A 72,089-nucleotide genomic window follows, 5' to 3' on the forward strand; every position below is an offset into this window, starting at 1 on the left:
AAGAGAAATAAGTTCTTTGTCCAATTGATAAATCTCAAACAAAAGGGTCCAACGGCAGACCACATTAAGGACTTCCAAATATTGAATATCAAGGAACCTGATATTCCAGAGGAGCATATGATTGAATTCTTCATAGGGATTCAAATATAACATCCAACATGAGGTTTTCCTTTTGGAACCTAATTCATTGGAAAATGCATTTAGGGTGGCTAGAAAATTTGAAAGAAAGATTATGGAAACAAGTAGGTCTACTTCTCACAACTGTAAATATGGAAGTGTTTCTTCTTCCAGCCTTCCCTAACCTACAAGGTTGACACCACAACAAACAGAGGAAAAAATATCAAAAGGGATTTTTTATAGTTGTGATAGAAAATACACTAAAGGTGACAAATGTGTTGAGAAGAAATTATTTTACATAGATTGTGAAGACGAGTAAGAAAAGGAACAAGAAAAATCAAAAGGAGAATATATACATTAGGAACTAAGAATATATACATTAGGAACCAACCCCAAAATTTGGCCATACCTTGTAGTTCATTGGAGGGAATTACCACTCCTGAAACTCTGAAGATAGAAGCATATATCAGGAAGAAAAAGGTAATAGTGTTCATTGATTTGGATAGTACCCATAATTTAATTCATTGTAAGATATCCAAGGAATTGAATTAATTTCCATATCTAGCACGAGAGTGTAAAGTGATGCTTTCAAATGGAAGAACTGTAAATTGGTCAAGGAAGTGCCATAAAAATAAGTTAACCATTGGGAAATATGTCTTGAATAGTCTAATGCTTTCCATTCCAATGGGTCGTGCTAATGTTGTAGCAGGATTCCAATGGTTACAGTTTTGGGGAGATGATAGCTTTTAATTTTCAAGAAATTTTCCTGAATTTTTTCTAGGAGAGAAAGAAAATTGGATTAAGGGGTGTCACAGGGATATTGGGGTAGAAAATCAGATGTAATGTCATGACAATGATTTCGAAGAATGAACAATGAGGTGTAATTGCACAATTATCTTCATTAGAGGTTCAAACATCGAAATCATCCCTTTCTTTAGATCTCCAAAGAGTCTTGGAAAATCATTCAAAGGTATTTGAGACTTTGAAATGTCTCCCACCTATTCATGATCATGATAATGCTATTTACTTGATTCCAAGCAATGTTCCTCCAAACAACATACCTTACATTAATATCTCTATGCCCAAAAGAGTGAAATTGAATGTTTGGTTGCAAAAATGTTATAGGAATTTATAATTCAACCTAGACAAATTTCTTTCTCTTATCCAATAGTATTGGTGCACAAGAAGGAAAAATCATGGTGTATGTGTCCAGATTATAGAGAGCTCAATAAGCTCACTATTAAAGTTAAATTTCCCATTCTTGTCATTGATGAATTGTTGGATGAATTACATGGAAAAATTTACTTCGTCAAGTGGGATCTTCATTTTAGATATCATCAAAGTAGAATGAGGATAAAGGGCATTCCAATAACAACATTCAAAAATCATGATGGGGATTATGAATTTTTGGTCATGCCTTTTGGCCTTTCCAATGCACCTTCCATATTTAAAGGTTTGATTAATTCCACTTTCAAACCTTTTCTTAGAAATTCGTGTTAGTAGTTTTTGATGATATTTAATCCACATCAAGTGTTGAAAAAATCATGTTTAAGAAGCTGACAATGTGCTTAAATTATTTGAGGAGAAACAATTGTATGAAAAACCCTTCAAATGTTTCTTTGGGTTACAAGAGGTGGAATATTTGGGTTATATTTGGGTTAGATTGTATCTCAATAGGGTGTTAAGGTACACCCTAACAAAATTTAAGCCATTAAGGAATGGAAAATCCCTACAAACCTAAAGAATCTTCGAGGATTTCTCAGGTTTACAGGGTATTATCACAAGTTTGCTAAGGATTATGGGAAAATAATAGCACTTTTAACAACATTAGTGAAGAAATATGCATTTTTGTGGACTCCAAAAGCAACTAAGGTGTTTGAACATCTTAAAGAAGCAACATTCCAAGTTTCGGTCTTAGCTACCCTGAACTCCACAAAATCATTTATTGTGGAATGTGATACCTTAGGAAATGGAATTGGTATTGTTTTAATGCAATAACGAGACCCATTTCTTTTTAAATTCATCTAATAAAGGGAAAGTATTTACACAAACCTATTTATGATAGGGAAATGTTGGCAATACTACATGCCTTGAAGAAATGGTGCCCTTACATAATGGAAAGACAATTGAAGGTAAAAACATATCATGATAGTATTAAATACTTTTTGGAGAAAACATTATCTTTAGAAGAGCACTAAAAATGGGCCACAAAGATATTGGGTTAGGACTTTGAAATCATCTACAAAAATAGGAAAGCAAAATGTTGTTGCACATGTGATCCTAAGAAGCGATGATGATGTGGAAGCATTTGTCTATGCCATTTTTATTATCCAACATAATTGCATAATTGAAGCAAGGGATGAATGGAAGAATTATGAAGAGGAGTGGAAAGTCATTCAAAAGTTGTAGCAAGATCTCAATACATCTGATGCATTTTCTGGAAAAATGGTTCATTATGCTACAAAGATCACTTATATATATTTAAGAACTCAGAACAAAAACAAAATATTCTTTTGGAATTGCACACCTCTCCTTTAGGGGTGCACTCATGATTGTTAAAAACTTACCACAGGGTCAATAATTAATTTTTTTGGGATTGCCTTAAATATGATATTCAGAATTTTGTCACGAAATGTTTGGTTTGCCAAAAAAATAAAGTTGAGACAATTAAGACCCCAGGTTTGTTACAACCTTTAGTCATTCCAAGTCAATATTGGGAGGAGGTCTCAATGGATTTTATCACAGGTTTACACAAGTATGAAGGAAAGAGTTTCATCATGGTGGTATTTTATAGACTTACCAAGTATGCACAATTTTGTACACTATCTCATCCTTTCAAAGCCAATATAGTTATTACAACACTTATGGAAATTGTTCAAAATATACACAGAAACCAAAATACTATTATAAGTGACAAATATCTCATTTTGACCGGAAATTTTTGGACAATTTTTTTTTTTTTTTTTTTTATCTTGGTACTCAATTAGCTCATATCTCATCTTATCATCCTCAATTTGATGGGAAAACCGAGATAGTGAACAAATGTTTGGAAGGATATCTTCGTTACTTTGTATCTAATAAACAAACATAATGGTTTAAGTGGTTACCTTTGGAAGAATGCTGGTATAACACTTCCTTCCATACCACAATAAAAATTACCCCATTTATGGCACTTTATGGATGCCACACACTATCCATCACATCGTCTTTAAGAGAAAATTATATGGTTCAAGTAGTGGGAGATCACATTGAACATCAAGCACAAGTTCTTCAGCTCTTAAAGGATAACCTATCTCTCCCGCAGAATCAAATGAAACATTAGGTAGATTAGCATCACAGTGAAAGAAGTTTTAATGTAGGCGTTTGAGCTTTTTTATGGATACAACCATACAAACAAATGTCCCTTAAGCAAGCTAAGAATTATAACAAATTATCATCCAAGTAATATGGTCCTTACAGGGTGTTGCAAAAGATTGTTATTATGGAATACAAATTGGAGTTGCTTGCATCTTCATGAGTCACTCAATTTTCCATGTTTCATGCTTAAAGAAAATTATAGGTGACAAGCTCCCCATTAAATCAACATTTCCATAACTTGATGAAGAAGGAAAAATCATATTGAAGCATGAAGCGGACATGAAAACAAGAACCCGACAACTATGGAATCAATCATTTTCATAGTATATCATTAAGTGGAAGAACATACCCATTGATGATTCCACATGGGAGGATGAGAATTTTATTTGGAAACATCTAGAACTACTCAAGCATTGAGGACAACACTTTTTTGCAAGACGGGGACATGTTAGGTCGCTATAGTACTAGTGTAGCCCCCATATTATTATTGTTGTGCCCTATAGAAGCCCACTATTCTTATTTTTGTGCCATTATATTATTATTTTTATCTAATCCCTAATTATATTATGACCCTTTAGACTCTTATGTATACCAAGGAGGCTTTGTCATTTGTATCATCCAAAAATTGTTCATTTGTGCGATGTAAAAGGAGGTTGGCCCTTCGAAGAGGCTTATTTTTTACTCTTTGATCTATCTTTTCTTTGTTTTTAAAATCTAGTTACATAACATCTGCTAAGATAAAATACTATAATATCACAAAAACTCAACTCTTATTGTATTTGCATGTAAGTTTTCTTTCGTTTTATAAATGTTTTAATAAATTCAAAATCAATATAATATAATTTGTAATAAAAAACACAAATAATACGACAAATGCGAAACAAAAGCATGATTTAGGCATTCATGATAATGCGTTAAGATGGTATCATCAGCTTTGAATATTTTGATTTTTCCCTCGTGAATTTCAATGTTGGAAAAATGATACCACACTAAGAAATTTCCTTCAAACACTCGTAAACAGTGGACATCAGAGCTATGTCCATGCCCACTTCATCAAGATCTTTAATTTTCATCCCCTTAGTTTTTTTTATCCCATATTTTATTTAATCCTCTACTTCTTTTCCAAAATTATTTTCGATTTGTTTATTAGATGTTATACATTAGCTAACCGTGATTATTCCAACATCATCTCCATTATGTTTATTCTTATGTATGAGTTAGAATAATAATTTTATTTTGAGAGGTGCTTCTATCTTCTAAATATTTTTTTACAACCATGTTATAATTACCTAATCATTCTTTTTCAAAGATTTATATCCTAGTTTACTACCTAATTATTCTTTTTCAAAGATTTATATCCTAGCTTACTAGTGTAATGTCTATATGTGGAATTATACATCCATAACAATTTATCATTTCCTTCATTTACCCTCATAGGTGCATTATTGACTTGTGCAATAGGGCCATCCCTAATTATCATTCCATATAGCTTCAAGGTTTAGGTCTGATGTAGAAACTCATCATTGATTCCATATCATAGTGGTATCCTCATGTTCTATTTTATTTATGCTGCAAAATCCTCTTTTGTAAAGGAACACAATCAACACATTTGGGAAGATATTTTCTTACGCTTTTTTATAACATCCATTCCAGTGCAGACCATAGATCTAGAGGCGAGCCACTAAACATGATAAGTACCAACTATAGGTTCAAATTCTTGACAGATCACCCCCCAATGGTTGGAGGAACAATCTTATGTCATGACATTAACTAATTCAAGGTAGACTCGATTGAAATTCGTTTGGTAATAAAAAGGTACCTCCATAAATTTTCCCTAAATCCTAATGAAGAAAGCTATCCCAAAATTAAGAATACTCTTAAGCCCTAACATCCTTGCTTCATGCAAGGAGCTATCTGAGACCAAATAACAAGATGATCCCCCAAATATTATTTCGATCCTTACAACATATAATTAAAGGTTATCTTATAGATTCTATTTAGGATAATTTTAGGGATTGGAGCTCACAAATTCGAATAAACATGAATAGCCTCCAACACTACTATTCAACCCATTGGAATCTAATGATGACACTAGAAGTATATTATATTTTCCTCTTTAGCGTTTCATTGCTTCTAGTCCTCTACTAGGTAGTCAATTGGCTTAATACTGAATCCAAAATAATTGAAACAACCATTTAAATCATTATCCTAATAACTAAAATCTTTTTCAGTAGTTGCTTGACTCCATCCACAAAGTCAAGAAAGTATATAGTAAATATCTCCATATTAACCTTCATGCTACTCACGTGACAAAATGATTGTATGATCCATTTAAATCACTCACCTTCACTATCATTACAATATCATAATAAAAGTACATTTTCCACAAGTAATAGGTGAGTGACTTGTAAGTTTTTTCCCATCAAAATTACTTGAATGGGTTGAGACTATCTAGACCTAATTATCATCCAATTAAGATACTCTAAAGTTATTAAAACTAAGTATAGACAGAAGGCACACCCTAGTCTAAGTCCTGAGGGCCTAAATATATTAGATCCTTCCCCATTCATTAATATTATAATATTAGAAATGAGGAGAAATTAACACAATTGATAATCCAATTCATCAGGTTTACATTGAAGCCAATGGAAATCAATAATTTTTTCGAAACGTTCCATGAAATCTAGTCATAAACCATGAGAAAACGCATGATATCCATTGGATCAGTAACAACCTATAATAACGTGGCCTTTCATTAAATTAGTATTTTAATAATTAATATTACTTTCCATTGGATCAGTAACAACCTATAATAACGTGACCTTTCATTACATTCTCTATATTCAGTAACAACCTATAATGATGGCCTTTCATTAAATTGTAACAACCTATAATGACGTTGGCCTTTCATTAAATTATCTATATTCCATACAGAATCCATGGTTTAATGAATTTGATCAATCCATACACAATAAAGAATTCATGGCTCAATGAATTTGAAATCACAGAAACAACCTTGCTAATTACATATTTGCTTATAGTCTGAAAAAGAAGTGTTTACATATGCTGATAATTGAGCAGAACGAAATCCTAGGAAGAAACATAAAATTCTATGACAATTTTTTTTTTCAAAGACCGGCAGCAACCCACTTTAATCATCTAATCTAATAGTGCTCGCTTACAAGGCATCACAAACTGCTGGTGCAAAGGAGAACATGTTGATGCCGATGTCATAGAGAATTTGGTAGTTGTGCTGTTGAAAATTGCCTAATATGGACATGTTTGAGTTGAAATTTTTTTGAACTTTTATTATTTTAATAATTAATATTACCGTGAATATACCATTGAATGACGTTGGCCTTTCATTAAATTATTTATATTCCATACACAATTAAGAATCCATGGTTTAATGAATTTGATCAATATTCCATAGACAGTAAAGAATTCATGGCTCAGTGAATTTGAAATCACAGAAACAACATATTTGCATATAGTCTTGAAAAAGAGTGTTTACATATGCTGATAATTGAGCAGAATGAAATCCTAAAACATAAAATTCTAATAGTGTACGAGAGAGAAAACGCATGATATCCATGTGCTCGCTTACGCTTACAAGGCATCACAAACTGCGGGTGCAAAAGAGAACATGTTGGTGCCGACGTCATAGAGAATTTGGTAGTTGTGCTGTTGAAAATTGCCTAATATGGACATGTTTGGACTAGGTAGCATTGCCAGGCAGATAACACCACTGGTATCAACGTACATGTAGTTTTCTGGCTCCACATTATAATCTGCTCCCTCGAAGTGGAATGTTAAAGTGGGAAAGTTAAAATCGTTATTAGCTGGAAAGTTAAAACAGAGGTCTAGTCCGATGTCTGACCCATCCACTTGCTGCAAGTGACTGGAAGAAGAGATTAAGGATTTCCTCAAAACTTGATATGCACCGTCATACAGAAATGTGAAAGTGGTTCCAGAGTCTATCACAAATCCGCCACTACCATACTTTTGATCAATATCAAAAGAATCATCAGGGATATCCAATAGTGCACCTCCAAGGCTAATTCCTCCCAACGAAAGATAATAGGAACTTGATGCTGCGCTGTTTTGAATAAAAGGAGTTGAACTGACAGCAGCCGCGCCCTTGAAAGTAGCAGTGTGACCTATAAACAAAGGGCTGCCTCGGGAAGGATAATCATTAAAAGACGTGAGGCAGTAAGCAAACTTATCACCTCCTACTGAACCAAGCTGTGTAATTAAAGATAAGTCACCTCGTCCGAAGCCTACCATTCCACCTGTTTGGCCGAAGTGGCCTTCATTGTTTACGCCGCAACCAAACTGAATCTCGTCGACTGACTCTGATGAAAAGGTAAACCTTTCAATTGAGAGGGTCCCTGTGCTGAAGGAGTCATCACCATACGCATACCTGTAATTACACAGATGATCAGCGTTGCAACCCATATTAGGTTTTGCCTGGCACTCAGAGCTATTGCATGGGACGGTCATGAAAGTGGAGGACTGGATAGGATCGTAGATTGGAGAGGTTTGATTATAGCAATAATCACAGGGCAAACACTGTGTCCATATCAAGTCACTGCCGGTGTCTAGAATTCCAGAATATGATAAAGGCGGCTCACCAATTCCTACCTCCATAAAAAATTCTCCACTTCCTGCACTTATCGGAGCTTGGATTCTTGCACTTTTATGAGCTAATTGAGCAGCAGCCTTTAGAACTACAGATTTATGCAGTGCTTGAACCCTTGCTTGACTGCGTTGCACTGCTCGCTTAACCCTTTCAGTGGACGTAATATTCCCTGGAAAGAATGGGGAAAGCCATGAGTCTCTATGCACCAGATCTATTCTCAACCCAACAGCGGGTTTCTGCTCAGGCACTGGAACCTTGCGCTCAAGCGGCCTGCATTGCATCAATGGTAATAGGGACAGCAATAACAACAAATGAATAAGGAGGGGTTTGCAGGGAGCGCTGCAAGGAGATTGTCCAGCCATGCTTCGTGAATGGAAAACACGTACGTACGTTGAGGCGTAGCGAATGGTTTACTCTACCAGAGGAGAGGGGATGATTTCTCTGTCTGTCTATTGGACATAGAATTATTAGAATCAGAAGTCGTTTGGTTTGCTCTCTAGTTTTGGAGATCCAAGTCCAGTAATATAAACTTTATTTTTTTATAAATAGAAGTTTTGGGGATCGAAGTCCAGTTAAAGTTTTGGGGATCGAAGTCCAGTTTCGTTTGCTCTCTAGTTTTGGAGATCCAAGTCTACTCCAATACATATATTTATTATTACAATTAATAAACCTTGATTAAAAACCGTGATGGTCCGCATATTTTATATATATATTTCATAAATTGCCTCATAGAATCCCTTAAACCCTAACCTATACGCATGCTACGCACGCTTCTTCATGACTTTCTTGCTTCCCACTCACAGTAGGGGGAGAAGAACTCCACTTAACTCTGCTAACGATATAATGCGTTTTATAAAATTTATGTTTAAAAACATTTGTTAGCTGCAGTTTGAATAATGTAATGTGTTATTGTTAGATTTATATTTTACTTAAAAAATAGAATTTAGTACTTTAATATTTATTTTATTTAAAAATATTTTTATGTGGAAAAATATAATTAAAAAATATTTAACCTCTATTTTTTATTTATAAAATTTGTGTTATTATATATATATAAAATATAATATAATATGGATATACATTCTATCTTTTGTTTATAAAATTTGTGTTATTATATATATAAAATATAATATAATATGGATATATATTCTATTTTATTAGAAAAAAAGTTTTATTAAAAGATATTTGTGATATATTTTATTTTATTTTGTTGTTTTTTATTTTTATATTATAAAAGTTCAATTTTAATTTTTGCTATCTATTTTATAAGAGAATGTGATCCACAAGAATGTGAGACTTTTTAAGTATATTATTTTTTAATATATTTGATTTTCATATGGCTTACCACATTTCAGAAATTTTGAATATTATTTAAAATTTAATATCAATTTAAATTAAAATATCTTATAAAAACGATTTTGATAATTATTGTAGGAGAAAAATAGTTGCTAAATAAATAGGTAACTAATATCATAACATTTTTATTTAAAATTAACATTATACTCTTTTAGATTCATTTAACATTCAAATCAATATTAAGATAGTTTCATATTTAAATATTGTAATATCTGTTATATTAATTAAATCTAATGATATAAAGATCTCTGATATTTATGATAATCTTAAAATGCAATTAAATCTATATTCTATATTTAAATAAATAATACTTTAATATTATAAATAATATTTAAATGATAATTTATTAGACGATTGATCATCTAACTAAAATTTATATATGAATTAGTTTACTTATTACAACTAATTATAAAATCACAAAACTAATAAATTTATAATTTATCTTTTCTTGTTATTATACTTATATTCTTTGAATATACTATTAAGTTAAAGTCACCTTTTTATAACAACAATTAAGTCTCACACATGCCTTTAAATTATTTTAAACTATTAATTACCATTATATAGCTTTACATATTTTATTATCATTTATTTAATAGTTAAATGTAAATTTATTCTTTATATCAATGACCAATCTATCCATAGCTATTTATATATACTAAAGATAATATTACAACATATCTATAACATATTCCATATTTATAGATATTAATTATAAGAGTGAAGATGCAACTTATTTGTAAGTAGTCGATCTATATATATATATATATATATATATATATATATATATATATATATCAAAGAGAAATAAAGATATATATTTTCTATAAGAGAAAAAAAGCTAATTTTTATTACAAAGAGAAATAGAGATTGATTCAACTTTCTCTAAAGTGTATTAAAAAAAATCCCTAAACAAATTATTATTTTAGTACATGACTCTATAAAATTTTAAGAAGGAAAAGAAAAAAGTATTTGTTGACATGTTTAAAAAATGATATTCATTCCATTTACTTTTAGAAAACCACACTAGGAAATGAAGAGCCTCCTTGGATAACATGTGTTCATGCTAGTTAAGTTCTATATGCATGTGGAAAAAAGATGTTCATTTAAAAATCCCTTTCTCACAATATCTCTTTGAGGGTGTGATTAATACTTGGAATATTAGCATCCACTTTCCTATTAGCCTAGTCAATCACAAGCTTGGAGTCACTAAGAACCTATAATTTTTTTAATTTTGAGATGTCTATGTGTGTATAGAAGAGTCCAGAAGGTAGTGAATGTTTCCTTTGTGTTTGTTCTCATCCTAGGATGATATCACATAAGATAATGATGAATTTGGTTAAGAAATAAAACAATTCGTACTCCACATTTTTTAGCATATCTATGGTTGGCAACCTCAAATAATTCCTAAGGAATTTGATTGTCTATATTTGGCATGATTGATACAAAAGATCTCTTTATTTTATGGCTCTGAGCGAAATTCTTTACAAATATTTTCAATAATCCCACTAGTAACTTTGAGAGAAACTAGTTTTGCCTAGAATATAAACTAATTACGATCCCAACATATGTTCTAAATAAAAATAACTATAAAATTTGGATAGCATTGAACTAACGAATTCGTTGCCCATTCTTAAACACATTCTTCTAAATTTATTTTGTCCCAACTAATAGCAGAATGTTGAAAATGATACCAAGGAGGTGTTCCTTGTGCTTTATACCTAACCGAGGAAAAATTATAAAGTGCACCCCTTGAAAGTAACTTTTATGAGTTTTTTAAAGTCGTGTGACTTTTCGTTACATTATGAGATTATAAAGCACTTGTTTTTAGTGATAATAACAAATACTACAAAAGTATCTCATTGAATCCACTAAGTTTTTTAGGGTCCTTTTGTAACAGACTTTGGCTTTTCATGATATTATCAATATTCCATTCACAGTCAAGGGTTCAATGAATTTGAAATCATAGAAACAACGTTGTTTACATATAGTCTTCAAATTTTTTCTTATAATTTACCTGCAGAAAGGAAACAAACTCTAGGAGCATACTCAAATTTGTATGAAAAGTTTTAAGGATGAAACAATAGTGGGAACAAATTTTGATCATCCAAAAAATATAGTGTAGAATCTAAAGGAGAAAACACATGATATCCATGTGCTTGTCTTACAAGGCATCACAAACTATGGGTGCAAAAGAGAATGTGTTGTTTTTTTGGTCATACAGAATATGGTAGTTATGTTGTTGAAAATTGCTTGACACAAACATCTTTGAACTGGGTAACATATTCAGGCACATAATGCCACTAGTATCAAGGTACATGTAGCTTTGTGGCGGCAAATCATAATCTTCTCCCTTGAACTAGAAAGTTATTAACTTCTACTAATGATAGATTCTTGATTTCACAAAACATTCGATTGAATATTGAAAAATTGCACCATTAAAAAAGAATTGAGGCAAGGAATTTCATTAACTTAATTGTAACATGATGGCCCACAAATTGATGGCTTATATTTTAGCGTCTTATAGTGATGTTACAAGAGGAACCAAAATCATTGCTCTCTCAACAAACTATATTGTTGTTATAGGGGAAACAACAAATCATTTCTCTGACAACAAACTACAGTGTTGTTACAGGAGAAATAACAAATCATTGCTGTCACAACAAACTACAGTGTTGTTACAGGAGGAACAACAAATCCTTTTTTTCCATCCATGCAGTCTGTAAAAAAACAGATTAAAGATCCCTTAGTAACTCCCCAACCAAGGATATTTTTAGAAAATTGCTTGTGAGATACCAAATAGACCAAACTCTGCACAAAACCCATATGCCAGAATTTTGAATTTCGTCTTCCTTTGATAAGAAATTGACTTACAAATTTGACGATGGTTTCATTTATGAATTTTCTTTCTTCTGTAGGCTTGATAGAGAGTGTTCTCTATTCTCGAATCTATAATGTAATATGACTCTTTCCAATACACAAACTTGGATGAAAAAGTACTGGATTAGAGGATTAACTAAAATATAATTCTCCGGGTTCTCATTTAAATGTGAATCATAGAGAAAATATAGTGCAGGAATTCCTCATTCAACACAAAGATTTAAAGACCAAATCGATTTCAATATTCAAATATTAATATTATGGTTCACAAACCTCACAAACAAGTATGCAAATAATTGTCTCACACACAGTTACGAATTCGATTTGTTGATACAAAAAGCAACTAGTTTAAGAAATGTTGTTCAATTAACTTCAATATCACACCAAAACTTCGAGGACCCAAAAATGTTCCTCCTCTCTCCCCAAAAACTAAAAACAACTATCCAAGAAATAAGTTCATGGATGTAAACCAATTTCCCTTAGCCCTAACTACCTACTACCTATAAAATCATTTCTTTTAGCTATATATTCCTAACTAATATTACTAAATATGAAAAACTTTTGACAAATAAACTTTAAATTTTATAGCCTTGACATGTGATCAATCATTCAAATTGCTAGGCTCTTGGTCTGACTTTAACAACTTATCATTTTTATGTGCTCGGCCTAATGCACCTACATCAGACTCCCCAAGAAAGAAAATTTTAAGAGCTCCTGCTCATAAAATCTTCTATAGAATACTTGTTGTATTTTTTCTTCATGCATCCAAGTAGAATCCTCCATCGAATGGTCTTTCCAGTTCACAAGATATTCCAAGTATTCTTTCCTTTTGGTCTTGTTGGAAACACGTGTATCCAAAATCTGTTCAGCCTCTGAACTCTTTTCCATGGGCATTTTATTTAGCCTCTGTTGTTCCTTTCCTTCGTCCTAGTCAAGATTCCTAGAAGCTTGGTCCACATCACCAACTGTGTAGGGATACAAATCTGCTACATTAAAAATAGGTGAAATGCCAATTCCTGGAGGTAACTCTAGCTAACTTGTAGAGGATATTACAAGATCCTATCTTCTTCATTGTCAATTTGTTATATTATCCCCTTGGAAACCTCTCCTTTCTTAGGTGAGCTAGGACCACATCTCCCACTTCAAAATTTACCTCTTGCCTGTGTACATTTTCTCGTTGCTTGTAGCTTTTGCTTTTATCTTGTAATCTTTGGTTTAGTTGCTCATTCATATCACTCACGGCTGTTGCAAAATCCTCTCCATTAGCACTGCTATACTCAATATTTCCCAAGTCTCTTAGCTCATAAATTCCCCTCGGATGCATGTCATGCAAGATCTTAAATGGACTATTTCATGTGCTCCTATTTGGTGAGTCATTAGATGCAACCTCAGCCTGGGCTAGCACATGATCCCACTGCTTTGGTCAATCACCTACTAAACTCCTCAACAAAATACCCAAACTCCTATTTACAACCTTTGTTTGCCCATCAGACTGTGGATGATAGGATGAACTAAAATTTAGCTTAGTGCCAATTTTCTTCCACAAAGTCCTCTGAAAATGTCTGATGAATCTTGTGTCCCTCTTAGATATTATAATTTTTGGCAAACCATGAAACCAAACAATCTCATCAAAAAATAAATTAGCCACATGGGTGGCATCACTAGCTTTTAAACATAGAATGAAATGAGCCATCTTAGTAAATATATCCACAACTACAAGGATTGAATCATTACCTCATTGAGTTGTCAGTAAACCCAAAACTAATTTCATACTCACTGAATCCCAAGGTCTGTTGGGAATGGGTAATGGCATGTATAGTCCAACATTTTGACTTCTCCCTTTCTCATGATGACATACCGTGCACTTACTCATGTACCTTTGTACATCTGCCTTCATCTTAGGCCAAAAGTAGAAGTGACTCAGCTTCCCAAGTGTTTTCTCAACACCAAAGTGTCCAACCAATCTTCCATTATGCTTTTCTTGGACCAAGTTTTCCCTCATTGAGCAATTGAGAATACAAAGCTCATTGTTCTTGAATAATAGCCCATCCTACAACATAAACTCTCTCCATGGATTGTTGTCCCTATTGACTGGATTTTTGCATGATGCAAAAGCTTCTTTAAAATTAGCAACAATGTCATATAAGTCCTGTAAATAATCAAAGCCTAAAATTTGTTTTTGACTTTCGTGCATGATTAAGGATCTCCTACTCAAGGCATCGACAACCTTATTTTCCTTCCCACTAATGTGCTTCAAAATAAAAGTGAAATTTTGAAGAAACTCCACCAACTTTACATGTTTATTATTTAACTTATGTTGTTGCATAATGTATTGTAAGGCAAAATTATCCTATAACAAACTTGTTAGTCATCAAGTAATGCCTCCAATGCTTCAAATCTTGAACCATCACATAAAATTCTTTATCATAGGAAGAATATTTATGTTTTGACTCATTTAAATTCTCACTGAAATATGTAATGTGCTTATCTTCTTTGCTCAATATAGCTCCAATGGCTGTCCCACTACCATCACATCTCACTTGAAAGGGATGATTAAAGTCTGACAACTTTAACACCAACTTCTCAATGACCTTCTTCTTCAATAGTTGATTTTTTTTTTGTCATTAGCTGTTGGTGTTGTTGTCTAATAAAATAGTTGCCTATTCTTCTTGATGGTGTCAATGATAGGTGTAAAAATTCCACTAAAATTCCTAATAAATTTTCGGTAGAAGCTGGCTAAGACATGAAAACTTCTCACCTCAAAAATATTCTTAGGTGAGATCCCAACCTCCAATTTCCTCTATCCTTTCTGGTTCCATTTTCAAACCATCCTTGGAAATAAAAAAAAACCCAAGTATACAAGGTCACTCTTCATAAAAGAATACTTCTTCATGTTAATCAATAGATTTTCTTACTGCAAGCTCTCTAAAACATACTTAAAATGTCTTAAGTTCTCTTCTTTAGTTTGACTGAAAATTAAAATTTCATCCAAGTAAACAATGAAAAACTTACCAATGAACTCCTTCAAGACTTGGTTCATCAGCCACATAAAGGTACTAGGTGCATTTGACAAGCCAAATGGCATGATCATCCACTCGTACAAGTCTTCATTGGTCTTGAAAGTTGTCTTCCACTCGTCTCCTTCTCTGATGTGAATTTGATGATAACCACTTTTAAGGTCAACCTTTGAGAAGTAAGTTGCTCCACCCAGAAATCCATCATATCATCCATCCATGGTAATGGAAACCTGTAATGAATGGTGATATTTTTGATTGCTCTAGAGTCAGTGCACATTCTTCATTCTCCACCCTTCTTTGGACTTCGTACTATAGGTATGACACACAGACTCAGAATTTCTCTTATTAATCTTTTGTCTAACAATTCTTGGACTTGCTTCCTCACTTTCTCATTCTCTTTGGGTGTCATCTGATATGCAGCGTTGTCTGAAAGACTTGCTCTCAGTATCAAGTCTATGTGATAAATGATGCTTCTTTTGGGTGGCAACTCACTTGGAAATTCATCAACTACAATATCATGAAACTTATGCAACAACTCCTAACTTCAATAAGTAAATCTACAATTTCAGTGTGTATAAGTACTACCTTTGGCTTGCAAGTCACTACATAGTTTACCTCTTCTTCTTCCATCGGCTGTAGAAATTCCTTTCAGCTAAGTAGCAGTGTCTTTGGGCTGCTTGTTTTAGTTGTACCCTACTCTATCAATGGTACAAGAGTGTGTTTGATGCCATCATTTTAAAACTTATAACAATTTCTCTCTCCATCATGTGTCACCTTCCTACCAAACTACCATGGGTGACCCAAAAGAATGTGACAAGCATCCATTGGCATTACTTCACATAACACCTTGTCTTTATACTTGCCTATTTGAAAATCAACTTCACTTTGTTCATGCACCAACAATTGGTGTCCTTTTTGCAACCATGATACCTTATAAGGCGTGGGGTGATTAATCTTTTTCAATCCCAATTTTTCCACCATTTCTTGGAAACTAGATTATCCGTACTTCCACTGTCAATCACCTTGAATTTGCAGCATTTTCCTTTTTCCTTACACATTGTCTTGAATAAGGATTTCATTTGGACTGGTTTAGTGGTCTCCTTTGCTGGTTTTAATAGGACTTTGTGCATCATCAACACCTCTCTAGTCTCTGGCACATTCTCTACCTCATGTACTTGTGCCTCTACTACTTCGGTTTGAGCTATGTATGCACCTCAATGTCTTGTATTTTCGTTCTCAGGACATTAAAAAGATCGGTGCCACAATTTATTACATTTATAACACCGGTAGATAGTCTCTCTACCTCTTCCTCTACCTCTACCTCTCTGGTAAGGCCTTCCTTCTCTGTTGCCACTGTCCTTCTCTGACTTCCCTTACTGATTTGAGTTGCCTTCACCATTCTTTTGCACAAGAAACTTTCCTCTTCCATTTGTCTATGCTTTCCCTTTGGAAAAACCACATCCTCTGCTAGATATTTGCTTCCTAGCTATCTTTTCTTCAACCTTCAAAGCACATTGGTATGCTTCCTCTATTGTCACTGGAGAAATTATGATGATTTCATGTCGAATATCTAGCCTCAAAACATTGACATACCTTGTTGTCTTTTCCATGGTATCTTCTACATAGCCTGCTCTCAAATTCACCTTGTAAAAATCTTCAGTGTATTCTCTCATTGTCATTATCTTTTGTTTAATATTTTGCATTTTTTTGTAAAGATTTAGCTGGTAATCCTTTGGCAAGAACTTAATCTTCATCTTTACCACCATTCTATCCTAGTTCTTGATCAATGATTTGTCCTTCTTCCTTTTTCAGCCTGTACAATGTTCCACTATAGTGTAGCATGGCCTTTCAGCCTTGTCATAGAAAAATTTACTCTCTTATCCTCGTATTCAAAAATACTTTTTCATCTCACTGATATAATCTAGTAGATTCTCATATTTCAAACTGCCATCGTAAATAGAGATTTCAAGCTCTGGCCTTGAACTTGAGCCCAATACTATGCTCAACAACTTAATCTCAGCAACTTCTTTAACATGTGCTACTCCTTCTTCTTCAAGTTCCTCTTCAGCCTCACTAACATATCCACCTTTAGGATCCCGTTGTCTCCCTACTTCCATGGCTTCTAACTAAACTTGTAGCCTCCTTATCTCTTCCTGGAGGTTTGCATTACCCGCAGGTCTGCCTCCACGACCTCATACCCTTCCTGCTCCCTTATTCATCTCTATATACTATAGATACCAACAACGTTAAGGCTTTGATAGCAAAAATTGATGGTTGCTATCTCAGTAGCTTACAATGTTGTTACATGAGGAACAACAATCATTGATTTCTCAGAAAACTATAGTGTTGGTATAGGAGGAACAAGAAATCATTGCTCTCACAACCAACTACAGTGTTGTTAAAGGAGGAACAAAAAATCATTTCTCTCACAAAAGTCTACAGTGTTGTTACAGGAGGAACAACAAATCATTACTCTTATAGAAAACTATAGTGTTGTTATAGGAGGAATAACATATCATTGCTCTCATAGAAAACTACAGTTCTATTAGAGGTGTAACAACTAATCAATTTTTTTATGGCCACAGAATATTTAAAAACACATTTTAAATATCCCTTCGTAACTTCCCAACCAAGGATATTTTTGGAAAATCACTCACCAGTTACCAAATAGACCCTGCATTGCACAAAACCCAAATGCCAGAATTTTCAATTTCGTCTTCCTTTTACCAGAAATTGACCCACAACTTTGATGACGATTTTCCTTTACGAATTTTCTTTCTTCTATTGGCTTGATATAGAGTGTTATATATTCTTGAATATGTACTGTAATATGACTCTTTCCAATAAACAATCTTGGATGCAAAAGTACTGGATTAGAATTTTAACTAACATATGATTCACTGGGCTCTCATTTAAATGTAATTAACATAGAAAATACAGTGCAGGAGTTCCTCATTCAACAAAAAAATTTAAAGGCCAAATAAATTTCAATCTTCAGATATTAATATTATGGTTCACAAACCTCACAAACACATGCAAATCATTGTCTCACACAAACTTACGAATTTGATTTGCTGATACAAAAAACCACTGGTCTAAGAAATATTGTTCAATTAATTTCAATCTCACACCAAAACTTCCAACACCCAAAAATGTTCCTCCTCTCTCCCCAAAAACTAAAAACAATTGCCCAAGAAATGAGTTCATGGATGTGAACCAATTTCCCTTATCCCTAACTACCTACTAGCTATAAAGTCATTTATTTTAACTAGATGTTCCTAACTAACCATAACTAAATATGAACAACTTTTCACAAATAAACTTTAAATGTTTTAGCCTTGACATGTGATCAATCCATCACATTACTAGGCCCTTGGTCTGACTTTAATAAATGATCATTTTTATGTGCTCAGCCTAATGCGCCTGCAGCAAACGAAGTGAATAGGTGAAGCCAGATTATATGATTATCCTTAGGGAGTTCATAGAGCATCAATATCCACAACAAATAGAGTTGAATCATGGGTGGAGACAATAATTGACACAAAATCATCATTTTAATCAGTTGATCACAGGAAGCTTCACATACAAACTAGACACATGTTAGAAACCATATATATTTTATATAGTTTTTGAGCGTCCAAGCAAAAAAGATCCTCGATGAACAAAAAACTAGGAGGAATTCCTACCAATTTTCAAAGTGATACCTTTCAATAAAACCTAGCTCCAACTATATTGAATTTTCAATCAATTTGAATATTTGACACATTGAATGTGTGGTTGACATTTAGTTTGTATTGAATTTATCTCTAAATGTATTGGTATTATCACTTAATTTAAAAAAATAAGAGACACTATTTCTGCATATTCATTGGCATCTTGATTTAATGCCACATGAGAGATGGTGAGAATTTTGTGTTCTTACTCCTTATAGGAGGAAAGCTTATGACCAAATCTAATGTTTCACTATCTACATCTCATTTTGAATGCAAGGTGTTGGTTAAAGTTCCGTGATCAATGTCCTTACATGGATAAAGATCGTAGGAATACATGTGTTTATTGGTCTCGGTGTAATTAATAATTGCCTATGTCATAGATTTTTTTTTGATGGTTTATATTCACAAATACGAACAGATCCTCTGCCCATTTTACATTATCAATTATAGAAAATTAACACTTGGGAATAAGCATTCTTATCAGGAGTTGCCAGACAAGTGCTCCAAGAATTTTTTTTCCATGAATAATAAGGTCTTATATAATTGTTTCACATTTTTTTTATTCTTGCATTGATTCTTCAAATTGATTTAATAATTGATTACTATATGGATATTATGTCTATTGGAGCTCTCAAAGCATGTGCTTGACTGTGAATTGACCTTAGTCTGAAAATTTTCATGGACAAATAATCAAAGATGATTAATCTTCTAGTTATATATATGGTTAATGGGAAAACCAGTTGGATCTCTAGATGGTCATGATGCAAATGAAAGTTTTATAATGATGTATGGATGCATTATGTGGAGAGCCACTAAGGAGTGAATGAAAATTGATGCCAATAATACCAATAATACAAGTTCCTTTGTCATTCAATTCCATTCTATGAAGATGGAAATGGTTAAGGACAAGTCCATATTACATAAAACATGCTTTCTCCAAAACAAGAAAAACAATAATGGACAATCGAGATCACAAAGATATGCCGATCTCAGGTAAAGAATTTATTTAAAAGGTATTCATGTACAACTCTTCCTCTCTCCAATCTTAAAGTATCTTTTTAACATGATAATTATGCCTTTGTGATAACTATCATGATAAATTTGGGTTACTCAAGAAAGAAAACATATGTAGGTATCCTAAAGAATAGGGAGTTTATTTTATAGGCTGCATCAACCTATTGATTTATAGTTTGGATTATTTAAAATAAAATTCATGTAGACTACATAGATGGAGGAAATCACCCATGCTCATAATCAGTATTTAAATAGAGAGATTACTTTGGAGATGTACCATGAACAAACAAAATTCTTGCTATAATTTTCAATTTCATATGCACTAAAGTAAAATAAATCATGCTCTCTAGGGAAAAGAAGTAAACAACAGAAATATTATAGCCATATATACATGCTGCAGATATGGATGAAATAGTAAATATGTATTTTATAGGTCCATAGTAGGGATGTTTACATAATGTCTTGAGGTCCATGAAACTCCACATTGAATTTGTGGATTCCACCATTCAACATCTCCACTTTATAGTCACTCACCATCCTACAAGAAGAATCAAGGAAAAAATAATCCCAAAATAAAAATAGGAATGTATTTGTTGGTTCAATCAATAAGAATCCAATAAAAGATGGAAAGAGGAGTTTGGGAAAAATAACAGTTAATGATTGCAAAAGTCTTCAATGGGTACTTGGTCAACAAGTGTAGAACTACATTGCATTTAAATTTAGTCAATAGGGCTAAAATGCGAAATGAAAAGAGAAGAAGATAAAGGCAATTACAAAACGATTCTTGTGAGGAATCCAAAATATTATGCAATTATCAAATAGCTTATCTTTTCATATCAATGACTTTTTTTAGTGCTATTCTTAGGGAAATGTGTACGACATTTTACTGCAATACAATACAAATGTATATCATGAATGATACATCATTGAAACAAAAGAAGGTCACATGCGCTCCCCCTCCCTACATCAACAAGGAGACCTAGAATGTCTGCTTTGGATTTCAAACATTTGACCTTTCTTTCCTCAATTTTTCTCGCATATCAGCTATGAAGCCAAAAAGGAGAATGAAATAAATATAACTATGGTTCCATGGAAATGCCGAAAAATCTAAATAATTATAAATTGATTTCATGATGATAGATCCATACATTCTTGGGATTCATTTCTATCTGCAAATATGCATAATAAAATTATGCTAGTAGGAGTTGGACCAACTAGATTATCCTTTGAAAACTTAAAAGGGTTAATCCACATGGAATACTTTTCAAAAAAATGGAACCATTAGTAATGATATCACTATGGGTGTTCTTTAACAAATGATAAGCTTCCATTGGTTCAAAAATGATTGGGTAACGCACTTGTCTTATTGAGAAATCCATAATGGTCCATATGATAAAAAATTATGAAAAAGGGGATATAAGGAAATATTTGGACATACAACTTCATCAGATCCATTTCCCTTATTTTTCTTAGAGAAGCCATTCCCTACACCCAAAAAATGCTTATTACCCAAGTGATAAAACCCAAAAACAAATCCAATCATCCAAGATCTCCCATACATATATCTAATGATATCCAATTGAAATTATAGCTACAACATACCTTCCAAGTAGATATCTAAAGGACCAACCTACCACACAAGTCAAAACAAATTGTTGAATACCAAAATCATATTGAATACCTACAATAGAGGAAGAGAAATTGGGACTAAATCCATATAAAAAACAAATTGATGGGCTCCTGAAAGTAGCATATGAGTAATAATGTAAAAATGGGATTTTAGATTGAGTAGGCATGTGAATGAGAACCTAGGATCCCAGATTGATTAAACAATTTCCCGAAAGGGATACTGATGACATTTAATGTATAAAAGAGAAATAATGAGGAAATCACCATGCTCATAATCAATGTTTAAATGGAGAGATTACCTTAGAGATGTACCATGGAAAAACAAAAGTCTTGGTATAATTTTCAATTTCATATGCACCGAAGTAAAAGAAATTATGCTCTCTAGGGAAAATAAGTAAACGAAAAAAATATTATAGCCATACATACTTGCTACAAAGATGGATGAAATACTCAATATGCATTTTATAGGTCTTTAATAGGGATGTTTACCTACTTTCTTGAGGTCCATGAAACTCCACATTGAATTTGTGCATTCCATTGTTGAACATCTCCACTTTATAGTCACTTACCATCCTACAAGAAAAATAAAGGATAACATAATCCAAACATCAAAATAGGAATGTGTCTGTTGGTTCAATCAATAAGAATCCAATACGAAATGAAAAGAGGAGTTTGAGAAAAATAATAATCAATAATTGCAAAGCCCTTCAATGGGTACTTGGACAACAAGTGTAGAACTACATTGCATTTGAAGTTTAGTCAATAGGGCTATAATAAAGAATGAAAAGGGTAGAAGATAAAAGCAATTGCCAAAAGTTTCCTATCAGGAATCGAAAATGTTATGCAATTATCAAATAGCTTATTGTTTCATACTAATGACTTTTTTAATGTTATTTTTTGGGGAAATATATATCAAATTTCACTGTGATAGAATACAAATGTACATCAGGAATGATACATCATCGAACCAGAATGCGGGAACATGGGCTCGCCCTCCCTACATCAGCAAGGAGAGCTAGAATGTTTTCTTTGGATTTCAAACATTTGACCTTTCTTTTCTTCATTTTTCTCCCATCTCAACTATGAATATATAAAAGAGATTGAAAGAAGTATAACGAAGGTTCCATGGCACTGTTGAAATACCTAAATACCTATAAGGATATTTCAGGATGATAGAGCCATACATTTTTGGGACACATTTCTATCTGCAAACATGCATAAAACAATTATACTAGCAAGAGTTGGACGTGATGGGCTATCATCTGAAAATTAAAAAGGGTTAAGCCACAGGGACTACTTTTCAAAAACATATAACCATTTATAACGATATCACTCTAGATATCTTTTAACATACAATAACCTTCCACTAGTTCAAAACTTATTGGGTAATGCACATGACTTATTAAGAAATCAACAATGGTCCTCGTGATAAAAATATTGAAAAAGGGGAAATAAGGAGATATTTTGACTTACAACTTCATCACATCCATTACCCTTATTTTGCTTGGAGAAGTCATCCCCTACGCCCAACAAAATATTATTACCCCAAGTGAAAAACACCCAAAACAAATCGAACGATTATAAATATCCCATACATATATCTATTGATATCTAACTACAATTGTAGCTACAACATACCTTCCAAGTAGATATCTAAAGGACTTGCTTGCCTCACAAGTCCAAACAAATTGTTGAATACCAAAATCATGTTCAATACCTACAATAGGGGAAGAGAAATTCAGACTAAATGCAAAAAAAAAAAAAAAAAAAAACAGTGGGATCCTCAAAGTAGCAGATAGTTAATTACGTAAAAATGGGATTCTAGATTGAGCAAGTATATGATTGAGATCGTAGGATCCCATATTGATAAAATAATTGCCCTAAAGGGAGAGTGAATGAAATTTAATGTATAAAAGAGAAAATGAAAATGACCTTTTTCCCTTGTATCAAATGGTGCTAATGATGAGGGGGGCACCCTCTATTTTCTGGTTTCTTTTAGTCCACTCCCACCCTTTCTATGCATTTATAATATGGCCAACTATGGCCAACAATTGTTCAACTTCCTTTTGTATGAAGGCTTATCTTCCACAATTATTCAACATATATTGTAATCTTCCACATTCCTTTCTTTTCAGACTTTGTTCTACATAATTTATATCTAAATCCACTTTGGAGTTGTTTATTCTTGCTTTCTGGCGGCATGCCACTTCAGACCTTGCAACCTAATATTGCAGTTTTCTTGAAGACACTCTGAATTACTATTGACAAACATAGGTTAGCAATCACATGAACAAACACCAGAGAGAAATAACACACACAACTCAAAGATCAGGACATCAAGGTTTAAATGGTAAACCCTCAAAGATAGAAACATCCATTAGCAACAAGAAATATGTATTGTTGCTCAACAGGACTTACATCCAATACAATACTCTTAATCATGTAGCAACACATTAATGCCATTGGCAAATCCTCCATGACCGTTAAATAGAGATCATGAGCAATCATGTGATTGAACACTCACAACTCACAATGTCTTATATCCTAACATCCACCCTCAACAATTTGAAATAGGACATGTTGTAGCTAAAAAATACTCCTAATTTTTTTTACACTTTCCACAAAATTAAAAAAATCATTAACTTTTTTCTAAATGCCTTAAAAATTCTCTTTATTCATAGGCCTAATCATTGAAATTTTTATATCCCTCTATTTTCCCACCGCATTAAGATAAAAATCAAACTTTGAATTAAATGAAGGATCCAATATTAAATGCGTAACCTGTGATGGATCTACGATCATCCAGGTCACCTGCCCAATCAGAATTTGAATAACCTACTAAAGTAACATAAGAAATGTCAGTGTATAAAATACCATAATTACAAGTACCACTAAGGTACCTCAACACACATTTTGCCGCAATCCAGTGACTTTGAAGTGGTTTGGACATAAACTGGCTTAGCACACTAACAGAATATGCCAGATCAGGTCTAGTTGTCGTGAGATATATCAAACTTCCCACTAGCTATCTATACAAAGTGGCATCCACATGTTTTGTGCCATCATCACTGCTTAACTTGAGATTCTGCTGCAATGGTGTTGCTGTTGTTTTGCACTGTTCCATTCTGAATCTTTCCAATAGGGTTCTGGCATACTTTCCTTGAGTTAGAAACGTTTGAGCAGAATCTTTCCACACCCCCAATCCTAGGCAATAATGAAGATCTCCAAGGTATTTCATTTCAAATACCTGTGACATTTGCTGCTTGATTTCTTTGATCAAATTATTTGCATTTCTTGTTATGATCATGTCATCCACATATAAAGAAATCAAAATTATTTGCCTCTATTTATTTATCTTGGTATATAGGTTTGGATCGTTGAGGCTCCTATGAGAACCATGCTGTATAAAAAATGAATCAATTTTCTCATACCATGACCTGGGTGCTTGTTTCAGACCATAAAGTGCCTTATGAAAATTACACACTAAATGCTCCTGCCCCTTTTTCACAAAACTAGGAGGTTGTACCAAATAAATTTCTTCCGTTAATTCTCCATTCAGAAATGCAGACTTACCATCTAGCTGGTGCAGTTTCCATTTATGTTTTGTTGCTAAAGAAATTAGCATTCTAATTGTATTTAATTTAGCTACAGGGGCAAAGGTGTCATCGAAATCTATTCCTTCTTGCTGTGATTAACCCTTTGCTACTAGTCTAGCTTTGAATTTTTCTACACTCCCATCTACGTTTATCTTAGGTTTATACAGCCACTTGCATCCTATAGGGGTTTTTCCTTCAGGCAACTCAACTAAATCCCAAGTAGGATTTCTATATATTGATTCAATTTCCTCATGCATTGCAACCCTCCATTAATCTGATTTACTTGCTTCTTCATAGTTTGAAGGTTCTACAATGTTTAAAATTTTGGACATTAAAGCATAGCCTTTCAATCTTTCAGGTAGTCTAGTCTTCCTACCTAATCTTATAGGTAGAGGACTTACCTCAACTCTATCTGTTTCAGCACTTTCCAGGCCTGCATCATCACTTATTACACTATTTGATGCTACTTCTTCCTGTTTCTGCTCCTGCTCTTGTTCCTCATCTTCGTCACTGTTCATTTCTATCAGCGATGGAATGTGGCTATCACTGTTAGAATCTTCCTTTCCATCTTCAGCCTGTTCATGAAAAATAACATCTCTGCTTGCAAAAACTTTATGAGTCACAGGATTATATAACTTGTATGCCTTATACTCTGTGCCATATCCAACAAATATACATTTCAAGGCTTTGCGGTCTAACTTCTTTCTATCTGCTTTTAGTATATGAGCATAAGCTTTTGATCCAAATATTCTTAAATGACTAACTGCTGGCTTGAGTCCAAACAATGATTCAAAGGGGGTTTTGAAGCCTAGACATTTAGTAGGACTCCTATTCTTTAAACAAACAGTAGTATTAATGGCTTCTGCCCAAAGACCATTCGATAGACCCTTACCTTGAAGCACACTTCTTGCGCACTCCACAAGAGTTCTGTTTTTGCGTTCTGCTACTCCATTCTGCTATGGAGTGTGTGGCACTGTGAATTGCTGCATAATCCCATGCTGCTTGTAGAAGTTCATGAACTCTCCTAACCTGTATTCTCCCCCTTGGTCCGAGCGGAGAATCTTTATCCTTTTTCCTGTTTGGTTCTCTATCATAGTTTTAAACTCTTTAAAGTACTGAAAGGCTTGACTCTTTTTACTTAAAATATACACCCATGAAAACCTAGTGCAATAATTTGTAAACAGCAAAAAATAATATGCACCTCCTAAGGACCTAGTTTGCATAGGTCCACAAATATCTATATGCACTAGTTCTAGGATGTCTCTTTCCTTTCCGTTGACATGTAAAGGGAACTCTTCTCTATGCATTTTGCCTAATGCACATCCATCACATTCCAGCTTGACATTATGAAAAATAGGGAGTCCATCGACCATACCTTTCTTCTGAAGTAAGATGAGGTCTTGCAAATTGAGATGTCCAAATCTCTGATGCCAGAGATTTTTGACTGTTCATCCAGCTGCAACCATTAATTGTCGTGGCATACTCTTTGCATCCAATCTATACAAATTCCCCACCCACCCTCCTGTTGCAACTATTTCCATCTGGATCTCCTTAATGACACAACCATTCTTAAAGAATTGCACCTGCATGTCCTGGTCTGTAATCATTGAGACAAAGATCAAGCTTTTCTTAATTCCTGGAACATATAAAACAATTTTAAGATGTTTAATGTCGCCACTAGATAGCTTCACATGAATATCTCTATATCCTTTGATCTCATACCCACTCTCATCTCCTAGATAAATTTTTGATCCACATGTAGATTCTTCAAGAAATTCAAAACAGTCCTTCTTACTAGTCATATGTGAGGATGCGCCAGAGTTGACATATCATATGTCGTCCTCATCTCCCTTTGATGCTGAAAGAGCACAATCGACTGTGAATAGTCGAAGATCATGGATGTGGTCCTCCTCTTCTCCAGCAAAACAGCCTTGGTGTTTCCTCTGTTTGCCTCTTCTTTCATCCGCCTGCCTCTTATAGCATTCTTTAATCTAATGACCAGGTTTCCCACAATAAAAACATCTCTTAACATAATTATCAGTGATAGCTCTGAATGATATCTTTTGAAAAGAGTTGGCTCCTTTCTGCTGCTGCAGCTGCGGTTGGTGCTGGTGCTGGTGCTTCTTTCCTCTGTACTATCGCAAATTTGCCATCAGAGCAAGGTCATTGCTCTAAGTTTTCAGATTTTGTCATCGCTCCTCCTCCTGGAGCAGAATCGCTATCAGCTCATCAAATGAAGAGGCTTTCTCCCTCGCTGACAATCCTGTGATGAACGTTTGGTATTCATCAGTCATTTTATTCAATGTGAGTGTGACTAGATCTGAGTCGGACACCTTTTCTCTAATAGCTCCCAGTTTGTCACACAGATCTTTGACTCTAGCCATGAATCTAGCAACAAACTCATTCTCGTCCATCTTCAATGTAAACAGTTTTCCCTTGAGTGCCAAAACACGATTTGTATTCTGAGTCTCGTACAAGTTCTTGATCGTTGTCCATATATCAGCGACTGACTTAGAATCCCTGATATGTGGGATAATATTTTCCTTAACGGACATCTTCAGTATAACTTTTTCTTTCATTTCTCTTTTATCCCTATCTTTTTCTTGGGTCGCTGTTCCAGATCTCTGCTAATTTCCTTCAACAATTGACCATGCATTTACGCTCTCCAACAAAGTTTTCATTTTGAATTTCCAGTTGGAGAAATTTGATCCATCGCATTTGCCAGACTCGCGGAGATATGATTCTATACTATTATTAATTTTCGCCCAACTGAACACTCCAATCGGCCACCACCAGGCAAGTCTGATCTGCTACCACCGAACAGATCAGGAACTTCACTGTGCCACCACCGGGCAAGTCCGATCTGCTACAACCAAACAGATCAGGGACTTCACTATGCCACCACCAGGCAAAACCGATCTGCTACCACCGAACAGATCAACAAACAAGCTCCAACACGCCACCACTGGGCAAAGGTGATCTGCTTCCACCGAATAGATCGAGGAGATGCACTGCGCCACCACCGGGAAAAAAACCGATCTACTTCCACTGAGTAGATCACAGAGCTCTGATTGGCCACCACCGGGCAGGTCCGATTTGCTACCTCTGAGCGGATCAAGGAACCTCAATTTGCCACCACCGGGCAAATCAAATCTGCTGCCACCGAGCAGAAATCTCCACGTGCCACCACCGAGCAACTTCTATATACAACAAAAATTGCAGATTTCCAGATAGAAAGAGGTTGGCTCTTTGGCGCTCGGAACAACTACGAATCCGTGCCAATTGCAGAAAAGAAAATTCATGATGTGCATGGAAATTGGTGCGATTAACAGCCACGGATCCAGGCCAATTTAGTTACTTTTTACCTGGCGCTCTTATCAGCCTCAAACCCATGCCAATGGGCGCGTCTATTCTTTAAAAAGTCGCGCTCGTCTGTTCTATTCTGTATTGGCGCGACTGTCTGCAAAAAGTCTGCGCCAACTGCTGCTTCTTCTGAAAAAAAATGTGCTCCAACCCTTTCTTTGGCTCAGAGATGATCAGTCATCTGAAACCCTTCATTCCAGGTGTTACTGCAGTTCCACCTAATCACACAAGTACATTTACATGCTCTCCTACCACTACAGATATGTAACTAATGATACATCCCTAAAAATAATTTGAGGCTATCTCTACCCTAAGATATGATACCAAGATAAAAATCAAACTTAGAATTAAATGAAGGAGTTGCAGCTCACAGGTGTGTACAACACCTGGAGACTGCACACAAACAAAGAGGAGACTCTCATTCTCATTCACTCTACCTTACATCAAATGAATATTACAATATTAAATACATCACTGAAAATTAGGTAGTTGTAAACAACCTCCTAAACTCTAGGAACAAATCCTAAACTAAGGAGATGCGTTACAACCATATAACCATTTCTCCAATATTTTTAACTCATTTACTAATTGTTGCTCACATTAACCATTTCGATAGATCATTTTTCAATTACACCACCAACCACCCATCCTTATATTGATATATTATTATTATAATAAACGTTTCAAAATCGAAAAATATTCGTTTAACCATATACCAAATTGTTTTCTCCAGATTTTAATATTAAATTCTTCCATTTTATATCATACCTTTTCCTATTCTATAAAGATATAAACCCTAAAATCCATAACTTTATCAAGTCATTTAAAGGGCTATGTCATAGCGTGCTTAACAATAGGTTTATTATCATGTATATGGTTTTCAAGAATTGATTGCGTGAAAGCTAAAGTGGATTTCTTAAGAACTCAAGATCTTTGTAAATTGTTTTAGACGTCATAGGGAAGATAAGTCCTCTAGCATCAAAGTTATTTCATATGAACTTCCAAATATGATAATGAATACAACCATAAATTTAAAGAAATTTGAGCCATCTGATATATGTGGTGCAGAGGATGCGTTTAAATCCCACACGTCTCTTTCTGATTTTTGGTAGATTGTCGTCTTCTTTTTGTTATGCAACCAGACTTTGGACTTCTAGAAGAGGCTTATAATCTCTTGTTCCATACTATGAGCCAGTTGTTAAGTTCTTCAATTGGGGGATCGGTTATTCATTTGATACTCGTCTCAAAAAGGCCCCATATCCTTTCATTAGATAGTTTCCTCATGATTACAATGTCACTTAATATTAGGGGGATGGGGGCCGACATCAAATTGCACTCTCTAAAAGGACTCATTCGCAGACATAAGACAAATTTCATTCTTATATAGGAAACTATGATTTTTGAAGAAAAGTCTTAGGAAATTCTGCAACAAATTTGTCCTAGGTGGCTTGTTTGTGCTTCTAGTTCATGCGGTCTGTTTGAAGGTTTAGCAATAGCTTGGAAACCCTCTAGTCTCAAGTTTCTAGCATAATTTACACTTGCATGTATACTCCTATCTGGGCATGTTCGAGGTTCTCCTTCTCGCTTCCGCATTCTTAACATGTACGCTCCATATACAAGCATGAAAGTTTTCTCGGACCAGGTCACGGACATCGGGTTGCTGGATTTGAGTTCTCTCATGATGGATGGAGACTTGAATTTAAATCTGGATATTAAACAGATTTGGGGCAATAAGGCCAAGTCTAATTTCTTGGAGCCCCATTTCAGGACATTTTTAACTCTCTGTCTCTACGAGATATTACTCCTCACAACCTCGTTCCCACCTGGAGCAATGGATGGATAGGGTCTGCTTGTATTTCAAAGCATTTGGATAGATTTTTGGTGAAATAATGCTCCGCAGTGGGTCTGATAAAACTAAACTTCTCAGTCATTCCTTCTTTCAACATTGGCCATCTTCTGATTCTGCTCTCTCGGGATAGGAAATCCTGTCATAAGACTCTTCCATTTAAATTCAACCACTTCTGATTGGCCCATAAGGAATCTGAAGAGATTTCCTATCGCATTTGGAACCAACCTATTTTACTTCAGAGCTCATCCTATATAGATATCATATGTGTCAAGCTTAAATCTTTGAAGAGGGAGGTCCAAAAATGGGTTTTAAATTAGAAAATATTAAATCCTTAAAGAGGGAGGTCCAAAAATTGGTTTTGAAATAGAAAAAAGCAGAATCAAAACAACTGGACTATATTGAAGCTGCCCTATGTGATCTCTATGATCTAGAAGATCCTTCCAGCGTATGTCCCCAGATTATATTGGCGGTGGTTGAAGAGTCGAAGGTCAAGGGTTATATCTCTGGATCCATAAATAACACTTTTATTTCTCTAATTCCTAGAAATAAGTCTCCTATTTATTTCAAATAATTCCGCCCCATATCCCTGTGTAACTCTCTCTATAAAATGATCTCTAAGATTATTGCTTGCATGCTTAAGATTTTTTTGTCAGCCCGTATCTCTCCAAATCAATTTGGTTTTTTTGGAGGGTAGAAAAATCCAAGATGTTGTGGACATTTTGCAAGAATGCCTTCATTCTGTTAAGGTGAGGAACCTAAATGCTTTCTTACTGAAGATTGATCTAAACAATCTTTCGAATATGTTGACTAGGAATTTTTGAGATTGATTTTACACAAAATTGACCTTTCTTAGTCGAACATCAATTGGATCATGGCATGTGTGAACACTGCTAACTTTATTGTTATTATAAATGGGCTCCCAACAATTTTTTTTAAAGAATCCAGAGGTTTGCATCAAGAATGATCTATGTCTCTCATTCTCTTTCTCCTTTCCATGGAAGAACTTAGTAGAAGGATTACTGAATATTGTGATAGGGGAGTTGTAAAAGGTATTTCGATGACTCGACAAATCCACATATCACATCTGATTTTTGTCAATGATCTCGTCTTTGGTGGAGAGGCATCTACCCCGGAATGGTCCCACTTTCACCAACTCCTCTCGACTTTTGGTTCTATATTAGGTCTTATCTTAAATAAGAATAAATCTAAAATGATCTCTCCTCATTTGGATGAAGAGGTAACAACGCAGATATGTGACATTTTTGGCATTACATATCAGCCCTTGGGGTTGCATTATCTAGAAATTTGAAAGAAAATTAGCAAATTTGTCCTATATATGGCTTAGCATGGGTGGTAGACTCATTATGATCAGATCATTTTTATAGTCTATTTCGGTCTAATGGATGCATTTATATATGTTTCCAATGGAAATAATTCATAAGGTAGATGTTATCCTAGCCAGATTTCTATGGACAGGTTACAATTAACCTGGTAAATTTCACTTGGTTCGCTTGCCATGAATAACTAAAGACATCGATGAAGGGGGATGGGGAATCTTTGAGACACTTTATTTCAATAGGGCTATTATATGTAAGAGTTTATGGAGAGGACTAACTGATAGGGGCATTTGGTCAAATCATCAAAGGCAAGTACTTGAAATCTGGATCAAAGATGGTACGAAAATTACACTATTATCCTCCTACATTTGACACTATAGCATGATGAGGAATGGGCATTGGTTATTTGAGGACCTTTGTTGGTAGGTAGGGAATGACTCTCGAATCGATATAGGTTGAAATGCAATTCGAGGATTGTAGGGCAATCATTCCCTATCGACCCCTCTACTACTGCATCTGAGTGATAGAGGTATATTTTTTCTTTCTCATATTTTTACTTTTTGATATCTTTCACCAAATTTAAAGTCCTAAATTAGAGCAGATGAAGTTGGAGTCATTGGTTGCATGTCCATAGAATCAGAGCAATACGTATTTCAGATAAATGCTACAGGGTTTTCTATTTATTACGAGTTGGACCGAATGTCCTGGGAGGGAAAATCACACAAGAATCAAATTTATATAAGATAACTATATAAGAGTATAACACACACTCTTCATACAGTGGAGTATCACATTTGGTTACCAAAAATATGGTCTTGGGATTCGCTTCCCTTGAAACTTAAGTGTTTTGGATGGTTGTTCTTGCACAATAAAATTCTCACTTGAGAGAATCTTACACATAAGGGCTTCAGTGGACCTAGCATTTGTCCTCTTTGCATGCATAATCTGAAAGATGTATATCACCTTTTCATGCGGTGCCCTATAGCCATTAACGTCTGGAATTTTGTCTTAATTATTTTAGGGATTGTGGCTATTTAGAATGTTAATACATTGGAGACATGCCTTAAATACTGGTTTGAGTCACATAAAGATTTATGTACTTTTCCATTTTACATATTCTTCATAGTGTGCTCAGAGGCGACTATTGAAGAACTGATGATTCATGTCCATTTTTATTATTATTAAAAAGTGGCATGTTCATTCGTTAACTCTCCGTTTCTTCTTACAAAACTGATGTCAATTGGGTAACATACTTTTGCCTTTAATGAGATTATCAATATTCCAGACATAGTCCAGGGTTCAATGAAATCGAAATTAGAGAAAGAACAACCTTGTTTACATGTATTGCATATAGTCTTGAAAAAAACTGTTTACATGTATTGCATATGGTCTTGAAAAAAGTGTTTACATATATTGCTTATAATCTACCTGCAGAAAGGAAACAAACTATAGGAGAAGACTCAAATTTGTATGACAAGATTTTTTGGATCAAACAGTAGCAGGAACAGAGTTTGATCATCCAAAAAATATTCAAGTGTATAATGTAAAGGAGAAAAGACATGATATCCATGTGCTTTGCTTACAAGGCATCACGAACTGTGGGTGCAAAAGACAGCGTGTTGTTGGCATTGTCATAGAGAATATGGTAGTTCTGCTGTTGATAATTGCCTAATACCGACATGTCTGAACTGGGTAACATTGCCAGGCACATAATGCCACCACTAGTATCAGCGTACTGTTGGGGATTTTTTCTGGTAAAATCCCAAAAACAAACAAAAACTAAACACATAGAGGCAATGCTTTGTTTCCTTCTCTCCACAGGATCTTTTGCAAAAGGAAGCTTTAAAAGAATTTTGTCTGAGAACAGAGTATTACACCACCATAAAAAGATTTCTATTCATTAAAATATAATGCCTGATACATATTCATCCTCTTTTACTGAGAGGGATTCACCAAAAATACATTCAGCCAACAAAATATTTACTCTGTCTCCTCCTGAGAATTTACACTGTTGGTGTGTAAAAACCCATTTACATTTACTGCTGTAAAATCCCTTTTACATTTACTGGTGTAAAACTATTTTTACACATACTGCTGTAAAAATAAATTTACATATGCAGCTCCAAAAAAAATTATGTGCATCTCCCTGTTCTCTCTTTATGCACTGCTGTGAAATATCTCCCTTTGGTTCACCACGGGTTAACACATAAAACAAAACATTACATTAACTTGTGCACTCCCCCCCATTTTTCTTTATATGCAATGCTGTGCAATATATTTCTTTTTGCTTCACGCTGCTGCTTCGCTTTGTTTTTTTTTTTAACAATAGTGAACGCCCAACAAAAAAAAAGCTATAACATGTTTTGATGTATAATAATATATGCCGTATATAAAAACTTAAATACTCTACCTACACTTATGAGGATTTATTAAATGCATTAATAAAAGAAACTGCGGTCAATGAAACTTGAATTCCACGCAGAATTTTTAATGCAGGCTCGTATGCTACTTTGGTTGATGGACGGTGGAGAACGATCAAGCAAATCGAACGGTGGACAAGGATATCGGAAGACCTTTTGCTGTAGAACGATAGCGTCCGATAAACCTGTACAGAAGCGGAATTGGCTGAGGACGCGTGGCTGAAATTTGTTGGATCGGAGTCGATTATATAGAAACTGCTTGGTGACCAAAAGCGCTCCGATAAGTTTAGGTGGTTTTTCTTAGGTGGTTTTCGGCGTTTTACAAACAAACGAACGCGGTTGAAATTATATTTCAACACTCCCCTTTAATTTCAACTGCTAGGCATTCAGTCATACCCAGACACTTCCTCAAAAATTCAAAGTTTTTCTGATCCAATGGCTTTGTCAAGATGTCTGCTACCTGTTCTTGAGTCCTGCAATGTTCTAGGATAATTTCTCCATTGTTCACCAATTCTCTGATGTAGTGAAACCTTGTATCAATGTGTTTCGTTCTCTTATGAAACACTGAATTCTTTGACAATGCAATAGCTGAGCTATTGTCACAAAAAATCACTGTTGCTTTTGCCCGCTCTTGGCCTAAGATCCTCAACATTCTTCTCATCCAAACTGCTTGACATGCTTCTGTTGTAGCTGCCACGTATTCAACCTCTGCTGTAGACAATGCTACAATGGACTACTTCTTAGAAGCCCATGAAATGGCTCCTGAACCCATATGGAAAACATAACCGGAAGTGCTTTTCCGATCATCTACACTTCCAGCCCAATCACTATCAGTGTATCCAACTAAATTTGAACATTCTGAGACAGTATATAAAATTCCAAACCTTTTGGTGCCTTTGACATACCTCAGAATTCTTTTTGCTGCCTGCCAAGGTGCTTCCTTTGGCCTCTCCATGAATCTGGAAATTAAACTAACAGCAAACATAATGTCAGGCCTAGTAGCTGTTAAATACATAAGGCTGCCAACAATACTCTTGTACAAACTAGGATCAAAATCCTTGCTGCTGTCCTCTCTGCTGAGTTTTAATCCCATTACTATGGGAGTGATCGTTGCTTTGCATTCTTGCATGTTAAATATGCCCAACACTTGATTTACATATCTAGCTTGTGAGATAAAAATTCCTTTTTCATTTTGATCTACTTCTATGCCTAAGAAATATCTCAAGAAACCGATGTCAGTCATTTCAAATTCCTCTTTCATGACTGATTTAAAATTCTCAATGAGCTAATCATCATTACCTGTGAAAATAACATCATCAACATATAAGACAACAATTAAAATTTTACCATCTTTTTCTTTGATGTAGATGGTGGGTTCTCCTTCACACTTGTCAAATTCATTATCCAATAGATAGGAATCTATCCTGCTGTACCATGCTCTTGGCGCTTGCTTCAGCCCATAAAGAGCTTTCTTCAATTTGCACACTTTGTGCTCTTCACCTTTCTTCTCATAGCCTAGAGGTTGTTCAATATAAACCTCTTCCATTAACACTCCATTTAGGAATGCTGACTTCACGTCCATTTGGTAAACTTTCCACTTGTTTTGAGCTGCTATGGACAGCACTGCTCTCACGGTTTCCATTCTTGCAATCGGTGTGAAAGTCTCCTCATAATCTCTCCCATATTGCTGCTTGTATTGCTGCTTGTACCCTTTGACAACCAGCCTTGCCTTGTGTCTTTCTATTTTACCTTCAGCATTTCTCTTGGTCTTGTAAACCCATTTCACTCCAATGACTTCTTTGCCTTTTGGTAGCTCAACCAAATCCCATGTTTTGTTTCTCTCTATGGCATTCATCTCCTCATCCATAGCTTCTATCCATTTCCTATCTTTAATTGCATCTTCGAAATGAATAGGGTCATCAACATGAAAATACAAAGAAAACAAGGAATACATTCCTTCATCATAAATGTCACTTAGATTTCTAAACTTCTTACCTCGTTCATTTGGTGTGCAAATGCTTGAAGATGCACTTGAATTTCCTCCTTGTGATGTGCTTGGAGAAGCACTTTCATTTATCCTCAATGGTGTCCCTTGTTGTCCTTGTGTTGGCGCTGCTGTTTGGGGATGCATTTCAGCCACCTCCTCATCATCTTCATCATGAGACAAACAGTTTTTAACATTCACTGTTTTCTCTATGCTTCCATCCCAAGCTTCCTCCTCAATGAACTAAACGTCTCTGCTGACAAAAAACTTCTTGGTAGATGGGATATACAACCTGTAAGCTTTGGATTCCTCACTATATCCAATGAAGATACATTTCTCCCCTTTGTTGTCCAACTTCCTCCTTAGCTGATCTGGTATGTGTGCATAGGCTACACATCCAAAAACTTTCAAGTGGGTGACACCTTGCTTTCTCCCACTCCATGCTTCTTCCGGAACTTTGTTCAACACTGCTTTTGTAGGACACCTGTTCAAAATATAGACTGCACAATTTACAGCTTCAGCCCAATAATCATTTGGAAAATGCTTTGCCTTCAGCATGATCCTCGCCATATCCATGATGGTCCTATTCTTCCTTTCAGCAACTCCATTTTGCTGTGGGGTGTACCTAGCTGTAAACTGTTTGTAAATTCCATTTTCTCTACAAAATCATAGGAATTCCTTGGAGATATACTCACCTCCTCTGTCAGTTCTCAAAACTTTTATATGCAGCCCGCTTTGGTTCTCCACAAGTGCTTTGAAATTTCGGAATTTTTCAAACACTTCACTTTTGTTTTTAAGAAAATATACCCAAGTTTTTCTTGTAAAGTCATCAATAAATGTTAGGAAATATTGGCTGCCTGCTAATGATGGAGCTTGCATCGGTCCACATAAATCTGAGTGGATGATCTCTAAGGGTGCCTTTGCACTTATGCTTTTACCTGATGGAAAAATTTCTCTATGTTGTTTCCCCAAAATGCAACCTTCACAAAGGCTGTCCGGTTTCTCTATCAATGGTAATCCTCTTACCATTCCTTTTCTGCTTAACAAGTTTAGACCTCCAAAATTGAGATGTCCAAATCTCAAGTGCCACAACCAATTTTCATCCTTTGGCACGCTTTGGAAAGCCTCTTGGGTAAATATTGCAATTTCTCCTTTGTTTTTCAAATCTGCCCTTATTCTAAGAGGGAACATCCTGTTCCTTGTCATCTTCATTTCAGCAATGCATCGTTTGTTGGGTGCTATATCCATGATGGTGCATACATCATTCTCAAAGAAAACATTGTAACCCTTTTGAACAAGCTGTCCAATACTCAAGAGGTTACATCTCATTCCAGGGACATAGTAGATATCTGCTATGGTTTTCTTCTCACCCTTCTTTGTAAATATTTTTACCTCTCCTTTTCCCATAACAGAAATTTTGCTATTAGTTCCTAGTGTGACTTCTGATTTCACATTTTTATCTAGGGCAGAAAAGAGGGCTATGTTTCCTGTCATATGGTTGCTGCAACCTGAGTCTAAAAACCATATGTCCTCACTGTTTGTTTCAGCCATGTTATAAGCTAACAACACATTATCTTGGCTGATGCTTTCTCTAGTGACATTTGCATTTTTTCTATTACTCATATCATGCTGCTTCTTCCTACATTCACTGGCATAATGCCCATATTTTTTACAATAATAGCATTGGACATTGGATTTTTCATACCTTTGTCCTTGAGCATGATGTTGTCATGTTTGTTGGCTGCTGCCTTGGCCTTGGTTCTGATTTGGATTGCTGCCTCTTCCTTGAGCATTTGCTGGACTGTTCCTTCCACCTCTGTTCTGGCTTCTACCTCTTCCTCTCTTGTTTCCTCTCCCTTGACCTCTTCCTCTTCCAAAAGACTTCTGGGTCTTAAAGGCTTGCTCTAGAGATGAGTTTTCATTTCTACTCAACCTCTGCTCATGTGTTATCAGTGATGCATGAAGCTCATCAACTGAAAAGTTTGAGAGATCCTTTGTCTCTTCTATGGTGGTGACAATCACATCAAACTTTGAGGGTAGGACCCTCAACAGTTTCTCCACAATCCTCCTTTCTTCAAGGGTCTCTCCATGAGTCCTCATCTGTGTGACTATACCAATCACATGTGTGAAGAATGAGTCAATGTTTTCTGACTCCTTCATGCTCAGATTCTCAAAATCTCTCCTCAGCAATTGTAGTTTTGCTGTCTTCACTTTGTCCATGCCTTGATAGGCTGTTTTGCGGGTTTGCCATGCTTCATTGGATGTCTTAGTTGCTGCTATCCTTGGAAACACACTTTTGTCCACTGCTTGATACAACAATACAATGGCTTTTGCATCCTTCTTCTTATTGCTCTTCAGCAGATCTCTCTCTGCCTGTGTCAAACTGTTAAACTCTTCTTCATCCGCTGGTTCTTCAAACCCATATTCAACAAGTTCCCATAAATCTTGAGAGATAAACACGGATCTCATGGTTATGGCCCAGTAGTCATAGTTTTTCCCATTAAACTGTGGGAACTGGGTGTTAAACATACCCATGCTAGTGCTGGTGCTAGCCATTCATTGCATCCTCAACTATGCTTCAATTTCTTGACTGTGTATTTTAAAACAACTGACTGTTTCTTCAGCAACACAAAAAAAACTTTGTGAAATACATGAATCCTTTGTTGACTGAGTCTTCAATCTGTTGGAGAAGTTGTTGCAGCAAAATAACTCCCTTCTTCAGCTTCTTGAACACCTTCAAAGAGCCTAAGCCTGCTCCGATACCATTGTTGGGGATTTTTCTGGTAAAATCCCAAAAACAAACAAAAACTAAACACGCTTTGTTTCCTTCTCTCCACAGGATCTTTTGCACAGGGAAGCTTTAAATTTTTTTTTCTGAGAACAGAGTATTACACCACCATAAAAAGATTTCTATTCATTAAAATATAATGCCTGATACATATTCATCCTCTTTTACTGAGAGGGATTTACAAAAAATACATTCAGCCAACAAAATATTTACTCTGTCTCCTCCTGAGAATTTACACTGCTGGTGTGTAAAAACCCATTTACATTTACTGCTATAAAATCCTTTTTACATTTACTGGTGTAAAACTATTTTTACACATAGTGCTGTAAAAATAAATTTACACATGCAACTCCAAAAAAAATTATGTGCACCTCCCTGTTCTCTCTTTATGCACTGCTGTACAATATCTCCCTTTGGTTCACCACAGGTTAACACATAAAAAAAAACATTACATTAACTTGTGCGCTCCCCCATTTTTCTTTATATGCACTGCTGTGCAATATATTTCTTTTTGCTTCATGTTGCTGCTTCTCTTTGTTCTTTTTTTTAACAATAGTCAACGCCCAACAAAAAAAAGCTATAACATGTTTTGATGTATAATAATATATGCCGTATATAAAAACTTAAATACTCTACCTACACTTATGAGGATTTATTAAATGCATTGATAAAAAAAACTGCGGTCAACGAAACTTGAATTTTACTCCACGCAGAATTTTTAATGCAGGCTCGTATGCTACTTTGGTTGATGGGAACGATCAAGAAAATCATACAGTGGACAAGGATATCGGAAGACCTTTTGCTGTAGAACAATAGCGTCATATCGGAAGACCTTTTGCTGTAGAACGATAGCGTCCGATAAACCTGTACGGAAGCGGAATTGGCTGACCTGTACGGAAGCGGAATTGGCTGAGGACGCGTGGCTGAAATTTGTTGGATCGGATTCGATTATACAGAAACTGCTTGGTGACCAAAAGCGGTCCGATATGTTTAGGTGGTTTTGCTTAGGCGGTTTTCGGTGTTTTACAAACAAACAAACGCGGTTGAAATTATATTTCAACACGTACATGTAGCTTTGTGGCCGCAAATCATAATCGGCTCCCTTGAAGTGGAAAGTTATAGTCGGAAAATTTGAAAGGGAAGAGGCGGCATGAGATTGTTGGCTGTAACAGAGGTCCAGTGCGACTCGCGACCCATCGGCTCGTGAGAGATTGATGGAAGAAATCAAGGCTTTCTTCAAAACATGATACGAATCTTCATACAAATATGTGAGAGTGGTTCCAGAGTCTATCATAAATCCGCCACTACCATCTTCTTGAATATCAAAAGTAGCAGTAGGGATATCCAATAATAATGCACCTCCAACGCTAATTCCTCGCAACGAAAGGTAATAGAAACTTGATTGCGCTCTGTTTTGAACAAAAGGAGTTGAACTGACAGCGGCAGCTGTGGCATTCAAGGTAGCATTGTCACCTATAAATAAAGGGCTGACTTTGGAAGGAGAATCGGTAAAAGGCATGAGACAGTAAGAAAACTTATTAGCACCTAATGAATTACCAAGCTGTGAAATTAAAGATAGTGAACCTCGTCCCAACCCGATTACTCCACCTCCTAGTCCCGAGTCCCCGTCATTGTCTTGGCCGCACCCAAATACAATTTGTTGAACAATTGACTAAGAACCAGGAAAGGTAAATGTCTCGTATGAAAGGATCCCTGCGCTGAAGGAGCGATCAACATTCTCATACAAGTAATGCACTGTTCATGAGCACAAAAAAAGTCCACGTTTGGCTGGCACTCAGAGCTTTCGCATGTGATGGCCTTGTAAGTGGAGGAGGCGGAAGGATCATAGATTGGGTAGGATTGATTATAGCAAGAATTGCAGGGCAAGCACTGTTTCCATATCAAGTCACTTCCTGTGTCTACAATTCCATCATATGGTAAAGATGGCTCACCAATTCCTACCGTCATAAAAAATTCTCCACGTCCTCTACTTATTGGAGCTTCCATTTGTTTAGTTTTATGAGAAAATTGACCAGCGCTTTTTGGAACTATGGATCTATGCAGCGTTCCAATCCTTTCTTGACGGTGTCCCACTGCTTGCTTAAGCCGATCAGTGGATGTAATATTTCCTGGAAAGAAAGGAGAAAGATGTGAATCTCTATGCACAAGATCTATTCTCAACCCAACATGCTCAGCACGTTTATGCATCTTAGACCGCCTTGAAATCTTGGGTTTATGCGGCTCAGACCGCCTTGAAACCTTGGAATATGTAAGCGGCCTGCATTACATCAAATTAGGTAACATGAAAAAAAATAACAAACAAATAAAGAATTTTCAGGGAGCACTGGAAGGAGATGATTGTGGAGCCATGCTTCGTCTACATCTACAACTACAACAACAGAGTGAACGTAAAACACGTTGAGACGTAGCCAAATAATGTATGAATGGTGTAGTCTGCCAGAGGGGATGCACTGCACTTTCTCTATCTATTCTGTTAGGGATACAAGGTCCCCAAGTTCCTTTAAGTAAGGTGCTTTGCACTCTATTTTTGGTGATGGAAGTGCATTTACTTTCCTCTCTATTTTTGGGACACCCAAGGCCCTTTCGACTTTTGAGTAATAAATATTTCTATAATTACAACTGATTTTGCACGCTATTCTTTTTAGAGCAATTTAACTACTGTGTTTTTTTATTTTTCTCTATCGAAATCGATTTACAGTAAAACAAACTTTTTAGCACTGAAGTGATGTGGAAGAGAAAGCTTTAAATTTTATTTTTAATTTTCCTAAATTTTATTACAGACACAAAGGGCAAAGGGGACATGCATTATTTACAGTTCTAAAGAGGTTTTCTAAATATAATATAATTTTTTTAGCATGTTTGAATGCTAAATATATTTTTCTTATTTACCGCTTTAAAGAGATCTAAAATACATTTTTTAGTGGAGAAAATAGTGAATATATTAATTCTCTGTTTTACTACCAGATAAATATTAGTATCTTAATTTATTCGTATAATATTTTGTTTTTTGTTACCGTTCTTTGAAAGAAAAGGCGTGACAGTGAGACTCCTGTAGCTCTAATATTATTTTATTTTTTTGTTATCGTTCATCTCTAATATTTTCTTTTGGTGGTTGTGCTCAATTTGATTTAATTAATCGTTCAACTCTCAAAAAAAATTGTTATTGTTCAGTTCTAATATTATTTTAATTTTTTTTCATAAGTCAGACCACTATTTTATTTTTTTAATCTAGAAAAAGTGACAGTGAGAGTACCGTAACTCTAATATTAATTTTTTTAATAGTTCATCTTTAATATCTTTTTCCTTTTATTATTATCGTGCATCCCTAATATTTATTTATTTTTCTTTCAACACTAATATTATATTTTATTTTTTTTGTTATCATTCATACCGCTGTAGCTTTAAATACCAAATAACATATATAGATGGCCGTAGCTCTAAATACCAAATAACATACATAGATGGCCGGTGAAGTTCTTAATAGCCATCTATATACTGAAATTTTTAATATTATTTTAAATTTAATAGGGATAAAAATGCTTTCAAATATTAAATTAAAATGTATTAATTATACAATATTTTTAATATAATAATCTCACAATTTGTTATTTTAATTCAATTCAATTTTATATAATAATCTCAATTTAAATGTGTATTTATTTTTTAATAATCAAAAGTATTTCAAACAAATATGTTCTAAATATGTATTTATCTCTTAATTATCAAAAGTATTTAATACAAATATGTATTTCAGTTTAAAAAATATGGGTCCCATATAATTATTTAAACAAAAATCATATGACATCAGTATAAAGTAAATCCATAACATTGAGAAGTATGAACATTTTCAAATTTATATTTTAAATTGGAGATGTCTACTTAGCATCCCTATTTGGTAAAAGAAATACAGTATTAAGCTGTAAGGCCCATGAGATAAATTTCCCTGTGGTCTCCGTTGTCCTCACCATAAGCCATGAAAGCGAGCAAGTTTTGGATGATTAAAATGTTTCCCTCCATTAATCACCACGATCAAAGTCACCCCTGTAATTCGGAACCCTTCCAGGAAGTTCGCAACCATGGATATCATGGTTATCCTCCTCTTTTCCTTTTAATTTTTGTTACCTAAGTTTGCTCTTGTAATTTTAATTCTGTGTAGGGGTGGATTGATGCCCTGTTGTGAAGAGCCACTGTGGTCACGCTATGCTCTCTTGAGAAATTTCTTTCTCCAACACGATTTACTTGAAAATGTATGTCTCTTCTTTAATTTATTTCTGGTCATAGAGAGAGTCATCACTAATCTTATTGCTCTCGTCTTCTCGCCGTCGTGGTCATAGGTACCCCAACCGATGGATATTCAGACTTGTACCCAACCTTAGGTCTAATTTGTACCTCAAATAGACTCATCTTCAAAGATTCATGATACCTATTGTTATATGAGAACTCAACCAGTGGAAGATACTCTTCTTACTTCCATTGTTGATGCATGACATACATCCTCAACATGTCCTCAAGAATTCTGTTAACCATCTTTGTCTATCCATCTTTTTATGAATGATAAGTTGTACTAAAGGCCAAATCTATCCCCAAACCTACAAACAACTCCTTCCAAAACATGGAAGTGAACTTGGCATCTCTGTCTGACACAATCTCCTTAGGAATACCATGTAACCTCACTATCTCCTTGATGAGAATCTGAGCTATGTCACTATCTAAATTCATAGACTTAACTATGGTGAAATGAGCTACCTTGGTAAACCTATCAACCATAACCATAATAGAATCATTCTTCTTTGATTTGCTCAACAAACCTGTAATGAATTCGATGGAAATGACCTCCCCTTTCCACTCTAGAATCAGAATCAACTACAATAACCCACCTAGATGCTTACACTCTAATTTTACATGTTGAAAATCCAAAAATTTCGCAACATATGCAGCCACCTCTTTCTTCAATTTCGGCCAGTGATAGAACTTTTTAACTGTTGTCAATGTCTTTTTATATCTTGGGTGACCTGAATATGGCTTGACATGAAATTCCCTCAAGATACGCTTTTTGAGCTTGTTCTTGTCTGGAACATAGATCTTGTACCTAATCTAACCAAGCCATCAGTCGTGAGATGATAATCCACATCTTGATCACCTATACCATGCTGATGTAACCTGTGCTTAAGCTACTGGTACCTGTCATCCTCCTATATTTCATGCAAGATCTGCTCCCCCAAGTCTATTCCATAAGAACTCACTACTGCAATTTGATTCAGCAACATTCTTCTGCTAAGAGCATCTACAACCTTGTTCTCTTTACCCTTGATGTACTTGATCTCAAATTCAAACTCACCGAGCGTAGCCACTAAACTAGATTGCTTGAAATTCAGATTAGGTTGGTCAAACAAGTACCTAAAACCATTGTGATCACTCATCAAAATGAACCTCCTACCAAGAAGATAATATCTCCACATCTTCAATGCATGAATGACCATTGTCAACTCAAGATCATGAGTCACATACCTCTACTCGTGCTCTTTTAGTTTCCTTGACTATAGCATACTACCTATCGTTCTTGCATCAAGACTCCACCAAGTCCTCTCTCGCAAGCATTTGTACATACCACAAACTCTTTGTCTGTATCTACAATCTTCAAGACGAGAACTTTCATAAACAAATACTTCAACTACTCAAAACTAGTTGCACATTCCTCTGTCCATTAAAATTTCTTTCCTTTTCTCTACAAGTATGTAATAGGATAGGAAATCCATGAGAAGTTCTTTATGAACCTCTTAAAATGATCTACTAATCCCATAAATTATCTAACCTTATGCACATTCCTAGGAGTTTCCCACTCCATGATAGCTCTGATATTTTTAGGTCCACTACTATACCTTCCCCAAGTAGTGAACTTCTTTTCTAAAAGAAATTGCACTTTCTAAGCTTGGCATACAACTGATTCTCTCTTATCAATCTCAACATCATTGCTAGATGTTTTGCATGCTCTTCCTCATTCTTAGAATATATCAATAGGTCGTCAATGAATACTATCTCAAACTTTTCCAGATAAGGACACAAATCGCTATTCATTAAAGACATGAAAGCAACTAGATAATTAGTCAAATGAAATGGAACCATGACAAACTCATAATACCCATACCTGGTTTGGAAGGTAGTGTTGTAGATGTCCTCTTCTTTTATGCGTACTTGATGATATGTTGATCTCAAATCAATCTTTAAGAACACTGTTTCTACCTTCAACTGATCAAACAAGTCATCAATCTATGCCAAAGGATGCACGTTCTTGATTGTCAGCTTGTTTAACTGCCTATAATCAATGCAAAACCTGAGAGTACCATCCTTTTTCTTCACTAAAAATATTGGTGTACCTGAAGGTAACACACTTGGCATAATGTATCCCTTATAAAGCATTTCCTTAAGATGCAACTTCAATTCCACCAACTTTCGAGTGCCGATCTTGTAAGGTGACTTTGATGTTGGTGTTGCTCTTGGTACCAACTCAATAGAAAATTTCATTTCCCTATGAGGTGGTAACTCTGAAATATATGTTGGAAATACATTCTGAAACTGTTGCAAAACTAAATACCTCTTCAAGACTTCAACATCCTCAACATCCTTCCCTTTGTCCCGGGAAATATGAAATATAAAAAATACACACCCTTTCTTACTATTATGCTTTGTGTATCAGTCCTGATGGAAATTCCATGTAAAAACATATAAATGCCACAAATGATGTGACACGTATTTCAAGTTGAATGGTGGGGGAAACATCCTAATGGGTGTTGATTCGGTTTATTATGGGTAAGGAAATTGGCAAAGGAAATGACTAAGGCTTTGGAAAGGAAAAAGACATTAATTGGCATATTATTTATGAAAATAATGGAAATTGGGAGAAAAGGAAGGTGAAAGGTCACAAGTTACATGTGAGAAGGAAAATGAAGAAAAATAATGGAAAATAAAGAAAATACAGGCCTCATTAATAAAAAGGTTTATGAGGATCAGTGGGCGAGACTTGGTCAATTTAGTTTTTGAGCTCTTTCATTATTCTCTCTCTTTCTCATACTCTTGGATACTTAGCGTTTTCTTGGAGCACTCTTGGAGGGTGTGGCATACTTGGATTTTTGGAGCAAGAAGGAAAATGAAGAGCAGGAAAGCACAAGAGGCAATCGGTATCGGAAACTACATCAGATTTTCTTGCAGGTACCAAGTTTCATGTATGATTTCTTCACTAGTTTTGGCATGCGTGACACATGCATGTGGGTTCTTGGTCATGATCTATCACTGGCATGGAGGATTTCCTGGGTTGATAGTGGATTTTCCTAGCCTTGCCATTTTTTGGATAGCCATGGTGTTGTGGGTTTATTTGCTTTGTTTTCTAGTTGCTTCTCATGTTTCCTTGGCTTGGATTGAGCTATTAGTTTTCATAGCCTTGGTTGAACAAATGCTCTAGAGCCCTGTAATGGCTTGGGTTGAGTTACTAGTCCCATAGCATTGGTTGGACAAATAGTCTAGAGCCTTGTAACATCTTCGGTTGAGTTACAAGTATTGTAGCCTTGGTTGGAAAGATGATGTGGATCCCTTAGTGGGTTGAGTTACTAGTCTCGTAGCCTTGGTTGGACAAATGCTTTGAAGCCTAGTAAAAGTTGTGGGTTGAGTTACTAGTCCTAGGAGCTGGGTTGGAACAAACACTCTGGTGTCCTGCAAGGTTGGGGTAGAGACTGATCTAATGTTGGTTTTGTGATGTCTAACCGTGAGGTGGAATCACTGTTTGATAGGTTGAGGTGGATGGCCTCTAGAAGCCCTGAATGAGTTCTTATTGATGTGTTCTATGAGATTCCACATTCATGCTTGGAATATGGCACGAGGGTGAATGGATGAAGAGATATTTGGCTCAGCCATTCTATGGTCGGCTGGAACGTGGAAGTCCCATCCGTGGTTTGGATTTTGCAGCATTAATGAAAGGTTATTTCCCCTTGTATTCCTATGATTATTATGATGGATTATATGTGTTATATATGGTTGTGAATTCATTGATATTTACGTCCCTTTTATGTTGGTTATGTTCATGTTTTATGACAAAAACCATGGGTAGATCTCATCATTTTCTTAATTGTTATTGAATGATCAATGTATCTATGAGCTAATGGATGAAATGGAAACTAATGTGATAAGGAGACAATGCTTCATAACAAATATAAGATAAGTACGAGATCCCTACATGTAATTCTGTTGTTTACACTTGTAGGTTACATGTCAATGATATGTTTGACAAAATGCATGTCATTGCTAGTAGGGATCCAGTCAAGGTCTTTAACAAGTATTTCCTTTATTACTTTCATTTCCCTGTTACTTCACTGATTTGAAGAGGGGGATCAATTCTAGGTACTTTTCTAGGCTCTGAGCCTAAAAAAGTGGCTTAAATCCTAGGGTCGCTCGCACAACACTGGAAATTTTGGTTCACATTTGTTGGCAGGTAGGCTTGTGAAAGTGAATTTAGGTTGTTGGTCGCTCCCTTGCCCATGGCATGAGAGAGACTATGGGCCAAGAGACCTAAAACAACAATGGGACCCACGCACAGGCTATTTGAGTGGTTGTCTTATCCTTTGAGGGTTCTGTTTATGATGTTGGATGTCTGTATGGTGTGTTTCTATCGGTTCCACTTCCTTAATGTGACTTAGGAGGTTGAATCATATCATAGTGGCTTCTCATTACATGTTTACCTCGGTTGGCCAGTTGCTTGGGTAAATGTGGCAGGAGGGTGTTACAGAGTGGTATCAGAGCATGGTTGCACTTTCCTTGGGTTGTGTGTTGATCATGCTTTCATGATTGGTTGCATATGTGTTACTTATGCATGTAGTCCATGTGTTTGTTGCATTTGCATGGTGTTGATCATGGTTATAGCGATGTTGCCATGTGAAGGTTGAAGGTGTTGTCGAGGAGTATGTCTTCATGTGTGTATGGTCGATTATGCATTATTATGCATGTCAGTGATCACATATTATCAAGTGCACGTGAGGTGGTTGTTGTTGTCAAGCATGAGGTCATGGTGTGTAAAGTTTGTATGGTCATGCATTGATGGCCGGACTATAGCTTGAATTGTGTGTATATGGTTTTCTAGTCATGTGTTATATGTATATATGCAGTTTTTATGCATGTATGGTCTTGGTTATAGTTATGCATGAATAGTAGGTCAAATATGCATTGTGAAGTCATTGTATGCAAATTAGGTCATAATGATTCTATTGGTTTTTATGATGCTAATGCATTGGTTGAGATAGAGCACGAGATGCAGACTATCGAAGTGAGGTTGCAGTATTAGAATTTGGGATAAGAGCATATCGTCATATAGGTATGGTATATTTGGCATGCATGTAAGTTAAGGATATTTATATGCACTAGTTTTATATACATTAGGTTTATGTACATGTATTTTGATGATAAGATTAAATTCATGATAGATGTTAGTTGATTAGTGTATTTATATGCACATATGTTGGATAGTCAAGAATGATAGTAACTAGTAGTTGCATGCATTACTATTTTTTGTTTTATGTTAGATAAATTTATGATTATGTTATATGTTGTTGATGAATATGTTATAGGTTAACTTGTTGTTATATGATAGTTAGCTTGATGATTAGGTCATATGTTGTTGATGAGCATGTTATATGTTAATTGATTGTTGTTATATGTTAGTTAATTTGGTAATTAGGGTTATTTCATTGAGATATTGATGATGTAATTTGTATTGGTCATATGCGTGATGGTTATGTTCATTGTAGTGAATATCTTAATGTTATATGTATTGTGTTAACTTGGTTTGACCTATGCATATGGTTATGTTTGTGATATTCAGGTATGAGCTGACATATTTTGTGATATGGTGTCTTACTAATCTATGTTGATTGTACATATGTGATTGTTATGCATGAACAAAAAATGCTTATGAGCTTATGATGTGAACATGTTACCTAGTTACTGCTATGGATGTCATGATTTAGGTTTGATGTGATATGTTGTGAAGTCGTATCGTGCTAACCCAGATTGATTGTGTAGACAAGATAGCCTCCCTTAAAATAAATTAAGGTATGAGTTTGCTTATGTCGTATATTTGGTGCTTGATTGTTTGATTATGTAATCTATTTGGTGTTCAAATGTTTGGTGTCTATTACGTCATCTGGTTGATTCATTTAAAATGGTATGTTTGCAAGTTGGCTGAATGTTTGATGAATTGCATAATATGAGTTCCAATGATCTTGTTTTAAGATGATTTAACTAATAAATATGTATTGAGACAGTTGGTAGGTACTTGAGTGTAGTAGGTGATAGTTGTAGCGTTATGTCTAATGACTATGAGTTGACTATGGATTATGACATGTTTGTTAGTCTTGGTAAAGGCTGAATTCAATTAATAGATATGATTGTCTTGATATTTGGAACATGTGGTTGACATGAGTGAGAAGTTGTAGGAAGCATACTTGGATTAGCCTGACAATGTAATAATTGATATGTTTATATCACTAATAGTTGGGTGATGTGACAGTGCATAGAAAGCCTCGAATTGCAACAAAGTAAAAAGGTAAAGGGAGGAGTTGGACAATAATTCCTTTGACTATGTTTGGAAACCCTAATTCCAAACGAATGAGTGCTTTACCTATAGGAAGTCTTCTTAACCTTAATATTGTCTGACATTATGTGGATACATGCTATATTCATGAACATGTAATTGGAAAGTATATTAGCTAGTCTTTAGTTACAGGTGGATCTATCAAAGGATTGGAGTCCCTTGATAGATGTCTTGGATGTGTTCATGTTATGTTTATGTATGCACTAATAGTTATGTTTTTATGGCAGTATAATGAAGGGAGTTTCATTTCAAGAGAAGTTTCCATGAAATATTGAAGAAGATTCAAGTTGATCTTTCCTTGGGAACCATGGGGATTGAGTCATGGTGTTTTTTGCTAGTCTTGTGCTTTTGGTGTTTTATGATTTGTTGAGTTTGATTTGCAGTTTTGTTTATGTATGTTGCAAGGCATTGCCACTTTGGTTGTGGTTTCGTATTGTCGTCATTCGTCTTCATGATACTCTTCTTGGTTTTCCTTGACTTTCCTTTTATGTTTTGAGTCTTGGGAATTGGTTGGGAAAGAGGAAATTTGATGGAGCTCGGGACCGCTGTGTGGTACCCAAAAGGTAGTGTAAGATTCAGATGAAGCTTGGTGCATGAGTAAGTGTAGTGGAAGGTAAGAATATGATATTTGGTTAGACTGGATGGTTCGATTGTGGTAAATGGACAATGGTATTGCAAACATGAAAATGGTAAATCGTAAGGTGAATGGATTTGAGGCGTCATATGACTTGGCTATGTTCAAAACTATTGTTCGTAATATTGCAGATGTGTTACATGAATAAAGGAAGTTCTCTTAGCCTTGACCTTATAAGATATGGAGATTTTGTTGTGATCATGATTATGTTGCTGTTTATATATGTATGCATTTAAGCGTGTATGTATGACATGTCTGACAGGGTGATCATGAATCATGATTAATTTATGCTAATGTTTATATGTACATATGTATGTATGTATGTATGATGTTGACTGATGAGATCATTATTATTTTATGATATATTTATGTGTACATGTATCTATGTCACTGTCTGATAGGGTCACTATGAATCATTCTTCTAGAGGAATGATTATTACGTAGGAAAATGACATGAAGAGGTTCCTGGTCTATGAGGAATCAAGTGGGAAGAGTAGTCATGACAAAAATATGAGGTCAGTATCGTATGGATATGAATTTATATTGTATGCTTGTATTATGCCAATGATACTTCAACAAAATAAAATCAGTATAGTCTATGGCATGTTGGGACAAGCATGGATAAGAGACTAGAAGAAAGGTTTCTTGGTAAAGAGTCAGTGTGGTTTTTGATGTGTGGTAAGACTGTTATGCATATGTCGTATATGTTGTATGTGTTGCACCTGTGATGTTGTGTGCATGCGATGTGGTGTATATTTAGTGTGTATACATGTTGATTATGTAATGCTATGTACATGCTGTAGTACAAACAGTGTTGTATGAATGTTGCACATTCAGTGCTAGGTATATATGGTGCTATATACATGTTGTATTTACGGTGTTGTGTACAGATTGTATTGTGTGCATGATGCATATGCATTGTTGTGTGCATATGGTGCTTTGGGAATGTTGGATATGTGGTGTTGTGTATAGATGATGTTATGTACATGTTGGATATGAAATGCTATGTACATATGGTGTTGTGTACCTATTGTACATGTGGTGTTATGTACATATGGTGTGGTGTGCATGATTGTACTAGTGGTATTGTGTGCATGTAGTGTTGTGTACATGTTGTATAAGTGGCATTGTGTGTAGGTAGTTTTGTGTACATGTCGTGCATGTGGCATTGTGTGCATGTAGTGTCGTGTACATGTGCACATGTGGTAATGTGTACATGTGGTATTGTATACACATTGTACGAGTAGTGTAGTGTACATGTGGAGTTATGTACACGTTGTGCAGGTGGTGCCATGTACATGTGATTCTATGCACACAAGATGTAGGTGGTGCTTTGTACAGGTGGTACTGTGTACATGTTACATATGGTACTAGTATACATGTGGTATTACGTGCATGTCATACATGAGGCGTTGCGGGCATGTGGTACTATGTATGTGCATTATGTAGTCATGGTATCGTGACATGTGTATTCCTTGTGATTTACTTTTTGTAATAAATGTATTTTGTTGTGTTATATGCTAGGTGTAAGTACTTGTATTATGCGACATTGTACATTGGGTATAGATGTATGATTTCTGTTGTATATCAAATGTATGTGTATGCATTTGTGTTGTATATCAGGTGTAGGTGCATGTATCGCATGGTTTTGTATGGCGTGCATGGTTGTATGTGTGTGATGCACACTACGGGTACGTGCACGTGGTTGTGGAGAAGGAATTGGTTGTTGTCAGGTCTGGCAACTAATCCAGGGTGCATATGGAATAAGGACAAAGGCAGAAGTTAAGGATTTATTAAAGGATGTGTATCTCATTTCAGTTTTATTATGCATGCGATTTATGATTTTGGTATATGTTGATTACATGTGATCTATGATTCTGGTTTATGATGGTTACACGTGAATTATTATTTTTATCTATGGTGGTTATGTTTTGAGCTAACCTGATGTGATATGTTTATACATGAGAATTTGGTCAAATATGCTGGTTTGACTTGTTGTGATAGGAAGTGAACAAAATTGCAAATGTATCTTATTGACGGGCCACCATTGAGGTATGATTTGAAGTTATTTCAATTTATTTTGAATCTAATGGAAATTATGTGCTTGGAATAGGAATGCATGAACATTCTTGGTTGAGTGGCCGAAATCAACTACAAGAATTAGCAGTAGCAACAAAGAAAGTGAAACAGGCAGCAGTATGTTGGTAAAGCCTTCAGGAGCAGGTCCATTGTGGGACACTGGTGCTCAACAGTGTCCATTGATTTCCATGAGCATGCTATGACCAGTATGATGGTTTTGAGGCAAGGATACTCCTTGGTTTTGTATCTTTTGATGCGAGGAAGCCTTTTAAAGGGATGGATTGCTTAGGATGGGGGTGCTAGTTGAACTTGGAAGGTGAGAGACTACACAGAAGGGTTGACCAGATTTCTCGAGGGACTGTGTAGTAGAGAAGGGAAGACCATGTATGGATTTGTTTTGGTGATGAGAACTTCCAGATGGAATCAAATGCGCATTGGGAGTGCGCCCTACAAAAATGAGCCAGTAACTATTTACTAAGAGGAAAATTGGTGCAGGATTATAGTGTTGGACATTAGATGCAGATTTGACTTGCAGTGGATTCTGGACTTCTTGGGAAGGAGGTGAATCCTGGTATTACTTTTAGGGTGGAGGTGTGAGCCTCTAGATTCCCCTGTTGATTGATATGGGCCCCGTATCCTTTTATTTGTTGGTTGAGAAAATGTATATGTGTTTATATTATTGTAAATACTTTATTGAGTTAGTTTATAAAGCTCCATAAATAGTATGGTTATTTCCTGGTTGAAGCAAATGTGTATGTGTATATGTGGTTATTGTAAATACCATAATGAGCTATGTTATAAAGCTCTAGTAAACAATATTATTGTCATGTTTCAGTAGTGGTCATTGTAAATACTGCAACGAGATGTGTTATAAAGCTCCATAGACAATGTGGCTATTTGTTGGTTGAGAAAATGTGTGTGTATATGTGGTCATTGCAAATATCGTAATGAGTTGTGTTATAAAGATCCACTATGTGGTATGTTGTCTTTATGTTTTTATTTTGAGCAGGTATTTCATTCTAAATACTGCAACGAGTTGTGTTATAAATCTCCATGGGAAGTATGTTTTTTTTACAACAATATTGTTGGTATAGGTTCCATTGAACACCAAGGATGGTGTTCCCCCAAGGGGGAGGGTTCTGTAACAACCTTGGTGAAAATCCCGTGTATAAATATATAAATACCATGGACGATGGGACATGTATTCCAAGTTAAATGGTGGGGTAAACATCTTAGTGGGTGTTTATTTAATTTATTATGACTAAGGAAATTAGCAAAGGCAAAAGGAATTAATTGGCATTTTATTTAAGAAAATAATTGAAATTAGGAGAAAGGAAGGTGAAAGGTCATAGGTTTCATGTGAGGAGGAAAATGAAGGAAAATAATGGAAAATGAAAAAATGGAGGCCTCGTTGATCAAGCACTCAAATGAGTTCAGAAAAGGAGCTCTGGCTAAGGTTCCGGTGGATGAGGGTTTTAGAGGAGGTGAAAATCTGGACAGACTGTCCTGTAGGAAACTGTGATGCAAAGAAGAAACGCAGGGAGCACGGTCCAAACTGTGAAAGTCCAAATCAGGGATTTCCAGAGCATAACAAAGAGGGAACGAAGGGAGAAGTAAGCACTGAGGGGCCAAATGGAAAAAACGAGGGGAGGGGAGAGATCCCCTACTACAAGCGCATGGTAATGGGAGAGGCAACAATGAGCGAATGCGGAATGGAATGAAGCCAAATAACGGAGAGAACCCCGCAAGCGGCGCAAACTGGAAGATGGGTCTGAGGGGTAAATGTCTCCCCAGGGCATCGAAGAAACCCAGGTTCGTAATACCAAGTAACAAAATTGAAGAGTATAGGAGTTATATGGAAGACTATGCATTAATATGTAAATTTGTAGGGTTCTCACAATCAGAGAAGGAATTATCTAAATGGATACAATATAGATGGAAACCTAAGGAGCATGTGGAACTAAAACTAGGAGCAAAAGGTTTTTTTTACCGTAATATTCTCTAACACAGAAGACAAGGAAAGGATTTTCGAGGGAGGACCCTATTTCATGAATAATGCAGGTCTATTTATCTAGAAACGGGAAGACTTCTACAACCCAGACCAAGAGAAAATGTTAGCAACCCCGGTCTGGATAAGACTCTTCGGGCTTCCAATGGAGTTTGGGACCCGGAGATTTTAGAAGGAATAGGGAATACAATAAGGTCATTTATGAAAGTCACAGAATCTATAAAAAGAGGACGATACACATCATATGCCAGAATATGCGTGTATATGAATATAACTGAACCCCTCTCAGACTTCATTGAGTTGGAATATCATGATGAGATATGGCAACAACTAGTGGACTATGAGCACATACCATTGCGGTGCAGACGATGTCATGAATATGGTCATCTTTTTAGACAATGCCCATTAAATAGAATAGAGGATGCAAAGGATAAGAGAGAAGAAGAGAGAATAACAACAAAGGAACCTGGACGGGGGGAAGAGGGTTTTAAAGAAGTTAAGTATAAAAATAAATCAAGGTTTAATAAACCCCAACAACAAATGCCAAAGGAAAATAGTTCCCTTGAAACGCAAAATAAATTCAAAGTCCCCCAGGAAGAAGAGACCGAGATGGGGGAAAAAGAAGACAGTGAGGAAGAGACAATGGAAAACTCAAAAGAATCAGGAAAACAAGTATCAGGACAAAAAGAAATAGAACACGGGGGCAGAGGAAAAAGAAGAATAGACAAATGAACCTAGATTGCTTGAAATTCAGATTAGGTTGGTCAAAAAAGTACCTAAAACCACTGTGATCGCTCATCAAAATGAACCTCCTACCAAGAAGATAATATCTCCACATCTCCAATGCATGAATGATCATTGTCAACTCAAGATCATGAGTCACATAACTCTACTCGTGCTCTTTTAGTTTCCTTGACTCTAGCATACTACCTATCCTTCTTGCATCAAGACTCCACCAAGTCCTCTCTCGCAAGCATTTTTACATACCACAAACTCTTTGTCTGTATCTACAATCTTCAAGACGAGAACATTCATAAACAAATACTTCAACTACTCAAAACTAGTTGCACATTCCTCTGTCCATTAAAATTTCTTTCCTTTTCTCTCCAAGTATGTAATAGGATAGGAAATCCATGAGAAGTTCTTTATGAACCTCATAAAATGATCTACTAATCCCATAAATTATCTAACCTTATGCACATTCCTAGGAGTTTCCCACTCCATGATAGCTCTGATATTTTTAGGTCCACTACTATACCTTCCCCAAGTAGTGAACTTCTTTTCTAAAAGAAATTGCACTTTCTAAGCTTGGAATACAACTGATTCTCTCTTAGCAATCTCAACATCGTTGTTAGATGTTTTGCATGCTCTTCCTCATTCTTAGAATATATCAATAGGTTGTCAATTAATACTATCTCAATCTTTTCTAGATAAGGACACAAATCGCTATTCATTAAAGACATGAAAGCAACTAGATCATTAGTCAAATGAAATGGAACCATGAGAAACTCATAATACCCATACCTGGTTTGGAAGGTAGTGTTGTAGATGTCCTCTTCTTTTATGCGTACTTGATGATATGTTGATCTCAAATCAATCTTTAAGAACACTATTGCTCCCTTCAACTGATCAAACAAGTCATCAATCTATGCCAAAGGGTGCACGTTCTTGATTGTCAGCTTGTTTAACTGCCTATAATCAATGCAAAACCTGAGAGTACCATCCTTTTTCTTCACTAAAAATATTGGTGTACCCGAAGGTAACACACTTGGCATAATGTATCCCTTATAAAGCATTTCCTTAAGATGCAACTTCAATTCCACCAACTTTCGAGTGCCGATCTTGTAAGGTGACTTTGATGTTGGTGTTGCTCTTGGTACCAACTCAATAGAAAATTTCATTTCCCTATGAGGTGGTAAATCTAAAATATATGTTGGAAATATATCCTGAAACTGTTGCAAAACTAAATACCTCTTCAAGACTTCAACATCCTCAACATCCTTCCCTTTGTCCAGGGAAATATGAAATATAAAAAGTACACACCCCTTCTTACTATTACGCTTCGTGTCTCAGTCCTGATGGAAATTCCATGTAAAAACATATAAATGCAACAAATGATGTGACACGTATTTCAAGTTGAATGGTGGGGGAAACATCCTAATGGGTGTTGATTCGGTTTATTATGGGTAAGGAAATTGGCAAAGGAAATGAATAAGGCTTTGGAAAGGAAAAAGACATTAATTGGCATATTATTTATGAAAATAATGGAAATTGGGAGAAAAGGAAGGTGAAAGGTCACAAGTTGCATGTGAGAAGGAAAATGAAGAAAAATAATGGAAAATAAAGAAAATACAGGCCTCATTAATAAAAAGGTTTATGAGAATCAGAGGGAGAGACTTGGTTGATTTAGTTTTTGAGCTCTTTCAATGGTAATAGGGACAACAATAATGACAAATGAATAAGGAGGGTTTTACAGGGAGCACTGCAAGGAGATTGTCCAGCCATGCTTCGTGAATGGAAAACACGTACGTACGTTGAGGCGTAGCGAATGGTTTACTCTACCAGAGGAGAGGGGATGATTTCTCTGTTTGTCTATTGGACATAGAATTAGTTCTTTAAATAATGTGTGTTTGAACTCTACTCTATTTTTGGAGATAGAAGTACATTCAAAGGTAATTTCTAATTTCGTTTGATCTCTAATTTTGGGGATCAAAGTCCAGTTATTACAATTAGAAGTCGTTTCGTTTTCTCTCTAGTTTTGGAGATCCAAGTCCAGTAATATAAACTTTACTTTTTTTATAAATAGAAGTTTTGGGGATCGAAGTCCAGTTAAAGTAAGACATACGTTTATTATTACAATTAGAAGTCGTTTCGTTTGCTCTCTAGTTTTGGAGATCCAAGTCTACTCCAATACATATATTTATTATTACAATTAATAAACCTTGATTAAAAACCGTGATGGTCCGCGAACTGGACTTTGGCTACAGCGGGAGCTAGGGTTTCGGAGCGGATGCGAGACGAGGGTTTCGCAGGCGAGGGTTCAACCAAAGGAAGGAAGAACGGTGGTTAAGGGTGGATCCAGCGCACCAGGACAAACCTTGGGTGCGGACCTCAAAAACACAGGAATCTGGAGAAGAAAAAGACAAAAAACTAAGGAGCACGGGATAATCAAAGGGAAAGTTATGACTAAAAGAAATGGGAACGGGGCAGGGGAGGGGAGAGATCCCCTCCTACAAGGCAGTAATAACGGGGGAAGCGAGAAAGGAGCGGTAGAAGGAAGGAGATAGAACAAATGAAGGAGAAACTTCAGCAGCGGGAGCGCAAAGGAGAACGGGAGTAACAAGCAAATGTCTGCCGAGGGCGACGAACAAACCCAGGTTTGTAATTCCGCCCAATAGATTAGAGAAATATAGAAGCTACATGAGAGATTATGCTTTGATCTGTAAGTTCGTAGGATATTGGCCAGCAGAGAAAGATCTACTTAGATGGATCCAGCAGAGGTGGAAACCAAAAGGACATGCAGAAGTAAATTTGGGAGCGAAAGGATTTTTTACAGTAATATTCTCCAATCTAGAAGACAGGGAAAGGATCTTTGAGGAAGGACCCTACTTCATGAACAATGCTAGACTATTTATGAGGGAGTGGGTAGATTGCTACAACCCAGAGAAGGAAAGAATGTTAGCTGCCCCGATATGGATCAGAATCTTTGGCCTACCAACAGAATTTTGGGACCCAGAGATCCTTAAGGGCATATGAAATGCAATAGGATCGTTTGTGAAAGTGGCAGAGTCGACAAAGAGGGGAAGATATACAACATATGCTAGAATATGCGTGTACATGAACATCATAGAGCGACTTCCAGACACAATAGAATTGGAATATCATGACGAGATCTGGCACCAACCAATTGACTACGAACATATCCCATTTCGTTGCAGAAGATGCCATGAGTATGGCCATTTATATCGAGAATGTCCCATTACGCTAATAGAAAAGGAAAGGGAAGCGAAAAATGAGAGGAGAAATGCTACAAGGAAAACAGGAGAAGAGGAAGAGGATTTCAGAGAAGTGCAAAGGAAGAAAAAGAGAGGAAACAACAAGACACAGACGGGAAAGAAAAAAGGAACCCATAGTACAGAATCCCAAAATAAGTTTCAAATTCTGCAGGATGAGGAAGCAGAAACAGAGGCAAACGAGGAGGAGGAATCAGAAGGAATGGAAGTAATAAAAGAAAATGCAGACAAAGAGATAGATCAAATGAATAAGGATCAAGAGAGGGTAGAAAGCCCAAGAGAAAACCAAGAGGACCAAAGAGAAATGGAAATAGACCCACAGAAAACAAAAGGAGAAGAAGAAGAACAAGTAATGGCGAAGCTTCTGCAGGAATGGAAGAGGCTCGATGAAAGATTTGTCCCAGAGGATCAGAAACAGATGTACAGAGAAGCTTTCCAAAGATATAAAGAGAAAAAAGGAATAATGGAAGATAGAGAAGACGGGAAAATGCCGAAGCAGGAAACACAAAATCTAGGAATGAGCAGCATTGGCAAGGGAGGTAAAAAAAGAGGTAAAAGAACAATGAGTGAAACAATTCAAGAAGTTGGAGAGATGCTAGTTAATTCAGGAAGAGTGATACCTCTTTCAGAGGTATTCCAATCCCCTCTGAAACTGTTACGATGATCATTGCAAGCTGGAACATAAGAAGCCTCAACAACAGAGGAAAATAGAGGTATTTGAATGACAGACTGAAAAAAGAAAAACCTAGCATAATGATAGTACAAGAAACAAAAATAAGTACTGAGAAAATGAGAGAAATCCTGAATAGAAACAAGAACATATATGAAATGATGGGACAGGATGCGATCGGGAGTGCAGGAGGTCTGGTAATAATTTGGAACCCTGAAGAAATTCAATTAAGTAACTGGATAAGATTCCCAAGAATACTAACAGGGAAAACAAAGATAATAGGAACTATGGAGGAGGTTATTATTACAGGGGTGTATGGGCCACATATCCAAGGAGAAAAGGAAAACTTTCTGCAAAATTTAAAAGCATTGAGAAGTCTAATCCCTGGAAAACAATGGATCATAGGAGGGGACTTCAATCTGATTAAAACCTCAAAGGAAAAAAGAGGAGGGATAAGGAGAATGGATAAAGCAATGGAACAATTCCGAGACTTGATAAGGGAGCAGAGACTGATCGATATTCAAACCATAAATGGAAACCACACTTGGAATAACTGCAGAGGGGGAGCTAATCAAATTCCATCTCGACTTGACAGATTCTTAATCTCCGAACAAATAATGATGAAGGATGTATTCATAGAAGCCACTATTCTCCTGGTAACAGGATCGGACCATTGGCCGATTAAAATGGAATTAGATCTAAAGCAAAGACCACCCAACAAACCCTTTAGATTTGAAGCCTTTTCGCTAAGAAATGAAGGATTGGTAGAGAAACTTGAAGGATGGTGGAGGAAGAGTGACCAAAGAGGAAGAAATAAGATGCACACCTTTCAACTCAAACTGAAGGAGATGAAGGATAAATTAAAAAAGTAGAATAAAGAAGAATTTGGTAATATTCTAGAAGAAAAAAAGTTCCTGGAGCAGAGAATGGAAGAGCTGCAACAGATAGATATCCTAGAAGGCATACAGGAAGAAAGAACAAAGGAAGAAGGAATTATATTGAACCAGCTAGAAGAAAGGAGGAAACAAGAAGAGATTTTATGGAGACAGAAGTCAAGGGTTCAATGGCTTAGAGAAGGGGAAAAGAATACTAAGTTCTTCCATAAAGCGATGGTACATCATAGAAAAAGAAACTGAATCTTCTCAATAAAAATTCAAGAAGGTCAGAGAGTCCTCCAGGATGAAGAAATCGAAAAAGTGCTGGTCAATCATTTCAAAAACTTATTAAAGGAAACTCAGGATAATAGATCAGAAGCCATAACAAAGGTAAGCAGGGAGATCCCAAAACTGGTAACCAGAGATCAGAATCTGGCCTTAATGAGGAAAGTTACGATTGAAGAAGTGGAGGATATAGTCAGGAACATGAAAAGGAACAAAGCTCTCGGGCCGGACGGGTATACGGTAGAATTCTTTCAAGCAGGGTGGCATTTTCTTGCTGAAGAAGTTTTAGAAGTGGTGGAGGAAGCTAGAATCAACCAAAGAATATGGCTAGGAATAAACTCAACCCTGCTGAAACTTATTCCTAAAACTAATCAAGCGGATCAAGCTGAAGGCTTTCGCCCTATAGCTTTATGTAACATTATCTACAAGATAGTGGCATCAGTGGTGGCACAAAGGCTGAAATCGATTCTACCAAGCATAATTTCCCCAGAAAAAACTGGGTTTGTAGAAGGAAGACAGATCTTGGATGGGTTAGTGGTGGCCCAGGAAGTAATCCACACTCTAAAAACTAAGAAGAAAAAAGAATAATGATAAAATTAGACCTGTCAAAAGCCTATGATAGGTTAAGCTGGAATTATCTAGAAACTATCCTTAAAGCCTTTGGATTCTGTGACAGATGGGTGAAATGGGTCTTAAGCATGATCTCCACACCGAATTTCTCTATCTTGCTAAATGGGGCGCCATCAGCGACGTTCAATGCTACAAGAGGACTTCGACAAGGGGACCCCTTATCCCCCTTTCTCTTCATAATAGCAGCAGAAGGATTAGGCAGATACTTCAAAAAAGAATTAAGAGAAAGGAAAATTCAGGGCCTGAGACTATGGGGCAATCAAACTATAGTCACCCACCAACAGTTCGTGGACGACATCATGATATATTACAAAACCTCCATGAAGGAGGTGAGAAGGATAAAGAAAATTTTAGAGATATTCATGGAAGGCTCAAGAATGGAAGTAAACAATGAGAAATCAAGAACATTTTTCTTTAACACAGTGGAGCCCATTAAAAACCATTTAACCAGGATCTTGGGTTATAGGAAAGGGGATCTCCCAACTAAGTACTTAGGAACTATGCTAGATTCCTCATCCCTCAAAATTGGAAACTGGAAAAACATCCTGGAAAAGATCATGAAAAGACTGGAAAATTGGACTTTTCGAACTCTGAACTTGGCAGCAAGGGTTGTTCTGCTTAAATCCACCATTCAGGCGATCCCGATATATCCCTTATCAGTGATGGCAGCACCAAAAGGAATATGCAATAAGTTGGTAGAGATTTACAGAAAATTTCTTTGGGGAGGACCCAAGCAACAAAAGAAATGGGCCCTCTGTTCATGGGACAGCCTAACCAAACCAAAAGAAAAAGGAGGTCTTGGCCTAAGAGACCCATGGACCCTAAATCAAGTTCTAGCAGCTAAGTTAAGATGGAGATGGATGCAAGGGGGGAAGGACCTGTGGAAAGAAATCTGGACAACAAAATATAATATGCCATCCACCCCGGAAGAAATATTAAGGAAACAAGAAGCTCCCTGGGGATCAGACATATGGAACCTAACCATTCAAAGCAGGGAATTAATTGATGGGCATATTTTTTGGGAAATCAGAGGGGGCCAGAATGCGAGATTTTGGGAGGAAGCATGGCAACAAAGGGAGAAAATGTTGGACCTTCAAGGAATGCAAGAAATCTACAGAACAAGTATGGACAGAGACCTCATTAGGGCTAAAGATTATTGGATAGAAGAAAGAGGAAATGAAGAATGGAGGGAATGGAAATCTATGGATGAATGGAATAGGAATGCAACAGAGGATCAAAAAACTATATTTGGCAAGGAATTAGATTCCAGGAAAATAAAAAAGAGAGGAGGCAGGGACATCCTTCGATGGGGCAAAGAAACGAAAGGAGCGTTCACCATAAAGGAAGCTTATAAAGTAAAGATACAGCAAGAGCAGGGGGAGGAAGAGCAGAAGTGGAGGAAGATATGGAGAAATAAATGGTGGCCGAAGATCAAAATGTTCGTGTGGCTAGTAGGAAGGAAACACATTTTAACTTGGGATCGAATACAAAAAAGAGGTTTCTCAGGTCCATCAAGATGCTGCCTTTGTTATCTAGACGAAGAAGACCAGGAACACCTTCTCAATGGATGCAGCGCGGCCCAATTCCAATGGGAAAAGACTAGAAACTTATTCTTGACCACTGAACGAAATCCACAGGATATAATTCAAACCCTTTGTGATTGGGGAGAAGGAAAGTTTAAAAGCAAGGTAGTAAGAAGAGCTTGGAGCATGACAGCAGGCTTCAACGTGTGGAATCTTTGGAAAGAGAGAAATGGTCGAATCTTTAAGGGGAAATCTTCAGATCCAGAAGAATTTTGGAAAAGAACCCTAAAACAAATCAGACAATCAATCCTAGCGGAAAATTGGGCAGAAGAAGATTGGAAGACCTCTGAGGCAGAAACAGAAATCCTAAAATGGCTGAACTTGGAACAAGGGATGATCTACCATCAAAAAGCAAAGCAACACCAACCTATAGCAGGCCAAAGTCATGCAGTTTATCGTAAGCCACCGGAAGGGTTTATCAAGCTCAACTTCGACGGGGCAGCAAAGGGGAACCCAGGTCCAGCAGGATTTGGAGGAGTCTTCAGAAACAGACAAGGAGAGGTAGAATGGATCTATTGAGAACACGAAGGAACAATGAGTAATAACGAAGCAGAATTTATGGCAGTGTATCAGGGTCTCAAAATTGCCATAAGAAATGGATATAGGAAGATAGAAATCGAAGGAGATTCAACCCTGGTCATTAGTACCATAAGGAAATTAATCCAAGGGAAACAGTGGGAGAAGGTAGTTAAAAGCTGGAGAACAGCGAGTATAGTCCAAGAAATCGAGGAAACCTTAAAAGGGATCGAATACAAGATCACCTCTCATGTCAGAAGAGAAGGAAATAAACCCGCAGATTGCTTAGCTAATTGGGGAAGTAAAGAATCATTGGCGAAAGTGGATGACAGTTGGACTAATCAAGCAGCGATGACAAGATGGGACGGCTTAAAACAGCTCATAAACAACGATAACCATGAAACAACATAATGGTAATCAAAAATTCGCGTGGAGCGGGAGAGGGAGAATAAGGCAGGTTCATGCGGCAGCGAAGACAGGACAGAAGGACGGCGGCCTTAACTCCCTGACATCAGCATTTAATGATAATTCAGATCAGCAAGGACGCGGCCCAAAACGAAAACTGGAAATCACCGAAGAAACCATCATTAAAGGCGTAAGGGAGATAAGAAGTGGAGAGCAAACCCATCATAAGCGAAAAGGTGGCGAGAATTTTATAAGGCGGAACAGGAGAAGAATGACAGGCAACAAGAATTCGAAGAAGGTGGCGAGAGAAGGGGAGACCTGGCAGAGGAACCATAACCAACACCTCAATCGCACCAAAATGGCTGAGAGAAGGGATAAGACAGTCCAGGAAGAGAGGGAGGCAGTAGGCGACATGAATTTCGAACGGGGCCGCGTAAAAATTGAAATAGAAAGCTCAGATGAAATGGAGTATAGCCAGGGGGAAGGTTTCAGGAGCAAGCATTTCGAAATAGGGCAGAGCAGCAAAGGAACTAAGCGAGGCAGAAAGGGAGGAAGATGGAAGACGCATGAACAGAGAGGCAGAGGTAGACCCCGACAACCAACCATCAACGAGGAGGGTAATCAGGCACAGAGAGGACGGAAAAGGGGGAAGAAATCGATCAGCATGGCGGTGCATGAAGCTGAATGGGCCTACAATTTGGAGACAAATGTAGACATAAGGAAAATTATTGATGTCATGGAGGACAGAGTATTAGAGGAACCGTCCGACCCGGAGATGGATGAATGGACCTCGCAGCTACCGGACCCAGGCAACACGCGAGGCAGATTAACCCTGTACCACCGCACTCTTCACACTTACTGGGTGTTGAAGCACCTCTTGGCAAAGGCCATGGAGCAAGTCGCGACTGAGATGGTGGAAATGGCACAGGAAACGACGGCAGCGAAAAAGGAGGTGGCGAACGTGGAAGGGATGCTTCATCAACAGAACGAGCAACTCAAGGAAATCCAAGAGATGCTGAAGGAGCTGGGGAAGACCAACGACAGCAATAAGTCCGGAAGAGGAAATGCGGCAAATTGAGAGGCCTGTTAACTGTCTTCTTTTTGAAGTTAGAATGAAACTGCTCTGGTTTTTGAATATTAGTTTGTATGCCATAGCAGTAGTAGTAAAATTGGGTCTGTTAGTAGTACTTGCAAAGAATAGTTTTATGGAAAAAATTGGCGAGATAGGGCTTAATGTCCTGCAAAGTTTTTTGACATTTTTCAGCATGAAAAACTTTATTGACTGTCTGATGAATAGGAGCCAACAGATCTGGTTTCCCAGTTGGGCAAATTGAGGTTCCTAAGTTTGTACTTTCAAATTTGATGTAGATAATAGAAATGCCGTAGCTTACAAAAAAAAAAAACTGTGATGGTCCGCATATTATATATATATTTCATAAATTGCCTCATAGAATCCCTTAAACCCTAACCTATACGCATGCTACGCACGCTTCTTCATGTCTTTCTTGCCTCCCACCCACGGTAGGGGGAGAAGAACTACACTTAACTCTGCTAACGATATAATGCGTTTTATAAAATTTATGTTTAAAAACATTTGTTAGCTGCAGTTTGAATAATGTAATGTGTTATTGTTAGATTTATATTTTACTTAAAAAATAGAATTTAGTACTTTAATATTTATTTTATTTAAAAATATTTTTATGTGAAAAAATATAATTAAAAAATATTTAGCCTCTATCTTTTGTTTATAAAATTTGTGTTATTATATATATAAAATATAATATAATATGGATATATATTCTATTTTATTAGAAAAAAGTTTTATTAAAAGATATTTGTGAAATATTTTATTTTATTTTGTTGCTTTTTATTTTAATATTATAAAAGTTCAATTTTAATTTTTGCTATCTATTTTATAAGAAGAGAATGTGATCCACAAGAATGTGAGACTTTTTAAGTATATTATTTTTTAATATATTTGATTTTCATATGGCTTACCACATTTCAGAAATTTTGAATATTATTTAAAATTTAATATCAATTTAAATTAAAATATCTTATAAAAACGATTTTGATAATTATTGTAGGAGAAAAATAGTTGCTAAATAAATAGGTAAGTAATATCATAACATTTTAACATTATACTCTTAAAATTTAGATTCATTTAACATTCAAATCAATATTAAGATAGTTTCATATTTAAATATTGTAATATTTGTTATATTAATTAAATCTAATGATATAAAGATCTCTGACATTTATGATAATTTTAAAATGCAATTAAATCTATATTCTATATTTAAATAAATAATACTTTAATATTATAAATAATATTTAAATGATAATTTATTAGACTATTGATCATCTAACTAAAATTTATATATGAATTAGTTTACCTATTACAACTAATTATAAAATCACAAAACTAATAAATTTATAATTTATCTTTTCTTGTTATTATACTTATATTCTTTTAATATACTATTAAGTTAAAGTCACCTTTTTATAACAACAATTAAGTCTCACACATACCTTTAAATTATTTTAAACTATTAATTACCATTATATAGCTTTACATATTTTATTATCATTTATTTAATAGTTAAATGTAAATTTATTCTTTATAGCAATGACCAATCTATCAATAGCTATTTATATATACTAAAGATAATATTACAACATATCTATAACATATTCCATATTTATAGATATTAATTATAAGAGTGAAGATGCAACTTATTTGTAAGTAGTCGATATATATATATATCATAGAGAAATAAAGATATATATATATTTTCTATAAGAGAAAAAAAGATAATTTTTATTACAAAGAGAAATAGAGATTGATTCAACTTTCTCCAAAGTGTATTAAAAAAAATCCCTAAAGAAATTATTATTTTAGTACATGACCCTATAAAATTTTAAGAAGGAAAAGAAAAAAGTATTTGTTGACATGTTTAAAAAATGATATTCATTCCATTTACTTTTAGAAAACCACACTAGGAAATGAAGAGCCGCCTTGGATAACATGTGTTCATGCTAGTTAAGTTCTATATGCATGTGGAAAAAAGATGTTCATTTAAAAATCCCTTTCTCACAATATCTCTTTGAGGGTGTGATTAATACTTGGAATATTAGCATCCACTTTCCTATTAGCCTAGTCAATCACAAGCTTGGAGTCACTAAGAACCTATAATTTTTTTAATTTTGAGATGTCTATGTGTGTATAGAAGAGTCCAGAAGGTAGTGAATGTTTCCTTTGTGTTTGTTCTCATCCTAGGATGATATCACATAAGATAATGATGAATTTGGTTAAGAAATAAAACAATTCGTAGTCCACATTTTTTAGCATATCTATGGTTGGCAACATCAAATAATTCCTAAGGAATTTGATTGTCTATATTTGGCATGATTGATACAAAAGATCTCTTTATTTTATGGCTCTGAGCGAAATTCTTTACAAATATTTTCAATAATCCCACTAGTAACTTTGAGAGAAACTAGTTTTGCCTAGAATATAAACTAATTACGATCCCAACATATGTGCTAAATAAAATAACTATAAAATTTGGATAGCATTGAACTGACGAATTCGTTGCCCATTCTTAAACACATTCTTCTAAATTTCTTTTATCCCAACTAATAGCAGAATGTTGAAAAATGATACCAAGGAGGTGTTCCTTGTGCTTTATACCTAACCCAGGAAAAATTATAAAGTGCACCCCTTGAAAGTAACTTTTATGAGTTTGTTAAAGTCATGTGACTTTTCGTTACATTATGAGATTATAAAGTATTTGTTTTTAGTGATAATAACAAATACTACAAAAGTATCTCATTGAACCCACTAACTTTTTTAGGGTCCTTTTGTAACAGACTTTGGCTTTTCATGATATTATCAATATTCCATTCACAGTCAAGGGTTCAATGAATTTGAAATCATAGAAACAACGTTGTTTACATATAGTCTTGAAAATTTCTCTTATAATTTACCTGCAGAAAGGAAACAAACTCTAGGAGAAGACTCAAATTTGTATGAAAAGTTTTTAGGATGAAACAATAGTGGGAACAAATTTTGATCATCCAAAAAATATAGTGTAGAATATAAAGGAGAAAACACATGATATCCATGTGCTTGTCTTACAAGGCATCACAAACTATGGGTGCAAAAGAGAGTGTGTTGTTTTTTTGGTCATACAGAATATGGTAGTTACGTTGTTGAAAATTGCTTGACACAAACATCTTTGAACTGGGTAACATATTCAGGCACATAATGCCACTAGTATCAAGGTACATGTAGCTTTGTGGCGGCAAATCATAATCTTCTCCCTTGAACTGGAAAATTATTAACTTCTACTAATGATAGATTCTTGATTTCACCAAACATTCGATTGAATATTGAAAAATTGCACCATTAAAAAAGAATTGAGGCAAGGAATTTCATTAACTTAATTGTAACATGATGGCCCACAAATTGATGGCTTATATTTTAGCGTCTTATAGTGATGTTACAAGAGGAACAAAAATCATTTCTCTGACAACAAGCTACAGTGTTGTTACAGGAGAAATAACAAACCATTGCTGTCACAACAAACTACAGTGTTGTTACAGGAGGAACAACAAATCCTTTTTTTCCATCCATGCAGTCTGTAAAAAAACAGTTTAAAGATCCCTTTGTAACTCCCCAACCAAGGATATTTTTGGAAAATTGTTTGTGAGATACCAAATAGACCAAACTCTGCACAAAACCCATATGCCAGAATTTGAATTTCGTCTTCCTTTGATAAGAAATTGACTTACAAATTTGACGATGGTTTCATTTATGAATTTTCTTTGTTCTGTAGGCTTGATAGAGAGTGTTCTCTATTCTCGAATCTATAATGTAATATGACTCTTTCCAATACACAAACTTGGATGAAAAGGTACTGGATTAGAGGATTAAATAAAATATAATTCTCCAGGTTCTCATTTAAATGTAAATCATAGAGAAAATACAGTGCAGGAATTCCTCATTCAACACAAAGATTTAAAAACCAAATCAATTTCAATATTCAAATATTAATATTATGGTTCACAAACCTCACAAACACGTATGCAAATAATTGTCTCACACATAGTTACGAATTCGATTTGTTGATACAAAAAGCAACTAGTTTAAGAAATGTTGTTCAATTAACTTCAATCTCACACCAAAACATCGAGGACCCAAAAATGTTCCTCCTCTCTCCCCAAAAACTAAAAACAACTGTCCAAGAAATAAGTTCATGGATGTAAACCATTTTCCCTTAGCCCTAACTACCTACTACCTATAAAATCATTTCTTTTAGCTATATATTCCTAACTAATATTAACTAAATATGAAAAACTTTTGACAAATAAACTTTAAATTTTATAGCCTTGACATGTGATCAATCATTCAAATTGCTAGGCTCTTGGTCTGACTTTAACAACTTATCATTTTTATGTGCTCGGCCTAATGCACCTACATCAGACTCCCCAAGAAAGAAAATTTTATGAGCTCCTGCTCATAAAATCTTCTATAGAATACTTGTTGTATTGTTTCTTCATGCATCCAAGTAGAATCCTCAATCGAATGGTCTTTCCACTTCACAAGATATGCCAAGTATTCTTTCCTTTTGGTCTTGTTGGAAACACGTGTATCCAAAATCTGTTCAGCCTCTGAACTCTTTTCCACGGGCATTTATTTAGCCTCTGTTGTTCCTTTCCTTCGTCCTAGTCAAGATTCCTAGAAGCTTGATCCACATCACCAACTGTGTAGGGATACAAATCTGCTACATTAAAAATAGGTGAAATGTCAATTCTTGGAGGTAACTCTAGCTAACTTGTAGAGCATCTTACAAGATCCTATCTTCTTCATTGTCAATTTGTTATATTATCCCCTTGGAAACCTCTCCTTTCTTAGGTGAGCTAGGACCACATCTCCCACTTCAAATTTTAGCTCTTGCCTGTGTACATTTGCTCGTTGCTTGTAGCTTTTGCTTTTATCTTGTAATCTTTGTTTTAGTTGCTCGTTCATATCACTCACGGCTATTGCAAAATCCTCTCCATTAGCACTGCTATGCTCAATATTTCCCAAGTCTCTTAGCTCATAAATTCCCCTCGGATGCATGTCATGCAAGATCTTAAATGGACTATTTCATGTGCTCCTATTTGGTGAGTCATTAGATGCAACCTCAGCCTGGGCTAGCACATGATCCCACTGCTTTGGTCAGTCACCTACTAAACTCCTCAACAAAATACCCAAACTCCTATTTACAACCTTTGTTTGCCCATCAGACTGTGGATGATAGGATGAACTAAAATTTAGCTTAGTGCAAATTTTCTTCCACAAAGTCCTCTGAAAATGTCTGATGAATCTTGTGTCCCTGTTAGATATTATAATTTTTGGCAAACCATGAAAACAAACAATCTCATAAAAAAATAAATTAGCCACATGGGTGGCATCACTAGTTTTTAAACACAGAATGAAATGAGCCATCTTAGTAAATATATCCACAACTACAAGGATTGAATCATTACCTCATTGAGTTGTCAGTAAACCCAAAACTAATTTCATACTCACTGAATCCCAAGGTCTGTTGGGAATGGGTAATGGCATGTATAGTCCAACATTTTGACTTCTCCCTTTCTCATGATGACATACCGTGCACTTACTCATGTACCTTTTTACATCTACCTTCATCTTAGGCCAAAAATAGAAGTGACTCAGCTTCCCAAGTGTTTTCTCAACACCAAAGTGTCGAACCAATCTTCCATTATGCTTTTCTTGGACCAAGTTTTCCCTCATTGAGCAATTGAGAATACATAGCTCACTGTTCTTGAATAATAGCCCATCCTACAACATAAACTCTCTCCATGGATTGTTGTCCCTATTGACTGGATTTTTGCATGATGCGAAAGCTTCTTTAAAATTAGCATCAATGTCATATAAGTCCTGCAAATAATCAAAGCCTAAAATTTGTTTTTGACTTTCATGCATGATTAAGGATCTCCTACTCAAGGCAACGACAACCTTATTTTCCTTCCCACTAATGTGCTTCAAAATAAAAGTGAAATTTTGAAGAAACTCCACCAACTTTAAATGTTTATTATTTAACTTATGTTGTTGCATAATGTATTGTAAGGCAAAATTATCCTAGAACAAACTCGTTAGTCATCAAGTAATGCCTCCAATGCTTCAAATCTTGAACGATCACTTAAAATTCTTTATCATAGGAAGAATATTTATGTTTTGACTCATTTAAATTCTCACTGAAATATGTAATGTGCTTATCTTCTTTGCTTAATATAGCTCCAATGGCTGTCCCACTACCATCACATCTCACTTGAAAGGGATGATTAAAGTCTGACAACTTTAACACCAACTTCTCAATGACCTTCTTCTTCAATAGTTGATTTTTTTTTTGTTATTAGCTATTGGTGTTGCTGTCTAATGAAATAGTTGCCTATTCTTCTTGATGGTGTCAATGATAGGTGTACAAATTCCACTAAAATTCCTAATAAATTTTCGGTAGAAGCTGGCTAAGACATGAAAACTTCTCACCTCAAAAATATTCTTAGGTGAGATCCCAATCTCCAATTTCCTCTATCCTTTCTGGTTCCATTTTCAAACCATCCTTGGAAATAAAAAAAACCCAAGTATACAAGGTCACTCTTCATAAAAGAACACTTCTTCATGTTAATCAATAGATTTTCTTACTGCAAGCTCTCTAAAACATACTTAAAATGTCTTAAGTTCTCTTATTTAGTTTGACTGAAAATTAAAATGTCATCCAAGTAAACAATGACAAACTTACCAATGAACTCCTTCAAGACTTGGTTCATCAGCCACATAAAGGTACTAGGTGCATTTGACAAGCCAAATGGCATGATCATCCACTCGCACAAGCCTTCATTGGTCTTGAAAGTTGTCTTCCACTCATCTCCTTCTCTGATGTGAATTTGACGATAACCACTTTTAAGGTCGACCTTTGAGAAGTAAGTTTCTCCACCCAACAATCCATCATATCATCCATCCATGGTAATGGAAACCTGTAATGAATGGTGATATTTTTGATTGCTTTAGAGTCAGTGCACATTCTCCATTCTCCACCCTTCTTTGGACTTCGTACTATAGGTATGACACACAGACTCAGAATTTCTCTTATTAATCTTTCGTCTAACAATTCTTGGACTTGCTTCCTCACTTTCTCATTCTCTTTGGGTGTCATCTGATATGCAACCTTGTCTGAAAGAGTTGCTCTCGGTATCAAGTCTATGTGATAACTGATGCTTCTTTTGGGTGGAAACTCACTTGGAAATTCATCAACTACAATATCATGAAACTTATGCAACAACTCCTGAACTTCAATAAGTAAATCTACAATTTCAGTGTGTATAAGTACTACCTTTGGCTTGCAAGTCACTACATAGTTTACCTCTTCTTCTTCCATCGGCTGTAGAAATTCCTTTCAGCTAAGTAGCAGTGCTTTTGGGCTGCTTGTTTTAGCTGTACCCTACTCTATCAACGGTACAAGAGTGTGTTTGATGCCATCATTTTATAACTTATAACAATTGATCTCTCTATCATGTGTCACCTTCCTACCAAACTACCATGGGTGACCCAAAAGAATGTGACAAGCATCCATTGGCATTACTTCACATAACACCTTGTCTTT

General features: G+C 35.7%; 1 protein-coding gene and 1 pseudogene across 1 annotated transcript; both read right to left on the reverse strand.

Annotated features, from left to right (window-relative positions):
* Nucleotides 1–7,083: 7,083 nt before the first annotated feature.
* Nucleotides 7,084–17,135, reverse strand: LOC149263573 (aspartic proteinase nepenthesin-1 pseudogene; annotated as a pseudogene).
* A 16,314-nt stretch (nucleotides 17,136–33,449) lies between these two features.
* On the reverse strand, nucleotides 33,450–58,397 carry LOC149263574 (aspartic proteinase CDR1-like). The gene is made up of 4 exons (XM_089389184.1): nucleotides 58,342–58,397; nucleotides 40,808–41,340; nucleotides 39,836–40,607; nucleotides 33,450–33,621 (listed from the first exon to the last, which is right to left on the reverse strand). The coding sequence occupies exons 1-4, from the start codon at nucleotides 58,395–58,397 to the stop codon at nucleotides 33,450–33,452; spliced, it is 1,533 nt and encodes a 510-aa protein (XP_089245310.1).
* Nucleotides 58,398–72,089: the final 13,692 nt, after the last annotated feature.

This window comes from Pinus tabuliformis, chromosome 6, assembly GCF_031772625.1.
Source record: "Pinus tabuliformis cultivar Carrire ecotype Pingquan chromosome 6, CPIR1, whole genome shotgun sequence".
In the NCBI taxonomy this organism is placed as follows: Eukaryota; Viridiplantae; Streptophyta; class Pinopsida; order Pinales; family Pinaceae; genus Pinus; species Pinus tabuliformis.

Coding starts and splice junctions, on each gene's coding strand:
- LOC149263574 (XM_089389184.1), bottom strand. CDS start 58,397: ATGGCCATACTCATGGCATCTTCTGCAACGAAATGGGATATGTTCGTA. Junction 41,341..58,341: donor GATATGTTCGTAGTCAATTG/GTTGGTGCCAGA, acceptor GATGTAATGCAG/GCCGCTTACATATTCCAAGG. Junction 33,622..39,835: donor TTCCGATATCCTTGTCCACT/GTATGATTTTCT, acceptor GGATTTTACCAG/AAAAAATCCCCAACAGTACG.